The sequence below is a fragment of the Panthera uncia genome, chromosome A2 (genome assembly GCF_023721935.1).
Source record: "Panthera uncia isolate 11264 chromosome A2, Puncia_PCG_1.0, whole genome shotgun sequence".
Taxonomy (NCBI): domain Eukaryota; kingdom Metazoa; phylum Chordata; class Mammalia; order Carnivora; family Felidae; genus Panthera; species Panthera uncia.
In genome coordinates this window covers 9,767,972-9,839,746 of record NC_064816.1, presented here as the reverse complement: position 1 = coordinate 9,839,746, position 71,775 = coordinate 9,767,972, and the positions used below count along the sequence as shown (strand labels likewise).

Genomic DNA, 71,775 nt, shown 5'->3' with positions numbered 1-71,775 from the left:
AATCCTACCAGAGAGGGACGCCTGGGAGGCTCAGTCAGTTAAGCATCCGACTTTGGCTCAGGTCATGATCTCATGGCTCATGGGCTCGAGCCCCACATTAGGCTCTGTGCTGACAGCTCAGAGCCTGGAGCCTGCTTCGGATTCTGTGTCTCCCCCTCTCTCTGCCCCTCCCCCCATCTCTCAAAAATGAATAAACATTAAAAAAATGTTTTTAACTGCAAAGTGATATCACCTTATACATCCTTCATGAGGATGTAGAGAAACCTTGTTTCTGGAAACATAAAAGCAGCCATATAGAAAACAATAATTCCTGGCAATTTCTCAAAATATTAAAAATGGAATTATCATATGATCTGAAAATCCTAATTCTGGATATATATCCAAAAGAATTGAATGCAGGATTTTTGAAGAGATTTCTGCATGCCCGTGTTCATAGTAATGTGATTCACAGTAGCTTAGAGTTGGAAGCAATCCAAGTGTCCATTGATGCTTAAACAAAATGAGGTACACAAATACAATGTAATATTACTCAGCCTTAAAAAGGAGGGAAAATTCTGTGAGATGCTATAGCACGGATGAATCTTGAGGATACTATCTTAAGTGAAATAAGCCAGTTATAAAAAGACAAAGATTGCATGATCACCCTTATGTGTGGTATCTAAAATTGTCAAAGTCATAGAAAGAGAAAGTAGAATGGTGATTTCCAGGGGCTGGAAGAGGGAGTAACGGGGAATTGTTGTTTAATGGGTAGAGAGGTTCAATTTTGCAAGATGAAAAAGTTCTGGAGATTCATTACACAACACTGTAAATATATATAACACTAATGAACTGTACACTTCAAAAAGGTTAAGAAGGTAAGAAAAATTTATCAAATTGTACATAAACGTGTGAAGGTTAGGGGCACTTGGGTGGCTCAGTCGGTTGAACATCCGACTCCAGCTCAGGTCATGATTTTGCAGTTTGTGGGTTTGAGCCCCACAATCAGCTCAGTGGGTGGAGCCTGCTTCAGATTCTGTGCCTCCCTCTTTCTCTACCTCTCCCCGATTCGTGCTCTGTCTCTCTTTCTCTCTCAAAAAAAAAATTAATAAAAATTAAAAATCTTTAATAAAAATAAATGTTGTGTACTATATGTCAATTACACCACAATAAAGCTGCTCTAAAAAGATACAACCGCAAAAGGAAATGTTACTCAATTGGACTTCAATAAGATGGAGAATTTCTTCTGTTCATCAAAAAACAGCATCGAGAGAATGAGAATGAGATAGTTCACAATACCAATCTCCTACAAAGGACTCCAGGATATACAAAGACTTCCACAAACAGAAAAGAAACACAACAAAAAGGAGAACAGGGAAAAGGCTTGAGGTTCACCAAGGAGGATATGCAAATGATCGGTATGTGCATGAAAAGCTATGCAACATCTTTAGTCATCAGAAGAGTGCAAATAAAACACACACACACACACAAAAAAAAACAAATGCAAAGAAGTCTCCTGTATTTAATCTTGAAAGAGAAATAGGCCACTAATGGGGAAAAAAATGGTGAAATCCAGATAGAGTCTGTAGTGCATTTAATAGTAACATACTTCTTATGATTTTAATCAATGTTAACTTTCTATTCTTGATGAATGTGTAATAGTTACATGAGATGCTTAACACAGAAAGCGCTGAGTGAAGGGTATGTGGGAATTCCCTATACTGCCTGTGCAACTTTTCTAGAAATCTAACATTAGTCCAAAACAATTTTTGTTTTTTAGAACTTGTAAAAATGAGAAAACACTACACTACACACCCACTACATGCCTGCTGGAATAGCGAAAATTTAAAACAAGAAAAATAAGGGTGCCTGGGTGGCTCGGTCAGTTGAGCCTCAGACTCGGTTTCAGCTGAGGTCGTGATCCCAAGGTCAAGGGATTAAGCTCTGTGTCAGGCTCCATGCTGAACAAAGAGTCTGCTTAGGATTCATTCTCTCTCTCTCCCTCTCCCTCCCTCTGCCCCTCTCCCCTGCTTGTGCTCTCCATCAAAATAAAAAATAAATAAGGAAGGAAGGAAGGAAGGAAGGAAGGAAGGAAGGAAGGAAGGAAAGTAGCAAGCATTACAGAAAATGTGGACCCTGGAACTCTCACAGTGATTGTGGAAATATAAACTGGTAGGACCACTTTAGAAAAGTGCTTAGCAATGTCTACCAAAATTATATCTACTCTGTGACCCAACATTTCACTCTTATGAACATCCCAAAATTATATTCATAAGTGCATCAAAAGTGTACAAAAATGTTCATGGAAGCTTCACTTATACTAACAAAAAAATAAAAAATGGAAATGACACAAGTGATCATGAACAGTAAAATGAATAAATAAATTATAGTGTTTTTATACAATGGAATACTACCCAGCAATAAAAAAGAATAAACTACAGTTACAGGTTAATACACGGTTGAATCTCACAAACATAACAGAGTGAAAGAAGAAACATGTTGCTTGGATTCAATTATAAAAGGTTTTAAAAAGGCAACATTAATCTGTACCTTTAGAAATCAAAGTAGTAGTGACTTTTGTGAAAAAACAATTAGAGATAATGGACAAATTTTTTGGAAACCATAATTCAGGAGGAGCCAAGATGGTGGACCAGCATGGAAGTTTCTTGTGTGTCTCGCGTCCATGAAATACACCCAGACCAACACTAAACCATGCTGCACGCCTAGAAAACTGATTTGAGGGTTAACACCACAATCTGCACAACCTGAACCACAGAATTCAGCAGGTACACGGCGCGGAGAGGTGAACTGGGGGAGAGAGAAGCCGCAGAGGGCAGGGGGCTGTTTTTGCTTGTGCAGAGAGGACAGAGACGGAGAGGGGAGAGTATGGGAAAAGCGCCCCCCACCCAAAGCAGCTGGAGAGACAGTGGAAAAGTGGAAACAGCCACAGGGACTGAACCCAAAAGGGAGAAAGGAGAAAGGAGAGGGGTAAAATTCTATTGAGACTCTGTAAACAGGGGGAGCACAGAGTCTGAAACTCCGCAGCTCATACCTGGTGGGAAGGGCGAATCCCCAGGGCAGAGTCGAGTCGGGGGTCTTCAGGCCACATGGCAGAGGCGGTTCCCCTGCTGGGAGAACATCTGGTACAGGTTGTGTAGCCCCCGCACAGGCAAAGCGCCAGCAGACCCCGGAGACAGCCACATTCGCTGGTGCTGGAACAAGGTCGCTGGGGGTGAAGCCTGGTGCCGGATGTGTGTTGTGATTTGCCATAATCCCTGAAACGCTGCTGCTACGCGATCACGTGAACTTTCTCTGGGACAGGCTGGCACCCGGCCGCGGTCTCTGGGCGTCAGCAGCAGCACGGTCCTGCGAATGTTCCTGGGTGCGGCCGGCACCCGGCTAGTGCTCGGTGAGCCCCTCGCACAGAAGGTCTGAGCGGGTCGAAGCCGCAGTCCCTCAGAAATAAGGGATCGGGAAAAACAGCCACATCTGAGATAAAAATCAGGAGGCAGGTGCCGCCTGGCAACCTGACGGCTTATTCACAGACAGTGTAAAGGCCGGGAGTGGACGAAGCCGGAGACAAAGGACGGGTGGGCGATTGCTGATCGGGGAGAACACAGTTCTCATACTGGAGATTGGATAGCTGGATGACGCCATTTTCACCCTTCCCGCGCATGCGCATACACACCTACGTGCATCAGAACAACCCACCCCTGTAAGCTAAGCAGCGCCATCTAGTGGAGAACGGAGCCGTTACACTAAGCCCCGCCCAACTGGGCCAACCCCGCTGTTCAGGAACAACACAAATCTCTCCTCCTGCTTAGTTTACAGACTGTAAAGCGCTTTATAGTTCCACTTCCAGGAGAACGTAACGACGTAATGTAACCGATGTAACTTCAATCGTATTTCAGTCTGTTTGCTGACCCATCTATTCAATTTTATTTTTTTTTCTTTTTCATTTCTTTTCTTTTTCTTGAATGAAGAAAGAGAAAAAAAATATTTTTACTTTCAATTTTTATTAAAAACTTTTTCTTTAATTTTTTCCACTGTGTTTTTTACTTTTTTGTCAAATTTTCAAATTCAATTTTGCTTCCATCATTTCATTTTATTCTATTTCATTGTATTCATTTTTTCAAATTTTCCAACATTTTCCTTTTTTTCCCCTTTTTTCTCTAATCTATCAAGCACCTTTGAACACCCAGACCAAAAAAGACCTAGGATCTAGCATCATTTATTTGATATTTGTGTGTGTGTGTGTGTGTGTGTGTTGTTTTTAATCTTTTAATTTTAATTTTTTTAGCTCATTAATTCCTTTTCTTCCTTCAAAATGATGAAATGAAGGAATTCATCCCAAAAGAAAAAGCAGGAAGAAACGACAGCCAGGGACATAACCAACACAGATACAAGCAAGGTGTCTTAACCAGAATTTAAAATCACAATAATAAGTATACTAGCTGGGATCAAAAATAGATATCTCTATTTGTCCCTTTCTATGGAGATAAAAGAAGTAAAAGCTAATCAGGATGAAATACAAAATTCTATAACAGAGCTGCAATGTCGAATGGTGGCCGTGGTGGCAAGGATGGATGAGGCAGAGCAGGGAATCAACAATATAGAGAACAAACTTATGGAGAATAAGAAAGCAAAAAAAAAAAAAAAAAAAAAAAAAAAAAAGAGGGAGACTAAGGCAAAAGAGCATGATTTAAGAATTAGAGAAATCAGTGACTCGTTAAAAAGGAACAACATCAGAATCATCGGGGTCCCAGAGGAGGAAGAGAGAGAAATAGGAGTAGAAGGGTTATGTGAGCAAATCATAGTGGAAAACACTCCTAACCAGGGGAAACACAGACACCAAAATCCAGGAAACACAGAGCATTCCCAATAGATTCAACAAAAACCAACCATCAACAAGGCATATCGTAGTCAAATTCACAAAATACTCAGGCAAGACGAGAATCATGAAAGCAGCAAGGGAAAAAAAGTACCTAACCTACAAGGGAAGACAGATCAGGTTTGCAGCAGAACTATCCACAGAAACTTGGCAGGCCAGAAAGGAGTGGCAGGATACATTCAATGTGCTGAATTGGAAAAATATGCAGCCAAGAATTCTTTATCCAGGAACACTGTTGTTCAAAATAGAAGGAGAGATTAAAAGTTTCCCAAACAAAACTAAAGGAGTCCTTGACCACTAAACCAAGCCTGCAAGAAATTTTCAGGGGGACTCTCTGAGGGGAGAAAATAAATAAATAAATAAATAAATACATACATACATACATACATACCAAAAGCAGCAAAGACTAAAAAGGACCAGAGAACACCAGAAACTCCAACTCTACAAGAAACATAATGGCAATAAACTCATATCTTTCAGTACTCACTCTAAACATCAATGGACTAAATGCTCTAATCAAAACATATAGGGTAACAGAATGGATAAGAAAACAGGATCCATCTATGTGCTGTTTACAAGAGACCCACTTTAGACCCAAAAAACACCTTCAGATTGAAAGTAAGGGGATGGAGAACCATCTATCATGCTAACAGTCGAAAAAAGAAAGCTGGAGTAGCCATACTTATATCAGACAATTTAGACTTTAAAATAAAGACTGTAACAAGAGACAAAGAAGAGCATTATATCATAGTTAAGGGGTCTATCCACCAAGAAGACCTAACAACTATAAACATTTATGCTCCAAATGTGATAGCACCCAAATATATAAATCAATTATACACAAGCATACAGAAACTAATTGATAATAATACCATAATAGTAGGAGACTTCAACACTCCACTCACAGAAATGGACAGATCATCTAATCAAAAAAATCAACAAGGAAACAATGGCTTTGAATGACACACTGGACCAGATGGACTTAACAGATATATTCATAACATATCACCCTAAAGCAGTGGAATATACATTCTTCTCCAGTGCACATGGAACGTTCTCCAGAATAGACCATATATTGGGACACAAATCAGTCTTCAACAAGTACAAAAAGATCAAGATCATACTGTGCATATTTTCAGACCACAAGGCTATGAAACTCAAAATCAACCACAAGAAAAAATTTGGAAAGGCAACAAATACTTGGAGACTAAAGAGCATCCTACTAAAGAGTGAATGGGCTAACCAAGAAGTTAAAGAGGAAATTAAAAAGTACATGGAAGCCAATGAAAATGGTAACATCACAGCTCAAAACCTCTGGGACGCAGCAAAGGCAGTCATAACAGGAAAGTATATAGCAATACAGACCTTCCTAAAGAAGGAAGAAAGGTCTCAGATACACAACCTAACCTTACACCTTAAAGATCTGGAAAAATAACAGCAGATAAAACCCAAAACCAGCAGAAGACAGGAAATAATAAAGATTAGAGCAGAAATCAATGCTATCAAAACCAAAAGAAAAAAAAAGTAGAACAGATCAATGAAACCAGAAGCTGGTTCTTTGAAAGAATTAACAAAATTGATAAACCACTAGCCAGTCTGATCAAAAAGAAAAAGGAAAGGACCCAAATAAATAAAATCAAGAATGAAAGAGGAGAGATCACAGCCAACACACCAAAACTAAAAACAATAATAAGAGAATATTATAAGCAATTATATGCCAATAAAATGGGCAGTATGGAAGAAATGGACAAATTCCTAGAAACATACACTACCAAAATTGAAATAGGAAGAAATAGAAAATTTGAACAGACCCATTACCAGTAAGGAAATCGACTTAGTAATCAAAAATCTGCCAAAAAACAAGAGTCCAGGGCCAGATGGCTTTCCAGGGGAATTCTACCAAACATTTAAGGAAGAGTTAACACCTATTCTCCTGAAGCTGTTCCAAACAACAGAAATGGAAGGAAAACTTCCAAACTCTTTCTATGAAGTCAGCATCACCTTGATTCCCAATCCAGACAGAGACCCCACTAAAAAGGAGAACTATACACCAATTTCCCTGATGAACATGGATGCAAAAATCCTCAACAAGATATTAGCCAACCAGATCCAACAATACATTAAAAAAATTATACACCACGACCCAGTGGGATTTACACCTGGGATGCAGGGCTGGTTCAATATCTGCAAAACAATCAATGTGATTCATCACATCAATAAAAGAAAGGACAAGAACCACATGATCCTCTCAATAGATGCAGAGAAAGCATTTGACAAAATACAGGACCCTTTCTTGATAAAAACCCTCAAGAAAGTAGGCATAGAAGGATCATACGCCGAGATCATAAAAGCCATGTATGAAAGACCCACGGCTAGTATCATCCTCAGTGGGGAAAAACTGAGAGCTTTCCCCCTAAGGTCAGGAACAAGACAGGGATGTCCACTCTCGCCACTGTTATTCAACATAGTATTGGAAGTCTTAGCCTTAGCCTCGGCACTCAAACAACACAAAGAAATAAAAGGCATCCAAATCAGCCAGGAGGAGGTCAAACTTTCACTCTTCGAAGGTGACATGATACTCTATATGGAAAACTCAAAAGATTCCACACACACAAAAAAAAAACTACTAGAGCTGTTACAGGAATTCAGCAAAGTTGCAGGATATAAAATCAATGCACAGAGATCAATTGCATTCCTATACACCAACAATGAAGCCACAGAAAGAAATCAGGAATCAATCCCATTTACAATTGCACCAAAACCCATAAAATACCTAGGAATAAATCTAAACAAAGAGGTGAAAAACCTATACACTGAAAACTGCAGAAAGCTTATGAAAGAAACTGAAGAAGACACAAAAAAATGGAAAAAGATTCCATGCTCCTGGATAGAAAGAACAAATATTGTTAAAATGTCGATACTACCCAAAGCAATCTACATATTCAATGCAATCCCTATCAAAATAACACCAGCATTCTTCACAGAGCTAGAACAAATATCCCTAAAATTTGTATGGACCCAGAAAAGACCCAAAATAGCCAAAGCAATCTTGAAAAAGAAAACCAAAGCAGGAGAAATCACAATCCCGGACTTCAAGCTGTATTACAAAGCTGCAATCATCAAGACAGTATGGTACTGACACAAAAACAGACGCTCAGATCAATGGAATAGAATAGAGAACCCAGAAATGGACCCACAAATGTATGGCAAACTAATCTTTGACAAAGCAGGAAACAATATCCGATGGGATAAAGACAGTCTCTTCAGCAAATGGTGATGGGAAAACTGGACAGCAACATGCAGAAAAATGAACCTGGACCACTTTCTTACACTATACACAAAAATAAACTCAAAATGGATGAAAGACCTAAACGTAAGACAGGAAGCCATCAAAATCCTAGAGGAGAAAGCAGGCAAAAACCTCTTTGACCTCAGCCACAGCAACTTCTTACTCAACGGGTCTCCAGAGGCAAGGGAAACAAAAGCAAAAATGAACTACTGGGACCTCATCAAAATGAAAAACTTCTGCACAGTGAAGGCAACAATCAGCAAAACTAAAAGGCAACCGACAGAATGGGAGAAGATATTTGCAAATGACATATCAGATAAAGGGTTAGTATCCAAAATCTATAAAGAACTTATCAAATTCAACACCCAAAAAACAAATAATCCAGTGAAGAAATGGGCAAAAGACTTGAATACACTTCTCCAAGGAAGACATCCAGATGGCCAACCGACACATGAAAAAATGCTCAACATCATTCACCATCAGGGAAATACAAATCAAAACCGCAATGAGATACCACCTCACACCTGTCAGAATGGCTAACATTAACAGCTTCGACAACAACAGATGTTGGCGAGGATGCGGAGAAAGAGTATCTCTTTTGCATTGTTGGTGGCAACGCAAGTTGGTGCAGCCACTCTGGAAAACAGTAGGGAGGTTCTTCAAAAAACTAAAAATAGAACTACCCTACGGCCCAGCAATTGTACTACTAGGCGTTTATCCATGGGATACAGGTGTGCTGTTTCGAAGGGACACATGCACCCCGTGTTTATAGGAGCACTATCAACAATAGCCAAAGTATGGAAGGAGCCCAAATGTCCCTCGATGGATGAATGGATAAAGAAGATGTGGTATATATATACAATGGAGGATCACTTGGCAGTGAAAAAGAATGAAATCTTGCCATTTGCAACTACGTGGATGGAACTGGAGGGCATTATGCTAAGTGAAATGAGTCGGTCAGAGAAAGACAAAAATCCTATGACTTCACTCCTATGAGGACTTTAAGAGACAAAACAGATGAACATAAAGGAAGGGAAACAAAAAGAATATAAAAACAGAAAAGGGAACAAAACAGAAGAGACTCATAAATATGGAGAACAAACGGGGGGTGACGGGAGGGGTTGTGGGAAGGGGGAGGGGCTAAACGGGGAAGGGACATTACGGAATCTACTGAAATCATTGTTTCGCTATATGCTAATTTGGATGTAAATTTTAAAAAATAAAAAATAAAATTAAAAAAATTAATAAAGATAACATCCTGTTGGTGAAATAATGGATATAACTAATATTTGCATTATTAGCTGCCTTTCACAAAGGAGGATAGGAAGAACGTTGTTTGTTAGGTATTTCCAGTAGACCATATAATGTGTCACGTGCTTTACCTGTTTGTTCTCATTGAATCCTCCCAACACCCTGGTAAGAATAACTATTTCCATCTTACAAAAATTTTAAGGGGTGTATGTGCCTTATATAAAACTAGCAGCTATCAATTCTGCAGCCTTCCCACCTCAACACATTCTTGTTTAAACAGCATCACTGGACTGAAGACAATGGGGAAAAGCAAGAATGAAAAAGAGTAACGTATACGGCTCAAATCCCAGGATGTAGAAGGCAGTCGGTGAATGTTAGCTAGGCAGTAGTCTTATTCAACAATGCTGAACTGCATCATTGGCCGGGGACCCACAGATTTACTCTTTTGGAAAGACCCTTTAATTAGATTCACCATCACTCGCTCTTTCATCATTAGAAATGAAGAAGAATCAGCAAGGTGGCTGGCCATCCAAAGAGTACTAATGCTAGGCAAAAAATAAAAAGGAGAAGAGGGAGATCTGATAAGTTTAAATTGGTGGGGGAAAGGGAAGAAAGCATTCAGGCTAGCTGTTTCTAGCTAGTCAGTTCTTCTAGGGCATACTTTTGCTTCAACAGGAAATATTATTGGCCCACAGCTCAAGATTGAATTCCCCCACTGCTCAGGCTTCATGTTTCTGTACCATGAAGGGAAGATACTTTGCATTTCATCCAGGTAGGTAGAATTGTGAGAATCTTAAGACCATTTTAGTGTTCTCTATACCTTTGGAAAAACTTCTTTGTCTTTTGCTTGATTCATAGCTTGCTCTTGCATTATTCTCTGGGAAGATAATAACCCCCAAAAAGGACACTTTTTAATTCTATTAATCTTTCAAAGAAGGAAGTGGTTTGAATTTGCAGCTAGGGGAAAATGTGGGACTTATTTGGGTATTTCTCAATTTATGATCTACATATTTTTGTTATTATTACCTGCAAGTGGTTTTGTTTTTAGAATAAATCCTGTGAAATAATATGGTGCCTGAAATTTGCCTCCAAGTTATCCAGTGGGGGCAGGGGCTGAGTAGAGGTGTGGACGAAATAAAAGTAACCATAAGTTGATGATGATTGGAGCAGGATGATTGATCCTCACGGGTTGAGTTGACTATTCTTCTACTTAGAGTTTTCTATTAAACTGAAAAAAGAATTTTTTAATCTAGACCAAGCTGCACAAAGTCACAGAGCCAAAGAGGGGCAGAACTCATTCAAATTTAGTTGCAATCAACTCCAAGAACAGTGGTGCAGTCTCAGGCCAGCCTGGAAGTGAAAATGGATTCAAACCACTTCAAAAGAAGAAACATCCTGACTATAAAGAACAGATATTAGTATCTGAATGAAGACAGGCAGATCTGAAATTTTCCTCATAAGATGTATCTCGTAAAATTGATGGGAATTGATGTTCTAATATGTGTGCCTGTTACTTTCCATTTGTGTAGATTTTGATTCCTATACTAAAAATTTACTGCTATCAAGTCCTCAGGAGCCTTCTGGAAGATAAAAGGGAAAACATGCACCCCCTAGGTCCTGTGGGAAAGTCTAGGAACCTGTCCAGAAGGAAACACTGGGATGCTTTAGAAGCCATGGGGCAATAGGGGAGAGTCACCTTAACCAGGTTGTAGCACCTATTTGTGTGGGAGGTTTGGATTTCATTCCTCAGCCATATTTACCTTATTTCTGTGTTCTAGGGCTCTGTGTCCTGCTAATACCATTGGGAGCTATTGCCCACAAGAATGGAGGTGAGTGTGCTCAAACAGACTCTACCCATTACCTGAAGCTGAGGGAAAGGATGTTGCACTAGCAAGGGCTTTTTCTCGGGAGTGCTCTTCTTAGGCTTTGAGAAGTTGACCCTGCTTCTCCCCCAGACTTCCAGTCCATTACCAAGGACAATTCCTTGTATGAAAACAAGCATTGCTTTCTTCTCCTCCCTCCATCTCCTTATGCCCCACTGGGAGTCGGCATCTTCTGAGAGCCTGCAAACCCATATGTCCATTCCCCCACAGCTCCCTGTGCTCGGTGCCCACGGAATGCCCACTGTACCAATGCCAGCTCCTGCCGCTGTGATCCTGGATTCACTTCACTCTCTGGAAAGGTCATCTTTAGCACCTCCTCGGAGGTCTGTACAGGTAAAGAGACTGAGAGATCGTAGAGGGGGTCATCACAGAGGGGGTCCTTAGAGGAGTCATCACAGACTCCTCAGCCCTTGAAGCAGCACTTGATTTCATTGTCCAGGGCAGGAGAGAGAAGCCAAGAGACAGGCAATCAGGCCTCATGGTCAAGGAGTATAGTGTTAAGAGCTGAGGATTTGGAGCTGGACTATCTGAGTTCCAGATTTTTTACTGATCAGCTGTGCAAGACCAAGCAAATTGTTTTATGTCCCAGGGCCTCAATTTCCTTCTCTGTAAATCAGGGACAATGATAATATCAACCAATTTAGTTACGTGTTTTAAATCAACATATAAATGGAATCCATAGAGACAGAAAGCAAATTGGTGGTTGTCAGGTGCTGGGGGCGGGAAGAATGGGAAGTGACCACTTAAATGGGAAAGGGAGTTCTTTACTTTTAATTTTTTTATTTTAATCCCATCATAGTTAACAGACAGTGTGATATTAGTTTCAGGTGTACAAGTTAGTGATTCAACAAGTCTATATATCATTATTCAGTGCTCATCATGAGAACTGTACTATTAATCCCCTTTACCTAAAGGGGTTTTCTTTTGGTGTCATAAAAATGTTCTGGAACTAGAGAGAGGGAGTGGTTGCACAACATTGTGAATGCAATACATGCCAGTGAATTGTTCACTTTAAAACAGTTGGTTTTGGTATGTGAATGTCACCTCAAGAAAAAAATACGTAAATGATAAATTAACACATGTCAAACACTTAGAACAGTGCATCGCGCTTGAGAAGAAGCCAATACATTTGCTGTTGTGGTTGTTGTTGGCTGTTAATTGGTCAAAGACAGAGGCAGCCTGTTGAAGGGGGAGGTCAGGAAGGACCATGCAGCCAACAGAGATTCTGAATGTTCCACCAACCCTAGAGCTAACTTGCCGGGAACTCCCTGTAAGCCATAATCTCAGTTCCTCCATCCAAAAATATCCACATGCAACCTCAAGCCAGATGGCCATTTGCCATTTGTAAAGCACTATTTCCGAAATTAAAATTAATTTGAACTACATAATAACCAGATGAATGGATACTGTTATCTCTTCCAATTTGTAGATAAGGAAGCTGAGAATTTGAGAGGTGCTTTGTTCACACTCACACAGATGGTCATAGAGCTGGAATTCAGATAGGGTTAATTTGAATTCCACAAATCTCTCAAAGAAACGCCGTCCCTGAAGAAGTTCAAATCAGCCCCTTGAGAAAGTCAATGTTGGCACCATTTTATAAATGAGGAAACTGAGCCTTGAGAGGTGAAACCATTTGTCCAAAGGAAGAGGAAGAAGCTGGGCCCATGGTTCAAACTGTTGCATTCTGATATCTGTCCAGTTGGTCAAGAGTTGGATAAAATGTGAAATATCCCTACTATAGAACATCTATAGGCATTAAAATTATTTCTTGTTTTGATGTGGAAAAGTAGGCATAAAATATTCTAAGACCCCGGAAGAATTTGTATATTCCAAAAGCTGTGTTCTGAGTCCACAGGAAATTGATGAAAATGTAATAGTGTTCTTTTCATAATCAGTAATGGTGGGTGACAGGTACATGTGGATTTATTATACTGTTCTCCATTTTTAAAAAACTGTTGCAGTCTCGGTGGTGGGATATTTAAATGTCATTGGAGTTTTCTGATTTCCCAGTTTTCTCCCATAAACACGTTATTTGGTTCAGAAAGAAAATGCAAGGGGTCAAATCATCTGAATCTGGTTGCTACCTATCCTACCAGAATTTTGGACATTGTTAGAAGTTCTCACTTGTGTTCCAGATATCAACGAGTGTGGCCCACCTTTATACATGTCTTGTGGAAGCCTTGCACATTGTCACAACGTGGAGGGGAGTTACTACTGTGAGTGTGCCCCTGGGCATGAGCTCCTTTCAGGAGGCACCAAATTCCAAAGCGAGAAAGAGAACACTTGTCAAGGTAAGTGGCTTCTGTGTCACACATTTCCCCCATACCCACGACCAACCTCATCCTGTCAGTTATTCCATAGGTCTGAGAGTCCAGAAGAGAACACTCTTGGGTCTCTCATGGGCTCCTTCCTCCCATTTCTTGTACTTGTCCAGAGTTACAATGCCCTGTGAAGTTATATCTAGAAAATTCTTTATTGCAACATTGTATACAATAGTTAAGGCTTGGAAACGGATGACTTCCATTAATGGAGAAGAGTTTCACATATTACAGGATAGCCATACAATAATAAGCTTCGGAGCCCTTTTTTATCAACTTGTTTTTCTTTTTGATGGACAGTTCTATGAATTTTATTTTATTTTTTTTTTAATTTTTTTTTTCAACGTTTATTTATTTTTGGGACAGAGAGAGACAGAGCATGAACGGGGGAGGGGCAGAGAGAGAGGGGGACACAGAATCGGAAACAGGCTCCAGGCTCCGAGCCATCAGCCCAGAGCCTGACGCCGGGCTCGAACTCACGGACCGTGAGATCGTGACCTGGATGAAGTCGGACGCCTACCCGACTGCGCCACCCAGGCGCCCCAGTTCTATGAATTTTAATGTAAGTACAGATCTGGGTTACCACCACTACATTCAGGAACCAAAACAATTAATTACATTATTCCAAAACATTCCTTCATCCTGTTTCTTTATAGGCACTACGCCACCTGCCCTGGCAACCCCTCATATACAGATATTTTTTCCACCTGCAGCACTGTCTTTTGAAAATGTCATATAAATGCAGTAATACAATATGTAGCCTTGTAAGTCAGATTTCGTCTACTCAGTGTAATGTTTTTGGAGGTTTATCCATATTGTTTTGTGTATTGATAGCTCATTCCTTTTCCCCCCGCTTTTGATACATCTATTTTCCAGAAAGAAAATTGGCTACAGTTATTTTGCATTTACAATGACTGTTTTCTTTTATCTGGATCTATTTATCCAGGTCTTGAGTTTGGCTAATAATACAACTGCGTAAAGTTACTTCTAGATTCACATGTCACAGGTTAGTCCACAGATCGTTGTTTTATTACTTTTTAATTTTTTTAACATTTATTCATTTTTGAAAGACGGAGCGCAAGTGGGGGTAGGGCAGAGACAGAGGGAGACACAGAATCTGAAGCAGGCTCCAGACTCTGAGCTGTCAGCCCAGAGCCCGATGTGGGGCTCAAACTCATGAGCTGCGAGATTATTACCTGAGCTGAAGTTGGACGCTTAACCGACTGAGACACCCAGGCACCTCCACAGATCATTGTTTTAGAGGGATGCATATAGTAACTTTCATTTCTGGCTTTCTGTTAGAAGCACCCTCTATTTTAAAAAATAGAGATTCCAGGGCGCCTGGGTGGCTCAGTCGGTTGAGCATCCGACTTGGGCTCAGGTCATGATATCGCAGTCTGTGAGTTCAAGCCCCGCGTTGGGCTCGGTGCTGACAGCTCAGAGCCTGGAGCCTGCTTCGGATTCTATGTCACCCTCTCTCTCTCTTCCCCTCCCCCACTCATGCTCTGTCTCTCTGTGTGTCAAAAATAAACATTAAAAAAAAATTTTTTTTTAAATAGAGATGCCTGGGATCCCTCCCTACCTGAGATGCTCTGAACCACTCCTGGCATGGAGCTCAGATATAGATATTTCTTCAGAGTTCCAATGTTAATTATGATGACTAGTTCATTCCTTTTTATTGCTAAGTAATATTCTATTGTATAGAATTGGTTTATCCATTCACCCATTTGGGTTGTTTCCAATTGGAATGATTAAAAATAGAGCTAAATGAGATATCTCTTGATAAACTAGAATTCTTCCCAAGTTGTTTTAAATAGAAAAATATGGCACGGGATGGTACTTATAGTATGCCAATGGCTTTGTTTGTCCCCTATCTTCCTTTTTCTTAATTTCAAGCATGTTTCCATACATATATTTTCATCTTAAAACTTTTCAAGCAGTAGTCCAAAAAGTAAATACTACTTTGTGGTAGTATTTAGACAATAATTTTATCATCGGTGTGATTTGATTGCCTACCATTGCTCTGAGCTCTATGCCAGGCACTGTTACTCCAACACTAAATAAAGCACAGGCTGTGTCTCCTGGAGTTTTTACTCCAGTAAGCAGACAGATCAACATACAAATACAATACAAGTCAACAGTCACTCTTGGCAAAGCATCCACGTCTTGGGAAAACAATGTGTTTCTCACCGCTGTATCCCAGTGCCTAGCACATAGAAGGCGTTCTGGAAATAACACGTAAGTGAAAAACTGGAAAGAGTTCATCATCACACAAGGTATGAGCTGTGGTCACACCTTGGTCTTGTCGCTTGGCCTTGATTTTGGCTAAGTTTTTACAATCTCTGGTCTTGGTTTCCTTATCTACCCTTGAAGAGATTAATTTTTTTTTTAACTTTTTCTTTAAACCTGAATATTAAGTTGTTTATCTTATAAAACTGTGTAAAATACACTTTTAAGAAAAGCTTCATGGACTTATATTAACTGAGGACTTTTCAATCCATTATTAATTTTCACACTAGCCATTTTGTATTTACACAGTTGTTTGACCTATGTTTGAAAGTATCAGAAATGACTAAGAGACAAGGGATGTTTAGTATCCACAAAGAGAAAAGTAAACTAAATTCAACGTTGAATTTAATATTCAATGATTCAAATCATTTCATATTAAAATGTGACAGCAATGTATTTGCTCTGAAATGGTTCAACTTTCAGGTCACCTGGGTAAAGTTAAGTGTCCAGATCTTGATTTAGGCTCAGGTCACAATCTCACAATAGTGAGATCAAGCCCCGCATCAGGCTCTGTGCTGGGCATGGAACCTGCTTAAAATTCTGTCTTTCTCTGCTCCTCCCCCACTCACTCATTCTCATAGGTGATCTCTCTCTTGTTTCTCATTCTTTCTCAAAAAAAAATATATAATTAAAAATTTTTTACATGAAATGGGATCACTTTTAAACCTCAACCTTACTGGGAGCATGATGCTGTTTGTAAGCTACTCACCATCCCTAAAGTAGAAAAATCTTGGGGCGCCTGGGTGGCTCAGTCGGTTAAGCGTCCGACTTCGGCTCAGGTCACGATCTCACGTTCCGTGAGTTCGAGCCCCGCATCGGGCTCTGGGCTGATGGCTCAGAGCCTGGAGCCTGCTTCCAATTCTGTGTCTCCCTCTCTCTCTGCCCTTCCCCCGTTCATGCTCTGTCTCTCTCTGTCTCAAAAATAAACGTTAAAAAAAAAATTAAAAAAAAAAGAAAAATCTCTGACCTTAAATTGAGAGAAGCATCTCCTACCCCACTGTCTAGGGTACAAACAGAAAAAGCTGTATCAAGTACTGTCCTAGCTCCACTCTCCTGGTTTCTAAGTTAACAAAAGAGGATCAAATTTCTCTCCTAATTAGAAAAGACGGAAAGATAAGTTTACAGCCAAGTGGATTTGAGGACAGTCACATTTACTCAATGCTGTGACCACAATCACATGCCTTCCTCATTTTTCAACCACAAACTGCTCTGAGAAGGAACTTCCCTTGGGTGGGGAGATAGCAGGGATGCCTGAGATATTCTGGGGCCAAAGCAAGTTCCTTCTGGGTATGGCATTTAGAATAGGTCTACCACCCACCCAACAGGCTACAGGCAATGCTGAAGTGTGTGTACGCCCAGAGCCCTGAAGGGTAGAGCTGGTGCCACAGAAAAGTGAGGGGTGGCATTAGCCAGTGGGGTTAGGGGCTTTTTGAGCTGACTATGCATACCTCCCGATTACCCATCAGACTCCTGCAGCAACGCGAAGGGCAGATACCAACATGACTTGGCTGGAAGCGATTCCCGGGCTCCTGGGTGAATCACTGTATTAATTTCTTATTACTAATATAACAAACTTAGTAGTTTAAAACAGTATAATATATTCTCTTACTGTGTTGAAGGTTAGAAGTTTTAAGTGGTTCCTTCTAGAAGCTCTAGGGGAGAATCTGTTTCCTTGCCTTTTCTGGCTTCTGGAAAATGCCTTCATTCCTTGGTTCAAGGCTCCTTTTTCCCCTCTTCAAAGTCAACATCATATGTATCATCTCCTCTCCTCTCTGACCTCTCCCTCCCTTTTATAAGAATCTTTGTGATTATATTAACTGCACCCATATCATCAGGATAATCCCCCAACAAGAGACTTAATCACCAAGTTCAAAATTTTCTTTTGGATGAAAGATAACATAATCATAGGCTCCAGGAATAAGGACTTGGATGTCATTGAAGGGGCCATTATTCTATCTACTACACTCACCATCCACAAGCAGCTCTGATCTGAATATCACACATATACACACAAAGTTCTCATCTTGGCAACCTTGCTTGAATGTAGAGGCCAGCCAATGCCTTATGCGAAGGGCCACATCATAAATATCTTGAGTTTTTTGGGCCACAAGGTCCCTATCACAACTACTCAACTCTGCCATTATAGTGTGAAAGCAGACAGACAACACATAAATGAATAGGAGTGGCTACATTCCAATAAAATTTTATGTATGGATACTAAAATTTTAATTTCATATAATTTTCATGGGTCAAAAAAGACAGCTCTTCCTTTGATTTTTTATCTTAGCCACTTAAAAAAATCCTTTACAGAAATAGGCAACAGCCGGATTTGGCTGTGGGCCATGGTTTGCCAACCCCTGCTCTGTCCGAGGTGGTGGCTGAGTAGAGAGTGCTATCACCAGATGGTATCCGTCCATTGAAGTTATGATGGAATCTTCGATGCCTGACCCTGAAAAAGATGATGGAAGGTAGTAAGGCTGGACTTACTGAGTATAGGAGAGGCCTGAGCAAGGCCTGGATAGGGGACTGATCCTTCTCTTTTGTGTCTCTAGATGTGGACGAATGCAGCTCCGGAAAACACCAATGCCACAACACCACCCACTGCATCAATGTGAAGGGCAGCTACAGATGCTACTGTCACCATGACTGGGTGGCCAGATCCAGGCCTCTACATGGTCTGAACTTCACCATCTGTGAAGGTATATAGTCCAACACACACACATGCATACACACAGATGCACACGGATGCATGTGCATGTGTGTGTGCACACACTCTTGCACATGAACATCCGTGTGAACACATGCCTTCACAAACCAGAAACCATGCACATACATGCATTCCACATGTATATGCAGGCGCGCACACACACACACACACACACACACACATTAGTGGTGCTTCTGCCTCTTTTCCCTGCAGAAGTCCCCTTCCCCTCATGGACATCACCTTCTGGAGTCAACAGCCAGGTGAGTGGAGCCTCAGCAGAAGACTAGAAGCAGAAAGATCTTCAGCAACCATCTTGTGTCCACCCTCTCCCCAAACTCCCACTTCAGGCTCTCTGACCTGCCTCCATGTCCCCTTTCCCCAGAGTCTCTCCCGCTTCTTTGACAAGGTCCAGCAGTTATCCCAAGACTTCAAGCCAGCTTTGGCCAAGAACACCATCCAGGTAAAGTCAGAACCAGGAAAGAGGCCAGGTGTGGGAATCCCATAGAGACCTGGGTCACTTTGGTAGGGATGTAGACAAGCTCCTATGTAGTTGACACTGCAACTGGTCCCTCACCCATGGTGGAGAGAAGGCTATCTAGAAGCACTTTTAAAGACACCCAGGTGCACTAATTTATTTCCCTATTGGCTGGTTCTGGGCTTTGGGCTTATGTCATCCTTGGCCTTTCTGACCCAGGTTGACCTCTAAGTGGCTGAGATCTAAGCAACAAGGACCATCCAAGGAATCCAATTCAGTGCCATTGTTACCCTCCAAATACCCAATGTCTAGGGTCTGTTCTCTTGGGCTGAATGGCCAGGTCTTCATGCAACCCATTTGATCCATTGCCCACTGGCTCTTTGTCCCATCCCCCAGGACCTCATGCAGGAAGTAGATGAGCTGCTGGAGACCCCAGGGGACCTGGAGACCTTGGCCCCCTCAGAGCAGCACTGTGTGGCCACTCACCTGCTCGTTGGCCTGGAGGATGTCCTGAGAGTGTTGAGCAAGTTGCTGCCCAAAGGGCCACTGACCGCGCATGCTCCTGCAGGCACAGGTAAGTATCTGAGTATGCTTCAGGCTCCTGCTCCCTCTGTTCACCTTCTCACTCTCCCCTCTTCCTAGAGACTGTCCCACTGGAGCCAAGTGGCCACACTCACATCTCAGGATTTTATTTAAAATAATTCAGAAAATATTCTCCTATCATAAAATAAACTCCTGTGGAACTCAGTCTTTTATTTGTTTTAAGCACAAAAGTTTCAGATTTTTTTTAAAGGATAAGTAAAAAGAAGCATATACAAATATCAGTAAGTCTATCATTACATCGTTTATATAATTACCACAGAAAATTGCAACAATGAGGTTCATAAAAATAAGGTATTCAAAAATAAACTCAAAACTACCTGGAAATGAAGAAAACGCAATTAATCTTGAAAAGTTGAAAATTACATAATATTATCTGATCTAATTTTAAGTATAACCTTAAATAACATTGTACCAACGGTTTCATTGTTAAAACGCATGCTTATTTCTATACAGTTTTTCCCAGATTTTTCAGCATCCATACTACCCAGGAGATGGCAAACAGAATTAAAAGCTGGCCACAAATATTTGATTCTGATTCCTGCATTCTCAAATAGCCTGGTCATTGTTTAATATCTTTCCATCTTTGTGGACTCCTTTTGCATGCATTTGGAAAGAATTGCAATCATTTTATTCATGGTTTTATCTGGGACTCAAAGAAAGCATTTCCAGACTAATTTCACCACATGTAGATGGCAATTACCAGGAAGACTTACTTCAATCAGGTGTTTTTCAACAGTGTTACTGAGATGTAATTTACCCAACATAAATTCACCCATTTGAAGTGTATAATTCAATGGTTTGGGCATATTCACAAAGGTGTGCGACCATTACCTTGAAATAATCTTAGACATTTTCATCACGCCAAAAAGAAACCCCATATGCATGAGCGGTCACTCCGCATTCCCCGCAACCCCCAGCCCCTGGCAGCCACCAACCTGCTTTCTGTGTCTATGGATCGCCTATTCTGGACATTTCATATAAATGGAATCATACAATCTATGACCTTACGTTATTGGATTCTTTCACTCAGCGTACATCTTGAAGTTCAGCCATGTTGTAGCTTATATCAGTATTTCATTCCTTTTGATTGACAAATGGTATGCCTTGATAAGGTTATGTACATTTTATTTATCTTTCTATCAGTTGATGGACATTTAGGTTGTTTCTGCTTTGAGGCTATTATGAATTAACACTCACAGACAAATCGTGCGAACGTATGTTTTCCTTTCTTTGGGGTAGATATCAGACGGTGGCATTGCTGGGTCATCTAGTAACTCTACGTTTAATATTTTGAGAAATTTCCAGGCTGCTTTCCAAAGTGGCTGGACCATTTACTTTCCCTCCAGCAACGGATAAGCATTCTAATTTCTCCACATCGTTGCAAACACTTGCTGTTTGGGAGGGCAGGTGATATTATAGCCATCCTAGCAGGTGCGAAATGGTATTTCATTCTGGTTTTCATTTTCACTTACCTAATAACTAATGGTGTTAAGGATATTTTCATGTACTTACTGGCATTTTATATATCTTCTCTAGAGAAATGCCTATTCAAGTCTTTTGCCCATTTTTTAAAGCTTTTATTTAAATTCCAGTTATTTAACATACAGTGTAATATTAGTTTCAGGTGTACCATTTAGTTATTCAACACTTCCATACAATATCGGGTGCTCATCACAAGTGGCTTCCTGAACCCTCATCACCTATTTCACCCATCCCCCCCCCACCTCCCCTCTGGTAACCACCAGTTTGTTCTTTATAGTTAAGGGTCTGTTTCTTGGTTTGCCTCTTTTTTTCCCCTATGAACATCTGTTTTGTTTCTTAAGTTCCATCTATGAGTGAAACCATATGGTATTTGTCTTTCTCTGACTGACTTATTTTGCTTAGCATAGTACACTCTAGCTCCATCTACCTCATTGCAAATGGCAAGATTTCATTCTTTTTTTATGCTGACTAATGTTCTCGTGTGTGTGTGTGTGTGTGTGTGTGTGTGTGTGACACCTATTCTTTATCCATTCATCAGTTGGTAGATGTTTGGACTCTTTCCATACTTCAGCTACTGTAGACAATGCTGCTATAAACGTTAGGGTGCATGTATCCCTTTGAATTAGTATTTTTGCATTCTTTGGGTTTTTTATTTTATTTATTTTTTAAAACCTTTTTTTTTTAGAGAGAGAGGGTGTGAGTGAGCAAGGGGCAGAAAGAGAGGGAGAGAGACAGAATCCCACCCAGGCTCTGCACTGTCAGCTTAGAGCTCCAAGTGGGGTTCGAGCTCATCTTTGGGTATTTTAATTGGGTTATTTGTCTTATTATTGAGTTGTAAGAACTCTTTATATAGTCTGGACACCAGACCTTGTCAGACTTCGAGTGGCAAATACCTACATCAGATTTAACAGCAGTGTTGTTTATATTCAAATTTGGAGCATCTGTGATTTAGAGTTATGTCGTAGACTCCGGGTCTGGAGTTCTCTCTTGTCCAGCAAGAAAGCGGATGCAGGATTAAAATGTGAGAGAGACTAGTGTCCGGGGAGGAGACAAGAGCACCGAGTAAGGGTCCTTGCTCCATTTTTATTAGGATCAGAAGGCTTACAAGCGTGATGGACGTGCAGGAAGAGACAATGAAACCGTGAACAAGGCACCTTTCTTTTGCTAATCAGCTCCACACTGGGCAACTTCATCCTGCCTTGTTAACCCATGGGTGCCAGCTCAGGGAATTCCTAAGCTTACTACCCACAGAGTTAGAATTGTCATTGCAACAAAAGCCTTGCCTTGTCTGTTAGCAGTTTCTTCCTTTCCTTGAGATGATGCAAATTCAGTAGAAAATGTTCTTAAAAAGTGCAATCTTTGGAAACATTCTGGTTTTCAGCTTTTAAAAATAGTCAAAGGATGCCTGGGTGGCTTGTTAAGAGTCCGACTCTGATTTCAGCTCAGGTCGTGATCTTTCGGCTTGTGAGATCAAGCCCCACGTTGGGCTCTGTGCTAACAGCATGGAGCCTACTTGGGATTCTCTGCCCTCCTCCTCTGCCCCTCCCCTGCGCGCTCTCTCTCTCTCTCTCTCTCAATGAATAAACATTTTGTAAATCCTCAAATAACGGTATTAAACCAGCCACATCACTCTTATTTCATACTTAAAATTCATGTGGTTTATCAGCATACCAAAAAGATCTAATTCCAATACTGCAAGCAGTAGCCTGACTTCTCCCATCCCTCGTGCCATTGCCACCACTACAGGACTGTCTCTGACGGTGCAGGACCAAGGAATCGGGGATGTCACCTTGGGCCAGAGCCAGGCAAAGATGCAGCTGAAGTGGGATGTGGCACAGGAATCCAATGACTTGGGTAATGACTGCAGTGGGGAAGGGAAGGCCCCTGAGACCTTGCGATGGGACCAGACAGCCAGGATGTGACACAGAATTAAAGATTAAAGGAAAGTGTAGGGTGGGCGGGGCTACAGGGGAGAGTCCATTTGAGGAGAAAGGGGCCCTGGCAGTGACCCTGACATGTCATTCTTGGCCTTGTTCTGCAGGTCCTTCTGTGGTGGGCCTCGTCTCCACTCCAGGGATGGGCAAGTTACTGGCCGAGGCGCCCCTGGTCCTGGACTCTAAGCAGCAGACAGTTCTGCGTGAACACAGGGACTTCTTGGCAGGAGGCTTCCCTGTCCTGCTCTCAGATGTCGTCTCTGCCTTTGTGAGCAACAAGGACACCCAGAACCTCAGCTCCCCCGTCACCTTCATCTTCTCCCACCACGTGAGTCCTGGTGGAATGGGGCTGTGGCTGGGCAAGGAACTGGTCTGGGTCCGGGGCTCAGCCTCACTGTCAAGATCACCCTTTGTGTCCTGGGGGCCTCCCCCGTGGGCGCCTCCTTCCCCCAGGAAAGCCCTTTGCAAACCAGCTTTGGATAAGAGTCTCCAGCTCCCACCGACGCTCTCTTCCTACAGTCGGTGACGCCCGGGCCAACGCAGAAGGTGTTCTGTGTCTTCTGGGAGCACAGTCAGGATGGATGTGGTCATTGGTCCACCACGGGCTGCAGGATGGCGGCCACCGGAGATGCCAGCACCACCTGCCAGTGCTCCCACCTCAGCAGCTTTGCCGTCCTCATGGCCCACAGCCACGTGCAGGTGAGATCCCTGAGAGAGGCCATGGAGACAAGGATGCTAGAGACTACAGGCAACCAGAAAGGAAAGGATGTGATGGGAGAGGTCAGAAGGGACCCAGGGAGATCAGCATCGAGGACCAAACCATCGTCCTTTCCTGGCCGGGTGACAGGGTTACTCCTTCTGGGGTGGGGGAGGCGGGGTAGGTGGTGGCACCAGGAATTGAGATCCTCCCAGGTGACAGCAGGCAGATCAAAATGAGAACTCTTTTAACAACATGGCCAGGCCTCATGGGAATCCAGACCAATTCAAACAGCACCCTCAAAACAGCGTGTTTCCTCCCACCATTTCAGCAAAGAATAAAATGTGGTGTACAAGTGTTCATGGTTACATTTCTGAAGAGATGAAAAATATTCGCATGGTTGAAGGAGTAACATTGAAAAGTCTCTTTCCCACCCATGGCCCCCAGTGATCAGGGTTCTTAGAAGAAATCTCAGTTTCTTCTGAGTACTTTTAGAGATATTTTATGTATAAACAAGCAAATGCATATAATGTGTAATTTTATTTTCACTCCAGGCATTGCCTACATATTCATTCTTAGGCATTTTTTCCATTTCAAATACTTATGAGATTCTGTATCAGTACACAAAGAACTTGACCATTCATCTTTAAATTACACAGCTTTCCATTCTGTGGATGTTCCATACTTTAGCAAATCTCCAACGACAAACATTTTTTGCAAGCTTCAGTTTCTGCAAAGTTGCAATAGCATTGCTGTGTCAGAGTAATAGTTCTAACTTTGAGATACATACATTTAATACACACATATAATATCACCACGTATCAGTAGCCACCCAACGGATTCCTTTACATTTTAAAGTTGGGTAACGATACTGTCATTCTTGGCTAATCACCCCACCCAACCATTCAAAGTGTTTCTTTTAAGTGTTTAGATTTGACTCTTCTTTCATTTTTGAAAATACGCCTTGAAATATACGTTCCAACATTTGTTCTCTTCATTGATTTGGTTTTCTTCATTGAAGACCAACTCTGCATGTTGTGGCTCTCATTTACCTCGCTCTCGTATTTCTTGTTCTTCTGATTTCCTTTTGCCTCTTTCTTTATATTAATTTAATTTGCCCATTTTTTTCATTCCTGTTCTATCTCTTAAACTGTACTTCAGTAGGGTCCATTCTTAATATGAGCTCTTCAAATTTTGTCTTCATTACTGCAGGGGTTTTTTTTCTTCCACTTCTTTATTGTGTTTTTCTAATGCACAACTCCACAAGATCTCTCTTCTCTGAGGGCTTGTATCTCTCCTTTCATTTCTTGCTTATAAAGGCAAGAGCTCCCTTACATGCTTTGATTCAGAGTAAATAATGTCACAACTTTTAGCTGCCCCATGTTAACAATTATTTGGTGAGTATTCCTTACTTAAATTTTTTACTCTCTTTCTCCTTTTTTGTGATATTTTGTATAGATTTTGTGTTTGTTCCATTTAATTTTTTTGTGATATTTTGTATAGATCTTGTGTTTGTTCCTTTTTATTTTTTTGTGATATGTTGTATAGATCCTTTCAATCACTTATGATTAAGGCAGATGGTGTTTCCTGGAGGAATTATTTCCAAGATATTTATGTAAAAACATGTTCAGGGTTTTGTGATTTTTATGTAACTTTTAAAAATTTATCTAGGGGTGCCTGGGTGGCTCAGTTGGTTAAGCGTCCAACTTCGACTCAGGTCGTGATCTCACGGTTCGTGAGTGCCAGCCCCGCATCAGGCTCTGTGCTGACAGCTCAGGGCCTGGAGTCTGCTTCGGATTCTGTGTCTCCCTCTCTCTCTGCCCCTCCCCCACTCATGCTCTGTCTCTCTCTGTCTCAGAAATAAATAAACATTAAAAAAAAATAAAAATTTATCTAAGCAAAATTAAATGTCAGCAGTAGGGTTTCCATGTACAAAACCTGTTTTCCTCCACAACCAGAGCCAAACTTCTTTAAACCAACTGGTGGATGGAAACTCCTGCCTACATCATTCCCACTATTGTAATCATGACACAGATTATTCTGGTTTCCTCCAATGTATACTTCTAGTCAATCTTCTCTGATTTTAGCTTCTCTTCCAATTATTCCCTAGTTTTAGAGAAAGTGGAAATGGTGGTTTTGGTTTTATTACATTTGTGGCATTTGAATTATTTCCAAGAACAGGTGTGTGTGTGTGTGTGTGTGTGTGTGTGTGTGTGTGTGCATGTACATGTGAGCACATGTGCACATGCAACCTTTGGGCCACCATTTTCAATACCAGAACAATTGACTTTTTCTTTCAAACAAGGATTACCTTTAAAACGTGATAAGTACTACAATTTGTAATGAATCCTTAGCAATGGGGAGAGATGGGAGGGGAGTGGGGGAAACAGATAATTGTCTGTGTTTTTGTGGTCTGTGTTATTTTTCCCAGCCCAAGAATATGATTATTTTCTAGCTGACCTGGTACAAATACTCAGGAAGGTGCTCTCGGGTCACTGGGATGGGTAGGACTGAAGCATCATTTCCAGGAGAGCAACCTGTAAAACTAATAAACATAGTGATACACAAATTTCAGCATCGAAATACAACCCTAGTAGGTTCAAAGGCTTGATGTCTTGAAGGAGGGTTATCCTATCACATAGGTACAGCTGCGTTTATACAAGCTTTATTTCTAGAATCACACACTCAAGTAACTCATTTTTTTAACTGATGTTATTGGAATACAATATATTTGCAATAGAAATCTGATTATAAGCATACACTGTGTAAGTTTTAACAGTTGTAAAAAACCCATGCTCTAAAGGTCACTGAGCTGGTAGGACTTTTCCGTAACCTCAGAAAGCCCCTCAGGAGTCTTTCAGTGCTCCCATCCCGAACCCCAGGAAACCACAGAACTCATTTTGTTGCTACAGTTTATTTTGACTGTCCTAGAGCCATTCAGTAGAATGGAATTGTTCTCTTTTGTTCCTGGCTCTTCGGCTCAACATTCTATGAGACTCTCTCATATTACTGAGTGTAAACATAATTCATTCCTTTTTATTGCTATATAGCATCCCAACATATTACTCTACCACAGATTGTTTTATACCACAAACTGTTCTCCAATTATTGGGCATTTGCATTTCTTCCAGTTTGGGCTATTATGAATAGAGCTGTTATGAAAATGCATAAACATTGGTCTTATGGACATTCGTTTTCATTTCTCTTGGTAAATACCCAGAAATGGAGTTGCTGAGTCCTATGGTAAGTGTGTGTTTAACATTAATGTATGTTCAACTTTATAAAAAACTCCCAAACTCCTTTCCAAAGTAGTTGTTACCTTTTACATTCTCACACAGGAGTGTATGAGAGTTCCAAAAGTTCCATTTTGCAACATTACTATCAGTGTGTTTAAGTTTTACCATTATAGTCTATGCTTTTAGAGAGGTGACTGTGATCTCATTCACGGGTCTGAGCAGGAGGATCCCATGCTGGCTGTGATCACCTACGTGGGGCTGGGCCTCTCTCTGCTGTGCCTCCTCCTGGCAGCCCTCACCTTCCTCCTGTGCAAAGCCATCCAGAACACCAGCACCTCGCTCCACCTGCAGCTCTCGATCTGCCTCTTCCTGGCCCACCTGCTCTTCCTCACGGCCATCGACCAGACCAAGATCAAGGTACTGACACTGTCACAGAGGACCCCCTGCCCTGAGCCACGGGACGCTCAGTTCGTGGAGCCCTGCTGCACTGATACCTTAACACAATATCGTTGGGTGACAGGGAGGCTGGAGGGGTAAATAGCCTATTTCACGTTGACTGATGAAGCAGAAGACAATCCTCTCTCAACAACTCGACCCTATATATATATATACGAGTTCTCCCCGCTGGCAAGGTATGGGAGGGGTCCTGGGGCCACCCTCCTCCCTGACAGTCCCTCCTGGTGACTCCTTCCTCCTCCCCCAGCTGCTGTGCGCCATCATCGCGGGGGCCTTACACTATCTCTACCTGGCCTCCTTCACCTGGATGCTGTTGGACGGTCTACACCTCTTCCTCACGGCACGCAACCTGACGGTGGTCAACTACTCCAGTGTGAGCAGGTTCATGAAGAGACTCATGCTCCCTGTGGGCTATGGAGTCCCGGCTCTAATCGTGGCCATTTCTGCTGCATCCAGACCTTCCCTTTATGGAACACCCACCAGGTAAGTGCAAATTCCCACTGCCCCTATCTTCTCCAGCACAACTGTGGCCATCATAGAACCAATAGCGATTTAATTTCCCCCGAACATGATAGGCAGAGGAAAGGTCAGTGCCCACTCCGAAGACATCTCTCTGATGGAATTTCGTGTTCCTTCAACTGTTTTTAAGTCCTTAAGATTTAATTATTTCAAATGTTCATTATGAAGTATTTAATCATTATATATTATACATTCTAGTGATTCTTTATCCACAAAGGCCAATGTTCTCTTGACTCACTTCTCATCTCTCTCTTAGATGCTGGCTCCACACAGACAAAGGATTTGTATGGACCTTCCTGGGCCCCATCTGCACCATCTTCTCCGTGAGTAACACATGACATCAGAGCATCCTGCCTGCCAAAGTGACGGTCATTCAAAGACCAGGTGTACCAGGAGGGTTACAGACAGCGGGAGCAATCATTCCAGTTGGCCCAGGACTGATGAGAGACCCCCCCCCCCAGGATGCAGGAATTTCCATTGCAACAACAGGACTAACATGTTTCCTGAGACCTGGGACTTTCAGTGCTAAAATTTGGAGTTTCCATGCGAACTGCATCGAAGTGCTCGCCAAAGTTACAGGACAAACACATGCCTGAGTTACAGGGTGGTTGGTCTAGTCTTCTAGGACTTCTACAAAAGGCAAAAGCTTCTTACCTGCCGGGTTAGGTGTTGGATGAGCTAGGAGGATGCTTACCAGATGTGGAGTGAATTTAATACACCTGTGGGCCTTCTGCAGATTAATCTGGCCTTCTTTCTGATGACCTTCTGGATAGTGAAAAACAAGCTCTCCTCCCTCAACAGAGATGTGTCCACCCTCCAGAACACCAGGTGAGGAGGAGTCAGAGGAATGTCCCCCATCCAGAGCATTATCCTCAGAGCTCCAAGGATCTGATGTCCAGAGAGAATGGACTTTGCCCTGATACACAGGGATTGCTTCCATGCCTTACATAGCAGGTCCTGAGAACATTTCTATCCTCACAACACACTCAAAACATCACATAACAGTTCCCAGAACCCAGCGCACCCTTTCATGGTCGTGCCTTCATGCGTTTTAGGCCCCCTGCCTTCCCCTTCTCTTGCCCCACGTGAACGCAGGTTCATCAACCGCATGTCACTTCGTCTAAGAGTTTGGGAATGTCCTTTCCTTTCCTCAACTTTGCACAGAATCAGTGGCCTCTATTCTGGGCAAAGCACATTCTGGGTCAGGTCATGGAGAAGGTGGGGACAGGAACAGCCCTGGATGGGATCTGGGCAGAAGTACCTCACTTTGCAAATGTTACAAGTCATCATTTGTTTTTGTCTTGCCACCAGACTCTAAGGGCTGTGGAAACAGAAGTCTTGTCTTGGTTGTTCTGAATGCCCAAGCCCCAGCCTAGGGCCAGGGGCACAGAATGTTTTCGACGATGTCAGCTGAACAAAATTAGGGGTCTTCCTGAAACATCGTGACCTTTTTGAAACTCACATTCTGGAGTGTCACTACCATCCCTAGTCCCAGTCAAACTGCCGTCCCTGACCCAAACACCATTTCTTTTTATGGAATCATTGACGATAAAGATCCAAGTTGATCGCTACTCAGTAGGAAGCATCCGTGGAGTGGACTTGAAAACAGGTGGGGAGGGGAGGGGGCTGTTGCTCCCGGTGCATCACGAGCCTCCTCTCTCCTCCTACCCAGGATGCTGACATTCAAAGCGACGGCTCAGCTCCTCATCCTGGGCTGCACTTGGTGTCTGGGCGTCCTGCAGGTGGGGCCAGCTGCCCGCGTCATGGCTTACCTCTTCACCATCATCAACAGCCTGCAGGGAGCGTTCATCTTCCTGGTGTACTGCCTCCTCAGCCAGCAGGTACCATGGTCCGGCCCCCATCCAGGACTCTTCCTGTCCCCGCCCCGCCCAGTGAGCTGACCCAGAGCGTGCTTCGCCCCTGCAGGTCCGGGAGCAGTACGGGAAATGGTTCAGAGGGGTCAGGAAAGCCAAAGCCGAGCCTGAGAATTACACGCTCTCAAGCGGGACCGTGTCTGATGCCTCCAAGCACAGTGCGGTAAGATTATGCAGTGTTCCCAGAGCACTTCCCTAGCCGATCCACTTGGGCGTCTCCTGCCTGCCTCACTGGACAACCTGGGCAGATAGCAGGGGATGCCCTAGGAAGGCTCATGCCTGGACTCCCTTGAAGGCACTTCCCTGTCTTGAAATGAGCTCTTCCTATACTCTCACTCGCTGAGCTTCTATGTTCACAGTGACCCTTGCACACAACTGTCCTCTTTCTCCACATTTGTGGAGCACCCACTTTGTGCAAAATGTTGCATAGGGTTTCTAATCGTGCTTGGTGAGAAGATACAAATGTAGATACTTATAAGCAGAGAAGGAAGCTTGGTCAGCTAACTAATCAGAAATGAATGGTGTGGAGCAGATCGTTAATGCTCAAAGTGCACAGAGCCATGCACATCTTTTCTCCCAGGTCATTCCAGAGAGACTCACGGGCTTTATATAAATTATGCAAGGTCTTCAGCCTCCTCTACTTTCTCCCAACTTCATTCCCCACCCCCATCCTCACCCTGCCTGGCAAGTCGTCTACACATCTCTCCCCAACTTGCCTGTCCTCCCTCTAAAACTGTTCCTTCCCAAATGGTCTAGTCATCAAAATCTCATCCTTCAAACTCTTTCCTCCTCCCAGCAGATGTGCGTGCTGACTTCTTCATAGAGAAAACACAAGTCAGCAGGAAGAAACAAGGTTACTTTTGCACTCTCAAAAACACCAGCCATTTGGCATCTAGTTCACTGTGTTCTCATTCCCTCTTGTGACCGCACATAGACAAAATATGCCTCCTAGTTTTGAAGGCTAATCCCTCCACCTGTACTTTGGTTCCTGACCCTCTCGACTTCCCAGTGACTTAACATTACGGTTCACACATTTTATCTCTGGTATATTGGTTCTCATGTTCTCAACAGCTGCATTGTAACACATTACATGTCTCACTTACTCTGATCTATTTTAATTTTTTTTTATTTTATATATATATATATAGAGAGAGAGAGAGAGAGAGTGTGTGTGTGTGTGTGTGTGTGTGTGAGTGGGGGAGAGGGGCAGAGGGAGAGAATCTTAAGCAGACTCCACGCTCAGTGTGGAGCCCGACTCAGGGCTCGATCCCATGACCATGGGATCATGACCTGATTCAGAAATCAAGAGTCGGATGCTCAACCAGCTGAGCCACCAAGCCGCCCCAAGAAGTACTAATGTTTTATTTATGCTTCCTTCTTCTTCTTCCTCTCGATGTTCGAACCTGGATTTTGCCTCCATCATTGCACCAAAAGACCTCTGTCTTAGGCCACCAACGGTCTCTACTTACGAATATCTTTTGGTCCTCTTAGCGGTCTTAGCAGCATTTGGAACCCTTGGTGTGCTGGATGCTGTGATGGCTTCCTCCATGTCACAATACTCCTCTCGGTCTCTGGCTTCCACGTGTCCACACTCCCTGGAATATCGCTATCTTTCTGCATGAGCTTGCTCCATCTCCTTTGTATTTCAACCACTCTACCGGGCTGGGTCCTAAGAACACTTCTGTTCTCATAGTTTGGCACAAGATTTTAAGACATTTATACATAAATGTATATATATTAGCATTTAGCAAAGTTATTGGGTACATTTCAAAGTGTAGATCATGAGTGGCTTTGTAAAGGAGGGGAAACGCACATCCACATGTGCCTAGGTATTGGAGGAGGCAGCCATGGGAGGTAGGGGAGGTTTTCCCTACGTTGCTGTATATATACGTTGATAACATTATTTTAAAAAAGAGAATATCCACATACTTGTGATTTGAAAAAGAAAAAGAAAATTCAAAGTTGCCATAAAGCATAAAGAAAGACATTCACATGATGTATATAACTCTCTCATTCTCACTTTAAAGTGCTCACATCTAGGGGTTCCTGGGTGGCTCAGTTTGTTGAGCACCCAACTCTTGATTTCAGCTCAGGTTATGATCTCACAGTCGCGGGATCAAACCCCACCGAAGGCTCCACACTGAAAGTGATGTCTGCTTGGGATTCTCTCTCTCCCTCCGGGTGGTCAGTTGAGTGTTTGACTCTTGATTTCAGCTCAGGACATGAACCCAGGGTCGTGGGATCGAACCCTGAGATGGGCTCTTTCTTCGCTGGAGCTTGCTTGGGATTCTCTCTTTGCCCCTCCCCCACTCGTGCTGTCATGCTCTCTCTCTCTCAAAACAAAAACAAAAACAAAAAAACCCTACAAAACAAAGTCCCAAGCAGAAATCCCAGATTGACCTTCTCCCACACTCTTAGGGTGTTTACAGCTAGGAAATTCAGTTTGTACCGACCTGAGTTTAAATGCTGGCTCAGCTATTTGCTGGTTTTTTCACTTTAGACAACTGTTTTATAGCATACATCTTAGCTTCCTCATTTCAAAACCCTCTCACTATCCTCCCTGACTCTTTCTGGCACTGCTCCAGATTTTCCCCATCAGGCTCCTCCAGAAGCCCACCCCTCCCACTCCCCCCCCACCCCCCCCCCCCCCCCCCCGCCATCCCCTCCATCGGGTTCGCATTCCCCCATCAGGACCCCTGCACCAGAGACTGCCGCTATGGGCGATCCCTTTGGCCCACCACAGTCTCTCCCATTGTCTGACTGTCCCCAATTCCTTTTCAGGCTCTCCATTCTTCCAACTCCTCGCATCCCCCACGTTCGGAACGCCTACTTCCCAGCTTCACAGAATCCCCAGTGCCCAAGCCTTGAGTTCCTGATCATGTTTCTGGATTGCTGGCCCCCCAACACTGACTTCAAGTCCATTTACTGCAGATTCAAAGTCTCGGATTGAGGAGACAAGAGTTTCTGGTGTCCAGGCTCCTCTAGGCACAAACTTCCTGTTTCCAGATTCTGCGGATTCCAACTTCCAGGAATCGGCCACAAAGAGCTGAGTCCAGCTAAGGTCCTCTTCATCCAGTGGACCACAGTCTTCTCTGTTCTTAAAAGTCTCTGAAGTAGGGACCTCAAGGGAAAAGATGGCCTCAGCGTGTTCACTGTGGCATTGGAAGACGGGAAAACACAAACCACTCAAATAAACCATCAATAAGAAGAGGCAAGATGCTGGGGCACCGGGTGGCTCAGTTGGTTGAGCCTCCAACTCTTGATTTGGGCTCAGGTCATGATCCCAGGGTCAGTGCAGAGCCTACTAAAGATATTCTCTCTCCCTCTGCCCCTCTCCCCTGCTCTCTCTCCCTCTCTCCCTCTCTGAAAATAAAATAAAATAAAACAAAATAAAATACATGGCAAGATGAAAAATTATTTCAGTTTTAAGGAATGCCAGTCCACAGACACAAAGACCAAATCACTGGTACCTATGTTGACACAGAAAAATCTCCACATACGATAAAAAGTGAGTCAAGTTGTTGGGTGTCTGTAGTACAATGCTATATAACTTTAAAAGCTTGAGTGTACTAACATTTGAATGTTTACATGGATAGAGTCTTGTTTAACTCTCATAATTAAGTCATAGATTCTATGTTTGGCAGAACAAATTATAATTCAGTAATAGTAGAGAAAACCTATTTAAGGGAGGTCAGGTCAGGTGAGGATCAGTCAGATCTCTCTTGTGCTTTGTGGTGTCGTATTTTTACAACAAAACAGTATTCATGTTCTTACTTGTTATCAAAAGTAAATTTTTTAATGTTTTAAATGAGATGCCCACTCCAGGTAAAGGCAAGAATACAGTTGCTGAAAAGCAAAGCATAAGGCATGACATATCCCAACCCTAATTCTTAACTAGTGTTTTGCCCACAATGCTTGAAATTCCTTTTGTCTACAGAACGTCTGGTATCTTTTGTTAAACTGCAGATTCTGATTGAGGAATCGTTGGACTTTCTCCTTTGCTTAGGAAGCAGGACTTATGGATCAATCACACGGTCCCCATGTTAACTACTGATTCCAAAATGATATGCTTTACCTTTTTTTTAAGGAGGCTTCACACCCAATGTGGGGTTTGAACTCACGACCCTGAGATCAAGAGTTGCATGTTCTACCGAGCCAGCCAGGTGCCCCCGTTTCAAACTACTTTGAAACTCAATAGCTGAACCGGCTCACAATTCTTTATGCTATCTCCAAGTTCAACCCAACGGAGCGGAAAGAAAGAGTGTATAATTGTCTGCCAAGAAAGCTTCAGAGAATTCACTGGAAAATACTGAGTTCACTAACATGCTGAAAGCAAGGGCAACATTCAAAATGCAATGGTTTTTCTACCAAAGGAAAAATAAAATTTAAAATACAAAGAGCTGAGGGGCGCTTGGCGGCTCAGTCAGTTAAGGGTCCGACTTCGGCTCAGCTCATGATCTCGCAGTTTGTGAATTTGAGCCCCGCGCAGGATGGAGAGCTCGGCGCCTGGAGCCTACTTCAGATTCTGTCTCTCTCTCTCTCTGCCCCTCCCCTGCTCATGCGCTCTCTCTCTCTCTCTCTCTCTCTCTCTCTCTCTCTCTCTCAAAAATAAACATTAAGAAAAAATTTTAATAAAAAAAAAATAAAAATACAAAGAGCTGTTTAAATTTAAAAATAATGGGCGCCTGAGTGGCTCAGTCGGTTGAGCATCCAACTTCAGCTCAGGTCATGATCTCATGGTTCATGGGTTCAAGCCCCGTGATAGGTTCTGTGCTGACAGCTCGGAGCCTGGAACCTATTTCAGATTCTGTGTCTCCCTCTCTCTGCCCCTCCCCCTGCTCGCACTCTCTCTGTCTCTCTGTCTCTCTGTCTGTCTCTCTCTCAAAATAAACAAACATCTAAATAAATAAATAAATAAATAAATAAATAAATAAAATTTAAAAATAAAACCTTAACAGGAGCTCCCGGGTGGCTTAGTCGGTTAAGCGTCTGACTCTTGATTTTGGCTCAGGTCATGGTCTCGCATTTCATGAGTTCAAGCCCCACATCGGGCTCTGTGCTGACAGTGCAGAGCCTGCTTGGGATTCTCTCTCTCTCTCTCTCTCTCTCTCTCTTTCTCTCTCTCTCTCTCAATCTCTCTCTCTCCTTCTGTCTCTGCCCCTCCCCACCTTGCTCTCTCTGTCTCTCTCAAAATGAATAAATAAACTTAAAATTAAAAAAATAAAATAAAACCTCAACAGCACCTAAGAACAATCCCATAAGAAATGCATGAAGTTCTCAAGGAGAAAACTGTAAGGTGTAACTGGAAGAAATCATAACCTACACAAAGAGAGAGAGTTGTGTTAGTAGTGATGGAAAAGTCTTAATACTGTAAAAAAGTTACTACCTCCAAGTTCATCTACACAGTCAATGCAACAGCAGTCAAAATCCCAAGACATTTTCACGGACTTTAGTAAACTGGCTATAAAGTGTATTTAGAAGAAAAAATGTGACAGAAAAGATAGGCCACTTACAAAGAAGAATAAGCAATTAGGTGCTCACAATGGGCCATTTCTTGCTCTTTGCTTTTTCTTGACTGAACTTTAATCAGGCTTCTCTCTTTCCTACAGGCCCCTGAATTCTGCTTACCCTCAAGCCTGAGCAAGTACCCAAAAAGTGGAACATACCCTTGCCATCAGCCTCTCCTGGAAATTGGCTGACCACAGCAAGACCCTCTTTTTGCCACAACACACTGATAATTTCCTCTTATTTGTCCAGCTTCCCCTCCAAAGACTCTGCTTATCTCTACCTGCTTCTTCCTTTACCCTATAAAATAAAAATATTTTTCCATATGATTTTGAGATACTCATGGATTTCTGAGAATCTTCTCCCTACAACAATAGTCCTTCTAAGTAAAGTCTCTCCTTATTCAAGCCCAGATTTAAAGTTATTTGAAAGAAAACACAGGGATTTGTGTCATAACATCTATAAAAACAAAACCATGGCAGTTTTTAACATGTGGTATTGTTCCAGGAATAGAAAATGAGTCAATGAAAAAAAAAACGTAAAGAATACATCATCTACAGCAATGTGACATTCCATAGAAATAGCATTTCAATTCAACGTTTGAAACACTGAATGTGAAGTCAGGGAAGTCACAAATTCTGTCAATAAATGGTGTCAGGACGACAGGCTATCCACTTAGGAATGAACAAATTCCAGGCACATCAAAATCTACCAAGATTATTAAAATATTGGAAAATGAAGGACAACATCCCAGGCAAGATTAAAGCAAAACTCATACAGTAAATAATTGAAAACCTGGACCAAAACGAAATTATAAGTTTATGGTGACACCACTCTCAATTTCTTCTTTATTGCAATTGTAATAGGATTGGCATTTACACTGTTTGTTATCAGTGTGAATGTGGACACACAGAATCATCAAGTGATGCTGGTGTTCCAGGGTACCCCCGTCCATGGTGGCCCAAAACCATACGGCAAACAGAGTGCACATCTTCCTGGACCCATTACACAGTGGTCAACTGTTTGCCTGGTGGCACCCTCAGTATCTGTCCCATCTGCCAACTTAGCTACAGATTCCCATTTCTGGGAGCAGTCCTGAGCTATGCCAGTCTATTAGTAGTCAGATTCCAGTTTGGAAGGAGCTGCCGGATTGTATCTGGTTAATAACACACATGCTCTTCAGGTTCCTGGGGTTCCTGTTAAGGATGAGAGAAGGGTTGAATTAACAGAGACTACTTCCAGGGACACCTGACTAGCTCAGTCTGTGAAGTACATGACTCTTGATCTTGGGGTGGTGAGGCCAAGCCCCACGTTAGATGTAGAGATCACTTAAAAAAATAATTTTTAAAAAAAGAAGGAATACAACTGTGATTGATAAGCATATGTTAATTAAAATCTGCATTTGACGGGCACGTGGGCAGCTCAGTCGCTTAAGTGTCCAACTCTTGATTTCAGTTCAGGTCTTGATCTCATGACTGTGGGCATATCAAACCCTGCACTGGGCTCTGTGCTGGACTTAAAGCCTACTTAAAAGAAAAAAAAAAAAAAAAATATATATATATATATATATATACACACATATATATACATATATATGCGCATTTGCTTTTTTTCTTTTTTAAATTTATTTAAATTTTAGTGAATGTTAGTGCAATGTTGTTCAGGAGTAGAATTCAGTGATTCATCACTTACAACACCCAGGGCTCATCACAAGTGACCTCCTTAATACCTACCACCCATCTAGCTCATCTCCCACACACCTTGTTCCATCAACCCTCAGTTTGTTCTAAACAATCTGCATTTGAAAGGAGAAACTTGGCCTTATTTTCTGTGTTAAAACCCCATCCAATGCTACTGGGTTTGTTGTTCTTTATTCTTGTATCCCTGTGAAAATGGATGATCTTGCTTTGAGAAAATATTTATATCTTGAGTTTTCAAACTAGGAAGTTTCAGTATTCCCTTTATTGACAAGAAAAACCTTAAAAGTCTAAAATTGTTGGTAGTTTTGCTTCCAATTTAACTGCCCCTCAAATTCAAGTGAATATTTTCTCTTCTTCCTTTACCCTTCTCCAGAAATAAAGCAGGTGACAAGGTTTTCAGGGGGGAAAAAGATTATGTTGATAAGTCACCATATTCAGAGTCTGAACTCATTTTATATAATAAAAACGTTTGCATTATTTTACAAAAGATATCTAGATGGAGTACATACAAACATACACACAATATATTCTTAATGCCTTAAAGTCAATAAGAAAAATACAATAACTAAAATAGAGTGTGCAAAAGATAGGAGTATATAATTCACAGAAAGCACCATGAAAATACAAAGATGTTAAAACTGTAAAAACACTGTTAATGAAGATACAAATTCATATGACATTAAGATAAACTGTTTACCCAACAAAGCAGGGGGATGAAAACATTTGATAATGTATATTTTCAGGATTCCTACCAATGAACAAATAAAGATGTGGCATACACACACACACACACACACACACACACACACACACACAATGGAATATTACTCGGCCATCAGAAAAACTGAAATCTTGTCATTTGCAACAACATGGATGGAGCTAGAATGTGTTATGCTAAGCAAGATAAGTCAAATAGAGAAAGATAAACACCATATGATTTCATTTATATGTGGAATTTAAGAAATAAAACAGGGGCGCCTGGTGGCTCAGTCGGTTGGGCAGCCAACTTTGACTCAGGTCATGATCTCACAGCTTGTGAGTTCGAGCCCCATGTCGGGCTCTGTGCTGACAGCCCAGAGCCCGGATCCTGCTTCAGATTCTGTGCCTCCCTGTCTCTCTGCCCCTCCCCTGCTCACGCTCTGTCTGTCTCTCAAATAAACATTTTTTTAAAACTTTTTAAAAGAAACAAAATAGATGAATATATGGAGGGGGAGAAGAGAGGGAAACAAACCACAAAAGATTCTTAACGATAAAGCACAAACTGAGGGCTGATGGATGGGGGTGAGTGAGGAGTGAGCTAAATGGTTGACAGGTACTAAGGAGGGCACTTGTTGTGATGAGTACTGAGTGTTATATGTAAGTGATGAATCACTGAATTCTACTCCTGAAACCACTGCACTGTATGTTGGCCAATTAAAATTTAAATAAAAATTTTTTAAAGATTCCAGGACGTCTGCAAACCCTAAGCCTCCTAATGGTTAAGTAGAAACAGAATTGTAAAATTGAAGTGTCCTTTACAGATCGCCCAGACTGGCCATGTCCTTCTATCAATGAAAGAAACTGTGTATCCTTCAGAGAGACTGGCTTATATTCTTGATGTCTTTGACTTTTCCCCTATCCACAAGTGTATAATGGACATGATTTTAAGTTCCTGTGACTTTCTTCTGTTAATTTCCTTCTAAATGAGCAGAGAGGTCATGTAAGCCACCAATCAGCAAATTTTTCATGTTAAAAATGAAAAATAAAAAAAAAAAGATATGACAGGGGTAAGTTTGATTGCATGTGGAAAGTTGATCCTCTCCTATAGCACCTGGGTAATTTGATACAGTCTCATTGAATAGAAGACTTGTAAAATTTATTACAATGTAAAATAGATATGCTCTGGCAACCCAGTGTGTAAACCACCCAATAGCTCGCTAAAGAAATTTATAAAAGTTCTCCTTCAGGGATTTTTGAGACACTCACGGCAGCATTATTGTAGCAATGGGAAAGGAGAGGCCATCTACATGTGCATTAAAAAAGGAGAAAGGCAAAATATAATGTATTTTGTAATCTGTATATTTGGAACAGTGGCCAAAAAGAAAGGCGTGGATCTTTATTCAGTGACATCCAAAAACTCTCCCAAAACATCACTGACTGAAGAATAAGTTGAGAGCAAGGTACATGGTAGGAAAAACTTTATGTTAAAACAAAACACAGTTGGGGTGGCCGGGTGGCTCAGGTGGTTAAGCATCCAACTTCAGCTCAGGTCACGATCTCACTGCTCTTGGGTTCGAGCCCCACGTCAGGCTCTGCTCTGGCAACTTGGATTTCCACCCTCACTTGCCAGCAAATCTTCCCTTGACTCCTCGCATGATATCAGAGAAGTCTGCCCAAACAGAAGATTTTAATAAAATCCAGTTTCAAAACATACCACAAATATCAAGGATACCATTTTAAAAATCACTGTCCTCCCAAGAACCAGGAACACCTCAACTCGAGATGACACAGAGGTTAGAATTATCTGACAAATATTTTAAAGCAACCGTCATAAAAAATGCTCTAATGAGCAATTACAAACTTTTCTGAAACAAATGAAAAACTAGAAAGTCTTAGCAAAGAAACAGAGAACTTTGATGAAGAAACAGATGATATATACCCCACATCTGTCCGAATGGCTAAAATTAACATCTCAGGAAACAACAGATGTTGGCGAGGATGCAGAGAAAGAGGATCTCTTTTGCATTGTTGGTGGGAATGCAAGCTGGTGCAGCCACTCTGGAAAACAGTATGGAGGTTCCTCAAAAAGTTAAAAATAGAACTACCCTATGGCTCAGCAATTACACTACTAGGTATTTATCCAAGGGATACAGGCGTGCTATTTCAAAGGGGCACATGCACCCCCATGTTTATAGCAGCACTATCGACAATAGCCAAGGTATGGAAGGAGCCCAAATGGCCATCGATGTGGACATATGTGTGTGTGTGTGTGTGTGTGTGTGTGTGTGTGTATGTACAATGGAATACTACAGAGCACAAACTAAGGGTTTCTGGAGAGGTGTTGGGTGGGAGGTGATGGGCATTAAGGAAGGCACTTGTTGGGATGAGCACTGGGTGTCCATACATAAGAGATGAATCCCTGGGTTCTACTCCTGAAGCCAAAACTACACTGCATGTTCACTAACTTGAATTTAAATTTTTAAAAAATGAAATGACAGCACTATCCATCAAACAGGGGAAAAAAAGAAACATGATATAAGGATAACAGAAACTTGAGGCCTGAAAAATACAAAACCTGAAATAAAAACTCTACTGGATGGGCTTACTAGCAGGATAGAGACAGAAGAAAGGGGGGGAAAAAATCAGTGAACTGAAGACAAAACAATATGATTTACCCAATCTGAACAAAACAGACAAAATAAACTACAAAACAATTAGCAGGGTCTCAGGGACCTATGGGACTAAAAAAAAAAAAAAAAAAAAAAAAAAAAAGAAAAAAAAAAAAAGTTTAAGATATCTGTCACTAAATTCCAGAGGGAGATAGAGAATACGGAACTGAAAAATTATTCAGAGGGGGAAAAAATGGCTAAAATTTCTCAAATTTTGAAAAGACAAGAACATATAAATTCAAGAAGCTGAGGAAACTCCATGGGGTGTCTGGTGGCTCAATCAGTTAGGCGTCCGACTCTCAATCTCTGCTCAGGTCATGATCTCACAGTTTGTGAGTTCGAGCCCTGCATCGGGCCTCTGTGCTGAGGTGCGGAGCCTGCTTGCCATTCTGTCTCTCCCTCTCTCTGCCCCTCCCCTGTTTTTGCTCTGTCTCTCAAAATAAAGAAATAAACTTAAAAAAAAGAAGAAGAAGCTGAGGAAACTCCAAACAGTATCAACTCAAACAAATTAGGGACAAGATACATCACAATCAAATTTTTGATAACTAAAGGCAAAGAAAAAAATCCTTGAAAGCAATGAGAGATAATGATACTTCATCCCTAAGGGAACAAACATTTCAGATATCTGCTCATTTCTTATCAGAAATCATGGGTGCCAATGGAACGTAATACAACATCTTTCAGGTATCGAGAGAAAAGATTAGAGTCAGTCCAGAATCTTATATCCATTAAAAAAAAAAATCCTTCAGAAGTTAGGGAGAAACCAGGATATCTTTTCTTCATTAAAATTTATTTTTTCCTAGATATTAAATAACACACAGTTTTGTGGATTGAATCATATCCCCCAAAATTCACAGGTTGAAGCCCTAAACACCGCCACCCACCCCCCCCCACCCCCACCCCCACCCCCACACACGTGAGACTGTATTTACGGACAGGACTTTTTAGGAGTAATTAAGGTTAAATGTGGTTATAAGGGTGGGGCTCTAAAAGTGTCCTTGTAAGAAAAGGAAGAAACACCAGTGATCTCTCTCTCCCTCTCCTTCTCCCTCTCCCTCTCTCTTTTTCTCTGTCTCTGTCTCTGTCTCTCTCTCTCTCTCACCCTCTCCCTCTCCCTCTCCACACACAAGGAAAGCTCACATGCAGACACAAGGAGTAGGTGGCCATCCACAAGCCAAGAGAGAGCTCTCACCAGGAGCCAACCCTCCCGGCACCTTCATCTTGGAATCCAGCCTCCAGAACTGAGAAGATAAATTTCTGTGGTTTGAGCCACCCAGTTGATACTCTGTTATTACTGCAGGGCGAGCAGACTAATCATACACGTGGCCAGGTAGAAAACAAAGGAGATTTAAACAATGCAAACAAAGAATCTCACTATAGTTCCACCACACAGACGAGTGGAACATTTGGGGACGTTTTTCTCATCTTTTGAAACCTATCAGGAGTATTTTCCTTTGCCAATACATATGAGTCTAAGGCTGCGTTGAGTATTGCTGAAGAATAAAAACACCTTAGTTCTAGACCAGACATGGATTACACAGGATCACATCTTCCTGTATCACAAACATTTAAAAACCACTTTCATGGAAGCTTTCAGTACAAATACCAGTAATGCTATGCAAATATTTAAAAAATAGAAGTGGAGTTTATGGGAAGTTAATCACAGGACAGACTAGGGGGAAAGAAAGGATCCAGACAAGCAGTTTCCTAAGTCAGCTCCTGTGGGCCCAAGTCAGACTTAAAATAGGAAGCCTTTGTAACACGCACAGACCAAGAGCAGAGGTCCACACCATGAGGTACAGATATCGACTGCTGCCAGGTAGGTAGAATTGTAACAATAGTGACAGATAACTAAAGCTATCTGGGAACTCTCTAACCAGTTAGAGAATATTCTGTGTTCCTGAGACTCTGGTTTTTTTCCCACTTTCTCTACCAAAGACGAAGGGGAGATGTTGAGAAGGATATAAACTCACTTGTATTAAGTCTCAAAGGAGATAATCAGTGAAACTTATTCCCAGGGCCAATCCAACAAAGATTTCTCCTTTTACTACCTATATCAGTCCAGTTTCTCCAGAAAAACAGAGCCAATACAATGTGTGTGTGTGTGTGTGTGTGTGTGAAAGAGAGAGACAGAGTGAGAAAGAGAGAGAGAGAGAAAGAGGGAGAGATTCATTCATTTTAAGGAGTTGGTTCATGAGATTGTGGAGGTTGGGAAGCTGAAATTCTGCAGGGCAGGCCAGCAGGCTGGAAACCCAGGGGAGATTTGATGTTCTATCTCAAGTCCAAAGTCAGTCTGGAGGCAGAATTCCCTCTTCCTCGAAAGAGGTCAGACTTCTTTTGTTTTTCCTAGGGACTTCAACTGATTGGATGAGGCCCACCCAGATTATGGAAGATAATCTGTTTTACTCAGAGTCTACTGATTTAACTGTTTCTCTCATCTGAAAAAAACACCTGCCCAGAGATATCTAGACTAATGTTTGACCATATATCTGGGTGCTGTGGCCCAGCCAAATTTGTTACATGAAATTAACCATCATGTTAATTTTTTTTACAAGACTATACTATTTTTTTTTACAAGACTATATAGCAAATTCTCTAAAAACTCTAATGAGCTAAGAAAAATATCCTTTAGCCCATAGGCTTTGTGTGGGTCACAGCATGGTTTAAAGGACAATAACAGTGCATAATAGCAAAGTCAACTTAATTCTGATTAGTCTTTCTTTCCCTCAATGCTTAGTATGATACCTGTTACATAGTAAGTTAAGCGTTCCTTACGTATTGTCTTTATTGCTTGTAATTTTGTTTCCTGGTTGTCATGAAAATAGCCACATCTCGAGATGTCTGGGTGGCTCAGTTGAGCGTCCGACTTCAGCTCAGGACATGATCTTGTGGTTCATGGGTACAAGCTCCGTGTCAGGCTCTGTGCTGACAGCTCAGAGCCTAGAGCCTGCTTCGGATTCTGTGTCTCCCTCTCTTTCTCTCTACCCCTCCCCTGCTCACACTCTGTCTCTCTCTATCTCTCTCTCTCTCAATAAACTGAATAAACTCTCAAAAAATGAATAAACTTTAAAAATTTTGAAAATAGCCACATTTCTTATCATCTGATTTGTGGAACAGGATTTTAATGCTGGGCACTTTCTAGGAAAATCCTATAAAGGCACACAGATATGAAAAGATTTTCATAGGGTTCATTGCCTCCCACAAATGGAAGGAGAGACTCTAACAGGTGGCCCAGTGATTGCCTGTAGAGTAGATTCCTTCGCGTCTGCAATGGTGTGTATACCACAGAGCCTGTCCAGTGACCCATCGCTCAGGACAAGACTGGGGGATAAAGGGAAAGGCTGTGCCCTCAGTGCGCCACAGGAGGGCCAGGAGCTCGCATGCAAGGAACCACAGAAGTCATGGGTGCTGCACCTGGATAGGCCACTTAACCAGGAGACGGTGGCTCTACCTGACAATGCCCTTAGTTGTCACTCCTCACCTGTCATCAGCTCCCCCCACTCTCTTGACTCCAGGGCTCCCTGCCCTGCTGATACTGCTGTGAGCTAGGGCTCAGACTTGGGGCTGTCTGACGCCCAAACCCACGTTCTTCTCGTGTGCCCCAAAACATGTATGTCAAAGAGGGGACAGTGACCCTGGGAGAGAAATCCTCAGGGTAGATTTCTGCCATTGCCAGAGAACTAAGAACCTGGCCACTGTGAGGACTTTGTGCTTCAAGATTCACTCCCTCCACCGGGAAAGGTTGGAATTTCTACCTTGTGTCCCTGACGTCACCTGTGTATATTCTGTCCCCTCACCTATAGCACTGAGGCTCCGTGAGGATGTGTCTGTTAGTGACTGACTCCTCTGGGAGTCAAGGGATGTGAAGGGCAAAAACTGAGTCCTCAGTTCCACGAAAGGTCCGAGAGCCCTGTGGCTGCTGCTGGAAAGCTGTGGGCCGCAGGACCAGACCCACCTCCCCAGGAGGCAATGACCATGCCACCAGGAACTAACACCAGAGCTCCACACTCCTCTTTTTGTCTTCTCACTGGTTTTTTTCTGCTTCAGGACTCTTGCTGCTGCTGCTGCTGCTGCTGTTAATATTCAGAGCTGCTTCCCAGAACACTAGAGGTGAGTCCGCCCAGATTTAGTGACATAAGCTAAGTATGCACATGCTGGGGTCTGGATCCTGTCACCGACAAAGGGGAAAGGAGGTTTATTCTCCAAGCGAGGCTCCAAGATGGCCTTCTGGGGATAAGAGAAGCTGTTTCTTCCTCCCTTAATGTCCAGCCGTCTGTCTTTTCCTCTTCCAAAGGCAGCCATCCCTCCACAGCCCTCCCCTGCTCGACTCAGGGACTCTTAGCTGGCAGCTGCTGGCTTCAACCATTCCTTGAGCCTTCCGACTGTGGTCCTCATTGCTAGGGCCCCCACACCTGTGCTCACTGGTGCCCTCCGAACTCTCCACCGGTCGATGCCTCCGTGATTCGGGTACTCGTCTGGGGAGAGCTTCACCAGCCCCTTGCAGAGTTGTGATGGTACAGGGACTTGGGTGGCAGAGGGGCTTGGAGATATGGGGGGAGGTGGTGACATGTCCCGAGCCCTCGGCCCTAAGAATAGCACCCAGCCCTTCATCCAGGAAAAGAGAGGTGACAGGGCAGGGGGAGTATGAGGGAAGTGGACCATCAGGTTTTCGTGATCGATGGGTAGAGTGTTGAGAGCTCACACAGCAGAGCTGGGCTACCCGGCTTCAAAGTCTAATTCACCCTGACTACACCTGACACGCAAGAAGTTATTTCCCCTCTCTATGCCTCAGGGTGCTTGTCTGTAAATTGGGGATCATCGTTGTACCTACCCCACATGGTTAGAGTGAGATTTAAAATTCACCTGCGTAAAGAACAGCTAAAGACGAGTATGGAGCAAATTGTCAACAAATGTCAGTTATTATCACTGTTGCTGTTGCCATTATTATTTTCAAAGAAGAAAGAAAGGGGAGAAATAGTGGAAGCTCAGGCTGTCTTTCTGGAGTGAGCTCACCGGGAACTCTCGGCCCCTCACGGTCATGGTCTCCTTCCTCAGTGTTCACAGCCGACCTATGAGGCAAGCGGAGTTGAAGGTGGGGGCTTTTTCACACCTTCACCCATTTTGCCCACCCCACCCCACCCCCCCCCCACCTTGGCAATCACTGATCTGTTCTCTGTATCTCTGAGTTCAGGGTTTTTTTTTTATTCCACCAAAAAGTGAGATCATACAATATTTTTCTCTTTCTGTCTATTTCACTTAGCATAATGCCCTTAAGGCCCATCCCTGCCGTCACAAATGACAGGATCTCTTCTCTCTTATGGCCAAGTAATATTCCGCTGTATCCGCATACCATTTTGTCATTATCCATTCATCCATCGGTGGACGTTTAGGTTGTTTCCACGTCCTGTTGTAAATAACGTGGGACGGAACATGGGGGTGCAGATATCTCTTTCAGAAAGTGATTTCATTTTCTTCAGGTCAGTACCCGGAAGTGGGATTACTGGATCATACAGTAGTTCTATTTTTATTTTTGTGAGAAATCTCCATACTCTTTCCCATAGTGGCCGCACCAATTTATGTTCCCTCCCACAGTGTGCAAGGTTCTCTTTTCCCACATCCGCACCAACACTTGTTATTTCTTTTTTTATAGTGGCCACGCTGACAGATGTGAGGTGATATCTCAGTGTGGTTTTGATTTGCGTTCCCCCGATGATTAGTGGTGTTGAGTACATTTTCATGCACCTCTTGGCCACCTGGATGTCTTCTTTGGAAAAATGTATATTCAGAGGCTCTACCCATCTTTAAATTGACTAATAATGCTCTTTGGGGTTTTTGTTGTTTGCTTGTTTCTCTTTGCTATTGAAGGTGTATGAATTCTTTATATATTTTGGATGCTAATCCTTATCAGATACTGTATAAGATTTGCATTTACTTTCTCCCAAATTGTAGATTGTCTTTTTCATTTGGTTGACGGTTTCCCTTGCTGTACAGTTTGATGTGGTCCCACTTGTCTGTTTTTGCTTTTGTTGCCTTTGCTTTTGATGTCAAGTCCAAATAATTGTTGCCCACACCAATGTCAAAAAGCTTACCCCCTATGTTTTCTTCTACGAATTTTATGATTTCAGGATAACATCATTTTTCAAATTATCAAATTTGGGCTCAAAGAGATCAAGTGACTTATTCAAAGTCATACAACTAATAAACTGGTAAAAGCACACCCAGGTCTAAAACTAAGGAGTTTTTAAGTGTTAATGAGGATGTGGAGAAAAAGGAACCCTTGGGCATTGTTGGTGGAAATGCAAACTGGTGCAGTCACTGTGGAAGACATTATAGAGGTTCCTCAAAAAAATTAAAAATAGAAATGCCATATGACCCAGCAATTCCACTACTGAGCATTTACCTAAAGAAAATCAAAACACTCATCAAAAAGAGATATGCCTCTCCTACATTTACTACAACATTATTTACAATAGCCAAGATAAGGAAGCAACCCAAGGGTCCATCCATAGATGAATGGGTAAAGAAGATGTGTATCTGTCAGCAATGATATTACCCACCCATAAAAAAGAATGAGATCTTGCCATCTGCAACACAGATGGCCCTAGAAGGCATGATGCCAAGTGAAATGCGTCAGACTGAGAAAGACAAATCCCGAAAGATTTCATATATATGTGGAATCTAAAATATAAAACAAACAAAACCAGACTCTTTTTTTAGTGTTTATTTATTTTTGACAGAGAGAGAAGGAGAGAGAGAGAGAGAGACAGCATGTGTGTGAGTGGGGGAGGGGCATAGAGAGGGAGAGGAAGAGAATCCCAAGCAGGCTCCATGCTTGTGAGCACAGAGTCCCACACGGGGTTTGAACTCATGAACCGTGAGATCATGACCTGAGCTGAAGTCGGACACTTAACCAACGGAGTCACCCAGGCACCCCCAACACCGGACTCCTCAATACAGAGAGCAAACTGGTGGTTGCCAGAAGGGTGGTAACAGGGGGATGGGCAAAATAGATTAAGGGGATTAGAAGGTACCAAGCTCCAGCTATCAAATAAATAAGTCACAGAGATGAAAAGTACAGCATAGGGAATATAGACAATAATATGTAATAATCGTGTATGGTGACAGACAGTAGCTACACTTATCATGGTGAGCCTTGAGTAATGTTTAGAATTGTTAGATCATTATGTTGTGCACCTGAAATTAATGTAACACTGTATGTTAATTATACTTCAATGAAAATATATTTTAAAAAAGAAAGAAGAGAGAGGAGTCTGTAAGTAGGCCCGAAAAAGGACCAAAGGTGACCAGTCATCCCAGGAAAAAACTTAGCTGTATCCAACAATTCAGATATGGTGGAAGTGAAGTCAATGTTCCGGGAAGTTCTTCCAAAACAAGGGCAGCTGTCTGTGGAAGATATAACCACAATGGTGCTGTGTAAACCCAAACTTTTACCCTTAAAATCTCTGACTCTGGAAAAATTGGAGAAAATGCAGCAAGCAGCCCAGGATACGATTTGCCAACAAGAAATGGCAGAAAAGGAACAACAGCAAATAACTCACTGAATGATAACTTAGCACTTCTACAGAATACCCTACCTTAGTATTAACAATAGCTAGAAAATAATTTGCACCTGTATGCTAAGAACAGTGTGTTAATAAAATTGATAGTCCTTACAAATAATATAAAAATACCCAAGACTGATGAAACTTGTATTGTGAATTTAGACACTGTGGTTTGTATTGAACATAAGCAATTAAAAAAACGTTGAACGCAAAAAAATAAAATAAAATAAAATAAAATAAAATAAAATAAAATAAAATAAAAATAAAAAATAAAGAATACAGGAGTGCCTGAGTGGCTCAGTCAGTTAAGCATCCAATTCTTTTTTTTATTATTTTTTTTAATGTTTATTTATTTTTGAGACAGAGAGAGACAGAGCATGAATGGGGGAGGGTCAGAGAGAGAGAGGGAGACACAGAATCCGAAGCAGACTCCAGGCTCTGAGCTGTCAGCACAGAGCCCAACGCGGGGCTTGAACTCACGAACCATGAGATCATGACCTGAGCTGAAGTCAGAGGCTTAACCGACTGAGCCACCCAGGCGCCCCTAAGCATCCAATTCTTTTTTTTTTTTTTTTGAAATTTATTGCAAATTGGTTGCCATACAACACCCAGTGCTCATCCCAACAGGTGCCTTCCTCAATGCCCATCACCACCCCCCCCCACCCTCCCACCCTCCCTCAACCCTCAGTTTGTTCTCAGTTTTTAAGAGTCTCTTATGCTTTGGCTCTCTTCCACTCTAACCTCTTTTTTTTTTCTTCCCCTCCCCCATGGGTTTCTGTTACGTTTCTCAGGATCCACATAAGAGTGAAACCATATGGTATCTGTCTTTCTCTGTATGGCTTATTTCACTTAGCATCACACTCTCCAGTTCCATCCATGTTGCTACAAAAGGCCATATTTCATTTTTTCTCATTGCCACGTAGTATTCCATTGTGTATATAAACCACAATTTCTTTATCCATTCATCAGTTGATGGACATTTAGGCTCTTTCCATAATTTGGCTATTGTTGAAAGTGCTGCTACAAACATTGGGGTACAAGTGCCCCTATGCATCAGTACTCCTGTATCCCTTGGGTAAATTCCTAGCAGTGCTACTGCTGGGTCATAGGGTAGGTCTATTTTTAACTTTTTGAGGAACCTCCACACTGTTTTCCAGAGTGGCTACACCAATTTGCATTCCCACCAACAGTGCAAGAGGGTTCCCGTTTCTCCACATCCTCTCCAGCATCTATAGTCTCCTGATTTGTTCATTTTGGCCACTCTGACTGGCGTGGGGTGATATCTGAGTGTGGTTTTGATTTGTATTTCCCTGATGAGGAGCGACGTTGAGCATCTTTTCATGTGCCTGTTGGCCACGCGGATGTCTTCTTTAGAGAAGTGTCTATTCATGTTTTCTGCCCATTTCTTCACTGGATTATTTGTCTTTCGGGTGTGGAGTTTGGTGAGCTCTTTATAGATTTTGGATACTAGCCCTTTGTCTGATATGTCATTCCTAAGCATCCAATTCTTGATTGCAGCTCAGGTCATGGTCTCACAGTCATGGGATGGAGCCCCTCATCAGCCACATTGGGCTTGAAGCCTCTTTAAGATTCTCTGTCTTCCACTGCCCCTCTCCCCCATTCACATACTCTCATTCTCACTCTCTCTCAAAAAGGAAGGAAGGAAGGAAGGAAGGAAGGAAGGAAGGAAGGGAGGAGGGAGGAGACATTTCTATAGTCTTTTCTTATTTTGAGTATAGTTGATACATAGTGTTACATTAGTTGCAGATGTACAACATAATGATTTGACAAATTTATACATTGTGCTATGTTTACCCTAAGTGTAGCTGCTATCTGTCCCCATGAAGCAATACGCTGCTATTACAATAGCATTGACTGTGTTCCTTACGCTATGCCTTTTATTCCCCTGACTTACTCACTCAATACTTGCGCATCTAGATCTCTCTCTCCCCCTTCACCCAACTGCCAGCCCCACTTGTCTCTGGCAACCATCTTTTGTTCTCTGTATTTGTAGATCTGATCCTGCTTTTTGTTTGTTTCATTCATTTGGGTTTGGTTTTTTTTTTTTTTTTAGATTCTACTTCTGAGTGGTATCACATGGTATTTACCTTTCTCAGTCTTGTTTCACTTAGCATAATACCCTATAGGTCCATCCATATTGTCGAAAATGGCACAAAGTCATCCTTTTTATGGCTGCATAATATCCTATCGTGTATATACCACACGCCCCTTATCCATTCATCTGCTGATGGACACCCAGGTTGCTTCCATATCTGGGCTATTGTCAATAATGCTGCGATAAACCAAAAAAAAAGTGTTTTATAAGTTAAGGAGTACTATGCACAAATAAGATAGGATTGTTTAGTACCAGTTAAATCAGTTCTTTCCCCACGAAACAATTTTTTCAGTATGCAAAAACAAGCTTTCAAATCCAAGAATTAAATTACACTACATATCTGTTTAAGAAATGATACAAAATTAGAAGTGTATCCTTTTAAAAAATCCTGTTGTAGGGGATCCTGAGTGGCTCCATCAGTTAAGCATCCAACTCTTGGTTTTGGCTCAGGTCTTGATCCTGCCCTTAGTGGGTTGGAGCTCTGCACTGGGTTCCGAGCTGACAGTGCAGAGCCTGCTTGGGATTCTCTCTCCCTCTCTCTCTGTCCCTCCCCTGCTCTCTCTCTCTTAAAATAAATAACTTAAATTTTTTTAATAAATAAATAAAATCCTGTTGTATATGAATATATTTTCAAAAAAATTAAACAAATACAACATAATTTTAACCTAGAGAGAGAGAGAAAGAAAGAAAGAAAGAAAGAAAGAAAGAAAGAAAAGAAAAGAAAGATAAAGAAATTTCAATCTCATAAAAAACATCAACTATTTTTATTAAATCAGAAACACAAAAATTCAGGGGCATCTGGGTGGCTCAGTCAGTTAAGCGTCCAATTTCGACTCAGGTCACAATCTGGCAATTTGTGGGTTCAAGCCCCATGTTGGGCTCTGTGCTGACAGCTCGAAGCCTGGAGCCTGCTTCAGATTCTGTGTCTCCCTCTCCTCTCTCTGCCCCTCCCTCTCTCCCTCTCCCTCCTCCCTCTCTATCAAAAATAAGTAAACATTTTTAAAAACCTTTTTTAAAGAAAAGAAACATGCAAATTGATTTTACTTTAAGGTGAAAATAAATACAATTTGAATAAAGGAAGTTAGAACTAACGTTTGCTTTAAAAAAAATGTTTAGGGCCGCCTGGGTGGCGCAGTCGGTTAAGCGTCCGACTTCAGCCAGGTCACGATCTCGCGGTCCGTGAGTTCGAGCCCCGCGTCAGGCTCTGGGCTGATGGCTCGGAGCCTGAAGCCTGTTTCCGATTCTGTGTCTCCCTCTCTCTCTGCCCCTCCCCCGTTCATGCTCTGTCTCTCTCTGTCCCAAAAATAAAATTAAAAACGTTTAAAAAAAAAAAAATTAAAAAAAAAAAAAAATGTTTAATGACACTGAGAGGTTTTTATTCAACAAAATAAGATCATGAAAGGAAATTATAATACTTAAAAATGGTTAAGACCGAAAAAAAAAAAAAACTTTTGTGTGCCTTTTACCACAATAAGAAAATAGGGGAAAGAGGGAAATTATACAGTTTTTACTCCAAGAAATACTTTTCATGTACTCAAAAGTCTTACATGCATATATATTGATAATAAAAGAAAATATTCCCAACATGTGTAGTGAACTTATGGGCGATTCTCTTGGTTTTCGTTGTTTGACATTTTCTTTGTCTTCCAAACGTCCGTGTGTCATTTAATATTTGGGGGAAAGTGAATTTCATCACGGAAAAAAAAGGTGGTATGACTCCTGCCCAGCCGCCCTCTCCCGATGCCCTGAGAGGCGCCCCTCGCGGACCCCCTGCACGTCTGTGCGCGCGTCTCACGGAGACTCCGGCCCGGGGGAGCGCGGCCAGGGGGCCTGCGGCTGGTGCGGCTGGACCCCCGCTCCCTTCTGGGAGCACGTTTGCCGGTTGAGAGTGTCTCCTCGTCGTGTCTTCCCCTCCCGCGCGCCTCATTACCACCCGCTGGACCCCACCCCATCCCACGACCCCGGAGACGGGTGTCCAGCCATCGCCCCCATCTGAGAAGACAGGAGGGCGGTCCCATGGCCCAGACGGGGCGTGCCTCTTCCCGCCTGCTGTCCCGTCCTGGGGCTGACGCCCACAGCCTGGGCCCGGGGCCTCGGAAGGAAGTCCTCGAGTTCGGGTAGGAGACTCTGCTCTGGGGGAGACCAGCTGCCTGCCAGACCCCCACTCAGCACGAGGTCATGAGCCCTTGCAGGCTCTGAAAGTCTCTGGTCCCCCGATGGGAGCGTCCGGGACCCAACGTTCTGCCCCTGCCCTTTGATTCACCTGATCAAGTTGTTGAGGTCGTCGATAGCTGGCGGTGTCCAGCCTTGCTCTGTGGGTCCCCGAGCTACTCCGAGGGGCCAGGGTCGTGGCCATCTTTCCCCTCTCGTTTAGAGAACAGGAAGAGCTAGGAGGCCAGGAACCCACCTTGCAATAACTCAGCTGTGAGCAACTTCTTGGTGCTTCCTCATTTCACATCTATGATGGACTCTGATTAAAGAGAATTCCCCCAGAGACATCCTGGGGCATCTAGAAAAGGCCTGACATTGGGATTTGGGGGAGTGCCTGATGAGAATTCTGAGGTGTACTTAGGCCACTATGAGTAAAGTGGGTAGAAACCATCAACGCTCAGGGACCTGGCCATCTGCTTCTATCCTCAGGTGTGAATGCTGAGTGTCATGTGTCACCCTAGACAGCCCCCAGGCCATGACTGGCTCCACCTCTCAGCATCGAGGGTGGCCTTCCATGCTACTGGCACCCTGAGAGCCCACCCCAGGTCTCCAGCGGTACAAATAACACCACAGGGAAGGGTCTGGACCCTGACTCAGTGCCTCTGTTTATCCCACAAGGTCTACAGAAGGGGATGCAGACCTCCTTCCAGCCCCCATCCTGGAACAGTAGCATCTGAATCTAGGTGGCCCTCAGGCCCAGCCAGAGAGCAGAGACGGCTGTCAGCAGGCTTTCTGGAGCGGCCGGCCCTGCTCAGTCCAGCCTGGGGAGTGCTACCCGGGAGCTGTGTCTGTCCAGCCTTCATTGTCGGGTCAGGCTGGTGACCGGGCTCTCTGCCTGTGGGAACTTATTCCTTTGAAAGTGGAAGGAATAAGCTTACGTTGTTGTATTCCAGACATCGACGTGTGTGAGCGACCCTGGAGGACGCCCTGTGTACCATACGTTGACTGCCAGGGCGTGGATGGGAGATACTGCGTGTGCGGCCCAGGGCAGGAGCTGATTCCCGAGATGACATTCAGGAATGAGAGTGAAAACATGTGTCAAGGTAAGAAGGGCTTTGCACCTTCTGTCTCCTCATCCTCGAGGTTTGAGGTCACTGACCCCACTCTGTCCAGGCCCCAGAGAGCCGTTCTGGGCACCTATACCTGTGTCCCAGCCCTCCCCAAAGCCCCAGACTCAGATCCCTCTGCAGAGTGCCACTTAACTCAATTCTGGAGCATCTCCCTTGCCGCCCAGCATTTCACTTTCAGAAAACCAGAGGGATGGCATCCAACATACTTCACAAGCTCACGGCATGTTATGTTCCGGAGCAGTATCCACCCTCTTCTTCTTCATCAGTGGCAACCAAGATGAGACTTTCCCCCTGCTCCCCCGAGATCTACACGGGCTCAGCCACACCAGGACCCCTGTCAGCCCCCCAGCATCATGATGGACCCAGGAGCCCTGCCCATAAATGTGGGAGGGGGGCGATCCCAGGGTGGGCCTACCTTCCCTGACTCACAACCCGGCCTGGAAAAGACGCCTCCTAGCACTCTAACCGGCCTCTTGGCCTCCAGGCTCTAATTGCCCATCCCGGGCTCTGCCCTGAACCTTGTCTGTAATTTTAGTTCACAGGCCAGTGGGCAACTCAGGTGACTGGGATGTGGAGGATGTTGGGAGAAGGTGGGAAGAGCGAAATGGGCCACTCCACACACGCTCTAAGATTCAGGCGAATGAAAGAGGCTGCCGTCTGGGCTGGATGAAAACAGAGGGGATCATTGCCAGAGGCGTGACCTTCTTCCAAAGAGGGCAACCCGAAGCCCCACGTTGACCCAGACACTCAGACAGAAGGTGGAGGCTGAGTCCCACTTGGTAGGGCACACAGGTCTGCCCCCCTGGTGGGAGGCCAAGGGCAGAGAAGACAGAATCATCTGCCATCCCTCACCCATGGGCGCCTGCCCCCTCTCCAGCCACCCAGCCATCACCCACCACTGGCCCTGCTCAGATATCTCACCACTTTCTTTTAGTCTGGAGAATTCCTTCTTGGGGATCAGAAAAGGCAACTTCACAGCCCCAAAGCTGCCTGGCCGGATGTCAGCCCCACCGTCCACTTCAGCCTGGTCCTCACCATCCTGGTGACCCTGCCTATCCAGCAGGACCTTCATTCTCCTGACCCTTTCCCTCAAGCCTGGCTGGAAGGTCCTGGCTCAAGTGTGGGACTTGTCCATGTCCATAGAGCTAGAGTCTCAGAGTGAGCATGGATGGGAGCATGATGTCCTGCGAGGGTCACCAGGATTCTAAAGGTTATGCAGGCAGTGAGATCCACCCTGGGGAAGTCAGGACAAAGGCCATCGCTGGATGCCATGACAGGTCCTGGTCAGGAACGCAGCATTTCCCCTGCACTCAGCTCCCAGGAAGGCCCACCCTGGACTTGTCCAAGTCCTCAAGCTGGGACTCAGGTGGCCGTGATGTCCCTGCTCCATCTGGGAGCCACCCAGGAAAGCTGAGGGCACCAAAGCTGACAGACAGAGAGGGTTTGGGCCACTGCCATCCACACGTGGGGAACAGAGCATCCGGCCACACCATCCTCCCATAGGGTGCCCCATGTGAAATAGAAAAGGCACCCACTCACCAGAGAGGAGAGAGCAGGGCCTTCTCCAAGCAGATTTCTGCCATCGCCAGAGAACAAAGAACCTGCCTATGGGGAAGGCACTGGATTTGAAGATTTTCTACTTCAAGGTTTACTCCCCTCCACTGGGAGAGGTTGGGGTTTCTATGTTGTATCCCTGACGTCAGCTGCCTGTGTGTACTCTGTCCCCTCACCTAGAGCACCCGAGGCTCCGTGAAGGCTGTGGTTGTCCTTGACTGACTCCTGGGGAAGTCCAGAGAGAGGGACAGACAGGCCGTGTTTTGGTTCTGTGTAAGGTACAAGAGCCTCCCTCCAGGGGGCAATGACCAGGCAGACAGGGGTTGAAATGGGACCTTGACTCTCCTCTGTCATCTCTCTGTTTTTCTGCCCCAGGGCTCTTGGTGCTGCTGCTATTGACACTGGGGCCTGTACAGAAACTGAATGGTAAGTCTGCCCAGCCAGCCCCATTGGTGACATAAGCTGGGGAGTGCATGCTGGGGTCTGGGTTCTCTCACCGATAAGGGGGTACGGGAAGGGAGCTTATTGCACAAATGAGGCTCACAGATGGTCTTCTGGGTATAAAAGAAGCTGTTTCTTCCTCCCTAAATGTGCAGAGTTTTCTGAGCTCTTCCAATGGCAGCCATCCTTCTCTTTCCTCCCCCGCTCTACTCCTGGACCTCCAGCGGACAGCTGGCTCCCTCCATTTCTTGAGCCTTCTGACTGTGGTCTTGGTCCCCACAGCTTCTGCCCCCACAGACTGTGCTCAGTGGTGCCCTCCAAAGTCCTCATGTGTCAACGCCACGGCCTGTCGCTGCTCTCCAGGGTTCACTTCTTTATCCGGGGACATCTTCACCAACCGCTTGGAGAATTGTGATGGTACAGGGGCCTGGGGGGTGGTGGTGGGCACATGGAGATGTTGGGGGAAGTGGTAGGGGGAAGATGTTCTCCTCTCTATGCCTCAGTTTGCTTGTCTGTAAATTGGGGATCATCGTTGTACCCACCCCACACGGATGGAGTGAGATTTAAAATCTGCCCGTGTGGAGAACCGATAAAGACGAGTATGGAGCGGACGGTCCAACACAAGCTCTTATCATGGCTACTGCCGTTATTACTATGATCGTGCTCGTTGCACAAGGAAAGGGGAGAAAGAATGGAAGCAACGGGAGGAAAGAAACACAGGACTTGAAAGCCCAGGCTCTCCTCCTGGCGTGAGCTCACCGGGAACTCCCGACCCCTCAAGGTCATGGTTTCCCGCCTCACTGTTCACAGCAGACCCATGAGGAAGCAAATCTAGCACCAGTTTTCCTCCCTGCCTCCTTGCACCCCTACCAATCCCTCCCCACCTCTGGCACCCACGCATCTGTTGCCTGTATGACTTCTGTCTTGTTTGTGGGTTTGTTTTTAGATTCCACATACATTGAAATCGTACGGTATTTGTCTTTCTCTGTGCAACTTAACTCACTTAGTGTAATGCCCTCAAGGTCCATCCATGGTGTTGCAAATGGCAGGACTGTCTTCCCTTGTATGGTTAAGTGATACTCCCCCATACACATACAACACTTTTTCATTATCCACTCAAGCATCGATAAAAACTAAGGTTGTTTCCCTACCTTGCCTGTTACAAATAAAGCTGCAACGAACATGAGGATGTCGACTTTCAAGTTAGTGTTTTTGTTTCCTTCAAATAAATACCCAGAAGTAGAACTGCCGGATGATGTGGTACTTCCATTTTTAATGTTTTGAATTTCCCACAGTGGCTGCACCAGTTTGCATTCCCACCCACGGTGCGCAAGGTTCCCTTTTTCCCACATCCTCACCAACACTTGTTATTTCTTATCTTTTTTATAATAGCCATTCCAACAGGTGCTAGATGGTATCTCATTACAGTTTGGCTTTGCACCTCTCTGACGATGAGTGATGTTGGGTACCTTTTCATGTACCTGTTGGCCATTTGGATGTCTTCTTTGGAAAATGTCTTTTCAGATCTGCAGCCCATTTTTTAAGTTGGATTGTTTATTTTTCTTTTTTCTATTGTGTTGAATGAGTTCTGTATTTTGGATGTTAGCCACTTCTCAGCTTTATGATTTGCAAATATTTTCTACTAAACTGTAGGTTGCTTTTTCATTTTTTGATGGTTTCTTTTGCTGTGCAGAAGTTTTTTAGTTTGATATGTTCCCACTAACTTATCTTTGTTTTTTCGAGTCAAATCCAAAAAAATCTGTGCCAAGACCAATTTCAAGAGCTTATTCCCTATGTTTTTTCTATAAATTTTATGGCTTCATTTTTTTAAATGATAATAATTGGGCTCAAAGAGATTGAATTAGCCAGAGTCACCATTAATAAGGATGTAGAACCTAGATGAAGATCTAAAACTAAAGTGTTTAAAAAAAAAAATAAAAAATAACAAAACTGAAGAGTTTTTATTCTTCAACAATGCAAAATCATAAAAGAAAATTATATTACTTAAATATGGTTAACATGGTAAATTTTATGTTAAGGGCATTTACCACAATAAAAAAATAATGGGGAAAGGAGGACATGAGCAGCTCTCACACCAAGAAATATTCTTCATCTACTCAAAATCATCTTAGATGCAAATTTATTGATAATAAAGGAAAATATTCCTAATATGTTTGAAAAGCTGAGGGGAAAACTATCTTAAATCTTCCAGTAGTTCATATAGTAGACTTACAGTTGATTTTCTTTGTTCTCATTTTTTACATTTTCTTTGTTTTCTAAGTACCCATGTGTCATTTAGTGCTTGAGGAAAATATTTTATCAGAGAAAAAAAAGGTGCTGTTGTGACCATTGCCCGGCCTTTGTGCATTTGCATACGGGTCTCATGAAGATTCATGGCTGGGTGAGCATGACGAGGAGATCCTACCGCTAATGTAACTGGACCCCGGCTCCTTTCTGGAAGCACATCTGTCTGGTTGAGGAGGCCTCATGCCTTCCACACCTTGGATCTCATTCTCAACCGTCCCCCACTTGAGTCCACCCCATCCCACAACCCTAGAGACAGGTGTCCAGCCATCGCCCCCATCTGAGAAGACAGGAGGGCGGTCCCATGGCCCAGACGGGGCCGTGCCTCTTCCCACCTGCTGTCCCGTCCTGGGCCCGATGCCCACAGCCTGGGCCCGGGGCCTTAGAAGGAAGTCCTCGAGTTCGGGTAGGAGACTCTGCTCTGGGGGAGACCAGCTGCCTGCCCCCACTCAGCACGAGGTCATGAGCCCTTGCAGGCTCTGAAAGTCCCTGATCCCCCCATGGGAGTGTCTGGGACCAAACATTCTGTCCCTGCCCTTTGATTCACCTGATCAAGTTGTTGAGGTTGTCGATAGCTGATGGTGTCCAGCCTTGCTCTGTGGGTCCCCGAGCTACTCAAAGAGAACCTGGCTGATGGACAGCTTTCCTGTCATGTTTAAAGAACAGGGAGAAGTAGGATGCCCGAAAACATCCCCAGTGACTCGGCTGTGAGACACTTTGTGCAGCTTCTCCATGTCACGTCCCCAGTGTCTCTGACAAGAGGGGACTTCCCTCAGGAGTGGAGATATTGAGACTCCCACTGAGGCATCTTGGGGCATCTTTAAAATGTCTGACTGGGGCACCTGGGTGGCTCAGTCAGTTGAGCATCCAACTCCAGCTCAGGTCATGATCTCATGGTTCATGAGTTTGAGCCCTAACTCAGGCTCTCTGCTGTCAGTACAGGGCCCACTTCGGATCCTCTGTCCCCTTCTCTCTCTGCGTGTCTCTCTCTCTCTCTCTCTCTCTCTCTCTCTCTCTCTCAAATAAAATAAACATTAAAAAGAAATGCCTGACATTAGGAGCGTGGGGGAGTGGATGATGAGGACTTGTGGGTGTCCTTGGGCCACTGTGAATAATGGAAGTGAAAGCTGTCAATGAGCAGAGGCCTGACCACCTGGCTTTATCTTCACGTGCGAATAAGTGTGACCCTGAGCAGACTCCAGCCGTGACTCCCTTCCCTGACTCATTATGGAGAGTGGCCTTCAATAGCACTGTCGCCCTGACTGCAGCCCACCCCCAGGTTCCCAATCACGCAGACAGACTCAGTGCCTCTGTCCACCCCATGAGGTCTGCAGAAGGGGAGGCAGACCTCCTTCCAGCCCCCATCATGGAACAGAAGCATCTGAATCTAGGTGCCCCTCAGGCCCAGGCAGAGAGCAGAGATGAGCGGAGCCTTCAGCAGCTTTCTGGAGCACCCTGACTCCCACTCGGACCAGCCCCTGAAATGCCACCTGCAAGCTGAGTTCTCTCCCGTTCCGTTGGTAGGGGCTGGCTGGAGGCCAGGGCCTCTGCCCATGGGAACCCACACCTTTGGGAGGTAACCTTTTGTCCTGTTGGCTTTCAGACATCAACGAGTGTGGACCACCCCCCAGAGTGTCCTGTGGAAAATTCGCACACTGCCTTAACACAGAGGGGAGCTACCACTGCACGTGCGGCCCAGGATACGAGCTTGCTTCCGGGGCAAAAACATTCAGGAATGAAAGTGAGAACACATGTCAAGGTAAGAACCACCCCACGCCTTCCATCTCCCCAACCATGCGGTGGGAAGGTATTTGCTCCACTTTCTCTAAGCATCAGAGAGCTGTCCTCGGCACCTGCCCGGTCACGCACTCCTCTTTGAACCCCAAGGCTCAGAACCTTCTGCAGAGGGTCACTTCTGAAAGTTCAGAGTATCCCTTGCCCCCCCCCCCCCCCCCCCGCCCCAGCATCTTGTTTTTGTAAAACAAGAGAGAAGGATGGCACTCAAGGTATTCAAGGAGCTCACAGCATATTGCTTCCAGCGCAAGATCCCTCCTCTTTACCATCATCAGTGACTGCCAGGATGAGACCTTTCCCCACCAAAGCCCACCTGGGCTCTGCCAAACCAGGAAAACTCTCAGACCTCTTGGGCCACATTGGACTCAGGGACCCCACCCCGAAACACTGGAGTGGGAAGATTCGAGAGCTGAGCTTTTCTGAGCCAGTGGTCTCCCTGGCCAACAGTTTTGGCATCCTGATACCCCCTCCTTCTCAGGTGCTCAGTCCCTTGTCTCCTTCCCTGCACAAGGCTTACCCTGACTCTCCCCAGTAATTTCAGTTCACATTCCTGAGAGCAAACCAGATGACCAGAAGCCAGAAGAATGCTGTGTGGAGTCTAAGCAGAATTACACAGATCCACCCCCATACACACATAGAGAATTACATGATCAGAAGGGGCTCCCGTCGAGACAAGATAGCAACAGACGGCATCACTGGGGACCAGCAGGTGAGCAGCTGCCCTGAGGGAATTAAAACAAAGGCCGTCAATGGGAGCCAGATCCAACAGGATCCTTGTTGGGTAATGCACCATTTTCCCTGCACTTGGTTCCCTAGAAGACCCACACTGGCCTTTGTCCAAATGCTCAGGCTGGGACACAGATACCCACGATGTCTCACCCTGGCTGAAAGCTGCCCGGGGAAGCCGAGGGCACCCAGCCAGGGCTGGGAGACAGGGAGGACCCAGGCCAGTTCCATCCATATCTGGCCAGCAGAGCATCTAGGCCACCACATTCACCCATAGCACACCTCTGTGTGAATAAGAAAAGGCACTCACTCACCAGGGAGGAGACAGTAGGGCCTTCCCGATGCTTCTATGCCCAAACCAGGCTCCCTGAATAACCAAATGACCGCCTGGGAAAGTACCTGGCCTGACCTGACCCCAGACCCCTACCCCCGAACACGTACAAAGATAGATGCTGTCACACCTCATGAAGCACTCTTGTCTCTTGCAGGCAACTTTTTCCCCAGCTGGACCCCACCCCGTGGAATCAAGAGCCGGGTGAGTTGGCCCCAGCAGGGACCAGGAGACAGGAAATCTTTCCTTGAAGCACGGGCTGCCCGCCCTCCCTGGCCACCATTTTCCCCAAGCTTCCCCACTCGCACGTGAGGCTCTCTGACCTCCTCATTTGCCCTCTTCCCAGAGACTCTCCCGCTTCTTTGAAAAAGTCGAAGATCTGGCCAGAAAGTTCATACCGGCCTTTGCCCAGGACAGCATCCAGGTAAATAGACTTTATTCTCCAGGATCTTTATTCTGAGGCTCAATGGACAGCCTCTTCATGCAGTCTGGCCGACGGCTCACGACTTCTGGGTCTGCTCTCCCCCAGGGCCTCATAGAGGGGGTGGATGAGTTGTTGCAGACCCCGGAAGACTTGGAGGCGCTGCCCCGCTCAGAGCAGCACCGTGTGGCCACGAACCTGCTCGCTGGCCTGGAGGACGTCCTGAGAAACATAAGCCAGGCCCTGCCCAATGGGACATTGACCTTCAATGCATCTGCAGGCACAGGCAAGTACTGGGGTCTGCCCCGGGCTCCTGCCCTGCCCTTCCCCACCTCGTTTATCCCCCAGCCTCACTGGAGCCAGTGACCACGCTTGTATCTCAGTGTTACACTCCCTAAACCAATTAAAAGTGGTTAAAAAGAAATGAATATATTATGCTAAGTCAGAGATGGCCAAATACCATGTGGTCTCACTTATATGTGGAATTCTAAAAAAAAAGGGGGGGGCACAAGCTTATAGACACAGATTAGTGAGTGTCAGAGGTAGGGGTGAGGTGTGTGGGGGTGGGGCAGTGGGCTAAATGGGTGAAGGGGGTCAAAAGATATAAAATAACTAAGTCATGGGATGTAATGTACAGCACGAGGATAATAACACTATATTACATGTTTCCAAGTTGCTACAAGAGTAAACCTTGAAAGTTCTTATCACAGGAAAAAAAAATGTAACTCTATGTGGGGACAAGTGTTTACTACACTCACTGTGGTGATCATTTTGCAACACATACAAATAACAAATCATCACCATGTACACCTGAAACTAATATCATGTTCTATGTTCATTATACTTCAATTAAAAAAAGAAATGAATAAAGCCATAAATAATATACATCTTAATAGAAACTAAATTATGAGCAGTTGAGTTAATGGTAATGAAGAACATAAAATACAATAGAAATGGCTTCCCAAGAAAACAATTTACTTAATTTGGAATCATATGCAGTTAATGTTCTCTCACGGTTAAGTATTTTATTTGTTTCATTTGAGGTAGAATTCACGTAACATAAAATCCACCATTTTATTTTTTTTTTAATTTTTTTTTTAACGTTTATTTATTTTTGAGACAGAGAGAGACAGAGCATGAACGGGGGAGGGTCAGAGGGAGAGGGAGACACAGAATCTGAAACGGGCTCCAGGCTCTGAGCTGTCAGCACAGAGCCCGACGCGGGGCTCGAACTCACGGACCGTGAGATCATGACCTGAGCCGAAGTCGGACACTTAACCGACTGAGCCACCCAGGCGCCCCAAAATCCACCATTTTAAACAAAGTATACAATTCAGTGGCATTTAGTACATTCACGGAGTTGTGATCATTGCCTCTATTTCTAAACGATTTTCATCGCCCTCGAAGTAAATACTGTATGCCACCCCACCCCCAGAAGTCACTCCCTATTCCTCTGCTCCCCCAGCCCCTGGCCACCACTAGTCTGTTTTCTGTCTCTATGGATGGGCCTATTCTGGACTTCTCATACCTAGAGAGTCATACACTATGTGGTTTCTTTCACCTAGCAGGATGTTTTCAAGGTTCATCCACGTTGTAGCATCTCTCAGTGTTTCATTCCCTTTTGCGGCTGAGTAACATTTAATTGTAGATGGATACAGCACTTCTTGTGTCCCCGTTCATCCACTGATGCACATTTAGGGTGTTGCCACCCTTTGACTCTTCACATGGTGCTACTGAGAATATCGGTTCACACATTTTTGTTTGAATAACTGTTCTCGGTTCTTTGGGGTACTTACTTAGGACTGGAATTTCTGAGTTATACAGCGATTCTATGGTCAACTTTTTGAGAACCACCAAACTATTTTCCAAAGAGGCTATTTTTCCATCTCGTATTCTCACCGGCAATGGACCCCAATTTCTACCCCCTCAGCAACACTTGGCACTTTCACTTTTTTGTTGTTGTTGTTGTTTTAAGTGTATTTATTTATTTATTTTGAAAGAGAGAGCACAAGCCAGGGAGGGGCACAGAGAGGTAGAGAGAGAGGATCCCAAGCAGGCTCTAAGCTGTCAGCACGGAACCTGATGTGGGGCTCGAACCCACGAACCATGAGATCATGACTTGAGTCGAAGTTGGACACTCAACCAACTAAGCCACCCTGGCGCCCTTGTTTTATTTTTATTAGAGTCTTTTCAGTATGTGTCTGGTGATATCTCATTGTGGTTTTGATTTACGTTTCCCTGATGACTAGTGATGGCTCACATCTTTTTGTGTAATTATTGAACATGTGTGTATCTTTTTTGGAGAAATGTCTATGCAAGTCCCTTTGCCCTTTATTTCATTGTTTGGCTTTTGGTTGTTGACCTGGAAGAATTCTTTATATGTTTTAATAGTACACTCTGTGAGACATGTGACTTGCTAATTTTTTTCTCCCATTCCATAGATTATTTTTTTTTACTTTTTATTTTTTTATTTTTTTAAATATATGAAGTTTATTGTCAAATTGGTTTCCATACAACACCCAGTGCTCATCCCAAAAGGTGCCCTCCTCAATACCCATCACCCACCCTCCCCTCCCTCCCACCCCCCATCAACCCTCAGTTTGTTCTCAGTTTTTAACAGTCTCTTATGCTTTGGCTCTCTCCCACTCTAACCTCCTTTTTTTTTTTTTTTCCTTCCCCTCCCCCATGGGTTTCTGTTACGTTTCTCAGGATCCATATAAGAGTGAATATTTTTTTTTGCTTTAATGAACAGGTGCTTCTGTTTTGAAATTCATTTTCTCTTTTTTTCTTTAGTTGCATGTGCATTTGGTGCTATATCTAAGAATCCATTGTCAAATCCAAGGCTGTGAAGATTTACATCTGTGTTTTCTTCCAACTGTCGTACTTTTAGCCCTTAAGTTTAGGATTGTTTGTTTGTTTCTTTGTCTGTTTTAGAGAGAGAAAGAGAGAGATGGGGAGGGGCAGACTGAGAGACAGAGAGAGAGAGAGAGAGAGAGAGAGAGAGAGAGAGAGAGAGAATCCAAACGGGCTCCAAGCTTAGCATGGAGCCCAACACAGGCTTTGATCCCACACCCTTGGGGTCATTACCTGAGCTGAAATCAAAAGTCAGATGCTCAACCAACTGAGCCACCAAGGCATGCCTTAAATTCGGCATGCCACTTTGAGTTAATTTTTGTGTGTTGTATGAAGTAGAGTTCCTGTTCTTCTTTCGTGTGTGGATAGCCAGATGTATGTAAACACACATATAAAGGATAGTATTATTGTAACCACTACAGCCACAAATACTATCCTAACTCCCTTAATAACTCTGACATCTCATAGACCTGTCCCTGAAGGTGCAAGAACAAGGAGACAGAAATGTCACCTTGAGTCTGAACCAGGCAAAGATGCTGCTGAGCTTGGATGAGGTGCATGGATCTAGTGACTCAGGTAACGGCCGAGATGGGAGGTCACAAGACGCCCAAGGACGTGACAAACGGGGACCTGAAGCTTACGGGGTGGTAGGGGGCAGAGTGGGGCCACAAAGGGTCCATCTGAGGAAGAAGGGGCCCTGGTGGGCACCCCGAGGTATCCACATTGGCCTTGTCCTGCAGGTCCTTCTGTGGTGGGCCTCGTCTCCACTCCAGGGTTGGGCAAGTTACTGGCCAAGGCGCCCCTGGTCCTGGACCCTAAGCAGCAGGCACTTCTGCGTGAACGCAAGGAATGGCTGGGAGAGGTCTCCCCTGTCCTGCTCTCAGATGTCGTCTCTGCCTTTGTGAGCAACAAGGACACCCAGAACCTCAGCTCCCCCGTCACCTTCATCTTCTCCCACCGCGTGAGTCCTGGTGGAATGGGGCTGTGGCTGGGCAAGGAACTGGTCTGGGTCCGGGGCTCAGCCTCACTGTCGAGAACACCCTTTGTGTCCTGGGGGCCTCCTCCGTGGGCGCCTCCTTCCCCCAGGAAAGTCCTTTGCAAACCAGCTTTGGATAAGAGTCTCCAGCTCCCACCGACGCTCTCTTCCTACAGTCGGTGACGCCCGGGCCAACGCAGAAGGTGTTCTGTGTCTTCTGGGAGCACAGTCAGGATGGAGGCGGTCATTGGTCCACCACGGGCTGCAGGATGGCGGCCACCAGAGACGCCAGCACCACCTGCCAGTGCTCCCACCTCAGCAGCTTTGCCGTCCTCATGGCCCACAGCCACGTGCAGGTGAGATCCCTGAGAGAGGCTGCTTTCCACGTCTATCGCTCTCGAACATGTTTCCCCACATGTAGGAGCTTAAAGAAACATTTATGTCTCGTGGTTTCTGTGGGACGAGAATCGGGCGTAGCGTAGCTGAGTTGCCTGCTCTGGGTCTTACAAGGTTGAGACCATTGAGTCAGCCAAAGCTGCATTCTTGTCGGAGGCCTGGGGTCCTCCTGTGAGCTCCCTGGTTGCTGGCAGAATTCCGTTCCTTGCAGTTGTAGGACTGGAATTCCACTTTCTTTCTGGCTGCGAGCAGGGGACCCTGCTCAGCTCCTAGGGGCTACCTGCATTCCTTCTCTCTAGGCCCCACACAGTGTATCAGCATTTCTGTCCAGAAGCCAGCAGGAGAAGCTCCCTCACCTCAAACGCCCTCAAACTTTGAATCCTTTTCTCTAGGAAGAGCCTAGAGCTTTGAGAGCTCACTGATTAGACCAGGCCTACCCAGGGTGATGAAATTCCTCTTAAAGTCAACTTATATAGGACCTGTGACTGTGATGTCCTTTTTGCTGGGTCCCAGGAGGAGGATCCCGTGCTGGCTGTGATCACCTACGTGGGGCTGGGCCTCTCTCTGCTGTGCCTCCTCCTGGCAGCCCTCACCTTCCTCCTGTGCAAAGCCATCCAGAACACCAGCACCTCGCTCCACCTGCAGCTCTCGATCTGCCTCTTCCTGGCCCACCTGCTCTTCCTCACGGCCATCGACCAGACCAAGATCAAGGTACTGACACTGTCACAGAGGACCCCCTGCCCTGAGCCACGGGACGCTCAGTTCGTGGAGCCCTGCTGCACTGATACCTTAACACAATATCGTTGGGTGACAGGGAGGCTGGAGGGGTAAATAGCCTATTTCACGTTGACTGATGAAGCAGAAGACAATCCTCTCTCAACAACTCGACCCTATATATATATGAGTTCTCCCCGCTGGCAAGGTATGGGAGGGGTCCTGGGGCCACCCTCCTCCCTGACAGTCCCTCCTGGTGACTCCTTCCTCCTCCCCCAGCTGCTGTGCGCCATCATCGCGGGGGCCTTACACTATCTCTACCTGGCCTCCTTCACCTGGATGCTGTTGGAGGGTCTACACCTCTTCCTCACGGCACGCAACCTGACGGTGGTCAACTACTCCAGTGTGAGCAGGTTCATGAAGAGACTCATGCTCCCTGTGGGCTATGGAGTCCCGGCTCTAATCGTGGCCATTTCTGCTGCATCCAGACCTTCCCTTTATGGAACACCCACCAGGTAAGTGCAAATTCCCACTGCCCCTATCTTCTCCAGCACAACTGTGGCCATCATAGAACCAATAGCGATTTAATTTCCCCCGAACATGATAGGCAGAGGAAAGGTCAGTGGCCACTCCGAAGACATCTCTCTGGTGGAATTTTGTGTTCTTTGAACTGTTTTTAAGTCCTTAAGATTTAATTATTTTAAATGTTCATTATGAAGTATTTAATCATTATATATTATACATTCTAGTGATTCTTTATCCACAAAGGCCAATGTTCTCTTGACTCACTTCTCATCTCTCTCTTAGATGCTGGCTCCACACAGACAAAGGATTTGTATGGACCTTCCTGGGCCCCATCTGCACCATCTTCTCCGTGAGTAACACATGACATCAGAGCATCCTGCCTGCCAAAGTGACGGTCATTCAAAGACCAGGTGTACCAGGAGGGTTACAGGCAGCGGGAGCAATCATTCCAGTTGGCCCAGGACTGATGAGAGACCCCCCACCCCAGGATGCAGGAATTTCCATTGCAACAACAGGACTAACATGTTTCCTGAGACCTGGGACTTTCAGTGCTAAAATTTGGAGTTTCCATGCGAACTGCATCGAAGTGCTCGCCAAAGTTACAGGACAAACACATGCCTGAGTTACAGGGTGGTTGGTCTAGTCTTCTAGGACTTCTACAAAAGGCAAAAGCTTCTTACCTGCCGGGTTAGGTGTTGGATGAGCTAGGAGGATGCTTACCAGATGTGGAGTGAATTTAATACACCTGTGGGCTTTCTGCAGATTAATCTGGCCTTCTTTCTGATGACCTTCTGGATTGTGAAAAACAAGCTCTCCTCCCTCAACAGAGATGTGTCCACCCTCCAGAACACCAGGTGAGGAGGAGTCAGAGGAATGTCCCCATCCAGAGCATTATCCTCAGAGCTCCAAGGATCTGATGTCCAGAGAGAATGGACTTTGCCCTGATACACAGGGATTGCTTCCATGCCTTACATAGCAGGTCCTGAGAACATTTCTATCCTCACAACACACTCAAAACATCACATAACAGTTCCCAGAACCCAGCGCACCCTTTCATGGTCGTGCCTTCATGCGTTTTAGGCCCCCTGCCTTCCCCTTCTCTTGCCCCACGTGAACGCAGGTTCATCAACCGCATGTCACTTCGTCTAAGAGTTTGGGAATGTCCTTTCCTTTCCTCAACTTTGCACAGAATCAGTGGCCTCTATTCTGGGCAAAGCACATTCTGGGTCAGGTCATGGAGAAGGTGGGGACAGGAACAGCCCTGGATGGGATCTGGGCAGAAGTACCTCACTTCGCAAATGTTACAAGTGATCATTTGTTTTTGTCTTGCCACCAGACTCTAAGGGCTGTGGAAACAGAAGTCTTGTCTTGGTTGTTCTGAATGCCCAAGCCCCAGCCTAGGGCCAGGGGCACAGAATGTTCTCGACAATGTCAGCTGAACAAAATTAGGGGTCTTCCTGAAACATCGTGACCTTTTTGAAACTCACATTCTGGAGTGTCACTACCATCCCTAGTCCTAGTCAAACTGCCGTCCCTGACCCAAACACCATTTCTTTTTATGGAATCATTGACAATAAAGATCCAAGTTGATCGCTACTCAGTAGGAAGCATCCGTGGAGTGGACTTGAAAACAGGTGGGGAGGGGAGGGGGCTGTTGCTCCCGGTGCATCACGAGCCTCCTCTCTCCTCCTACCCAGGATGCTGACATTCAAAGCGACGGCTCAGCTCCTCATCCTGGGCTGCACTTGGTGTCTGGGCGTCCTGCAGGTGGGGCCAGCTGCCCGCGTCATGGCTTACCTCTTCACCATCATCAACAGCCTGCAGGGAGCGTTCATCTTCCTGGTGTACTGCCTCCTCAGCCAGCAGGTACCATGGTCCGGCCCCCATCCAGGACTCTTCCTGTCCCCGCCCCGCCCAGTGAGCTGACCCAGAGCGTGCTTCGCCCCTGCAGGTCCGGGAGCAGTACGGGAAATGGTTCAGAGGGGTCAGGAAAGCCAAAGCCGAGCCTGAGAATTACACGCTCTCAAGCGGGACCGTGTCTGATGCCTCCAAGCACAGTGCGGTAAGATTATGCAGTGTTCCCAGAGCACTTCCCTAGCCGATCCACTTGGGCGTCTCCTGCCTGCCTCACTGGACAACCTGGGCAGATAGCAGGGGATGCCCTAGGAAGGCTCATGCCTGGACTCCCTTGAAGGCACTTCCCTGTCTTGAAACGAGCTCTTCACTATACTTTCACTCGCTGAGCTTCTGTGCCCTCTTGCACATGACTGTCCTCTTTGCATGATATGGTGCAACCACTTTTTAACTATACTTAAAATCAACAAGATAGAAAACACTCAGAAGCAGAGAAAGATGCTGTGGTCAGCTAAGTAATTGGGAAGTAATAATCTGGAGCAGAGATGCCCCAGCTGTACAGGGTCACTGCATATCCTGTATCCCAAATCATTCCATGCTGTCCCTGTATATAACGAACAATAAACACCTGGTGTGTATATAGTCATAAAAGTGAAATAAGGATTAAGTTGCATTGAAACCTCCCATAAAAGTCTGCAATCATTCCTAGTATTTCCAAAGATACAGACACTGTAAAACCTCATTAGAGAATCACAGAGGGCAAGGGGAGAGATTCTGGCAATGTGAATTGTCCCAATCATTTGTACGTTCGGGTCCACAAAACTTTTTCTCTTCTTAGACTTCTTTTGACAATATTTTATAGTTTTCTATACACAAACCTTGCACTTTCTAACACAGAATCGTTTTTACACCTTCTTTTTTAGGAGAATTATAATGAACAGCTAACCCTGGTGAACTTGTCTCTTAGAAAGTGAAGAAAACACTGAACTGTCCTCTTTGGGGCAAAGAGTATTAAAAATAACTCTCCTTGGCACCACTGTGGGAGAAAAGTATGCGGGAAACGTTTGTCATTCAGCTGCTGGCAAATTTGGGTTTTCTGGTACATACAAGCATTCTCATCATCTCCTTCCCAGTATAATCAGGAGCTCTAACCCAATACCCCAGTAGAAACCTCTTTTTCCAAAAAGATTCTCCCTCAGGTTGGTGATACATAACAAGGAAAACCAGCCTCAAAGGACTTCCCTAAAATAACACAGGAGAGGAAAGTAATATTCAAATACCTGCCTGTAGAGTAAACAACTAATGCCAGTTGCCCAAGACTTTCCTGATTTTAGAGCTGACAGTATTTCTCCCCAGGAAACATTTTGGTTACAGGCAAAGTAGACCAGTTGGTCTCCATTCATACATACATGCCTCAACTTACTCACTCTCCATTCCTGAAGCCCTACTGATTAATTCCTTCCAAAAATGTGCGCTGGATCAAGGAGATCCAGTTCCCGAGTTCACAGAGTTTAAATGTGGGGGGAAAAAAGTTTGATCCGATGGAGTAAAATCAGAACTATGAGACTCAAGTCTCTGCATCTTTACATTTTATAAGTTGAGCTGTGGGGAAAGGTGTATATTGCTACAGCACATTTATATGTAACATAATATTTCATCCTTACCATGCATCTAGGCAAGATCTAAACCCAGAGTGGTTCCCCCTCCAAGACATTCCCTGGAGGTTCCCACTGACCAATTTTGTAACAATTTGAACATAAATGACTGTACATGAGTATAATATTTTAGAGAAACATATTCATGAGTCCATAGTGATACTTAGAGGCTCAGTTAATAGATGCAGAAAATACGATAGAATTAGAAGAGCATGATTCTTTCAATATCCCATAAATAGTCACTAAAAGCATTGAGTGAAAGGGTGTTGGAGAACAGGCTGGGACCAGAGCACCAAAGAATCACCTCTTGGATCACCGATTAATTACAAGGGCCAAAGTGCACATTTGCAACGTGGAGATCTGACAGCCACCATCTGAATTAATGCCCATACTTAATATCATCGATGGTGGGCAAACTGACATTAGGAATATCAGGAGATACATACATCCCATTGTTGAAGTTACAACATCCCATTTTTAGTACATAAAAAATTGAAATCTAACCCAGCCTTTAGAGAGGGTAACCAAACTATAGCATGCAGGCCAAATCCAGGGAACTGCCCATTTTTGTTAATAAAGTTTTATTGGAACATTGGCGTATTGTCTATGGCTGCTTTCAGGCTACAATGTCAGAGTTGAGAAATCAGTATCATTTTTAAAAGTGGCTAGAGGCTGCTGTAAATTAAAAGAGACAAAAGTGACATCACAAATTCGGCATCAATCTTAGGGAGCCTCTGGTTCAGATATACAGCTCTAGATGACATTTTGGAGACAATGAGGATAATTTGAATATGTATCAGACATTAAAAGTTATTATGATATTGTTCATTTTCTTGGGCATAATAATAGTATTGTGGTTATGCAGAGAATATTCCTTGAGTTCCGAAATATTTGTTGAAGAATGAAGTGTCATAATGTCTGCCACTGACTATCACATGTTTTAGCAAAATGTATCCATGTGTGGAAATGAATTGAGAAAGATCTTTCAGTGTGGCACTATGTTAACAATTGTTGACTCTAGATGAGGAGTATGTGAGCGTTCATTCATTGTATCATTCTTCCAAATTCTAAATTTAAAAATGGTCAAAGCTGTCAGAAAAAATAATAAAAAGGTGTCAGAAAAGTAAATACATATACTAGTTATTAATTCATTAAAAATTATATACCATCATAGATTTCTAGACGTCCAATAAAAATGTCTTTTCCTCCACACAAAACTAATTCTGTGAATGGATCTTTTCTAAAACTATGCACAGCTAATGGTGATGGGTTTGAAATCAAAAATTTTAAATAAAACAAAATCATTAAAATATTACGAGAAAATAGGGGGGATCTCCACTTCTGCCTACAAAATAAAAAACGGAAACGAGTATTGTTTTCAACATAACAATAGGAAAAATCCACATAAACTACAAAATCATTCGGTTTCTCAAACTCTCTTACCTATAACAGAAGGTAGGTAAGGACAACAAAGTGGCCTAAAGTCTAAGGAAAGACAGGATTATCCACACATAGGCAGACCTATGGGAAGCACAAAAGGAAGAGATCCGGGTGCCATAGAAATGCTTAAAAGAGAACCTACATTTCTGAATGAGTTGCTCAGGGCCAAGTATGGGCAGTCATGAGAGTGTAGAAACTCTGAAGGAGTGGCAAAAATATGTGCAAAGAACTTGTAAAATTCAATAATAAAAAGGTTAATGAAATATTAGAAAAAGAAATTGATAGGTAATTAACAGAAAAAGGAAAGCAAATTGCTAACAAACGCATAGTTAATCGGGGAGGAGCCAAGATGGCGGAACAGCCTGGAAGCTTTTTGTGT

At 44.0% G+C, this 71,775-nt stretch overlaps 3 protein-coding genes across 3 annotated transcripts; all 3 read left to right on the top strand.

The window, feature by feature from the left end:
• The first annotated feature begins 10,056 nt into the window (after positions 1-10,056).
• On the top strand, positions 10,057-33,266 carry LOC125929094 (adhesion G protein-coupled receptor E2-like). Its single transcript, XM_049640016.1, has 18 exons — positions 10,057-10,179; positions 11,186-11,236; positions 11,501-11,623; positions 13,426-13,581; positions 18,450-18,596; positions 18,818-18,864; positions 18,987-19,064; positions 19,476-19,653; positions 22,911-23,018; positions 23,206-23,426; positions 23,618-23,797; positions 27,254-27,448; positions 27,735-27,970; positions 28,263-28,329; positions 28,743-28,834; positions 29,679-29,847; positions 29,933-30,043; positions 32,662-33,266. The coding sequence occupies exons 1-18, from the start codon at positions 10,149-10,151 to the stop codon at positions 32,746-32,748; spliced, it is 2,277 nt and encodes a 758-aa protein (XP_049495973.1). The 5' UTR covers positions 10,057-10,148; the 3' UTR covers positions 32,749-33,266.
• Positions 33,267-44,508: 11,242 nt separating this feature from the next.
• Positions 44,509-69,202, top strand: LOC125929106 (adhesion G protein-coupled receptor E2-like; the record flags this gene model as incomplete). Its single annotated transcript, XM_049640038.1, is given in 19 exon segments — positions 44,509-44,563; positions 53,236-53,385; positions 55,342-55,392; positions 55,690-55,824; positions 59,315-59,470; positions 60,038-60,214; positions 60,720-60,766; positions 60,909-60,986; positions 61,092-61,269; positions 64,305-64,412; positions 64,577-64,797; positions 64,989-65,168; positions 65,722-65,919; positions 66,202-66,437; positions 66,730-66,796; positions 67,210-67,301; positions 68,145-68,313; positions 68,399-68,515; positions 68,517-69,202. Coding segments are annotated over 19 exon segments (2,538 nt in total), but the record flags the coding sequence as incomplete, so codon positions are not given.
• On the top strand, positions 47,721-48,217 carry LOC125929105 (BBSome-interacting protein 1-like). Its single transcript, XM_049640037.1, has one exon. It carries the CDS (start codon positions 47,803-47,805, stop codon positions 48,013-48,015), a length of 213 nt encoding a protein of 70 aa, XP_049495994.1. The 5' UTR covers positions 47,721-47,802; the 3' UTR covers positions 48,016-48,217.
• Positions 69,203-71,775: the final 2,573 nt, after the last annotated feature.

What these genes read in the sequence shown, in the direction of transcription:
- LOC125929105 (XM_049640037.1), top strand. Translation starts at nt 47,803, where the DNA reads ATGGTGGAAGTGAAGTCAATGTTCCGGGAAGTTCTTCCAAAACAAGGG.
- LOC125929094 (XM_049640016.1), top strand. Translation starts at nt 10,149, where the DNA reads ATGAAGGGAAGATACTTTGCATTTCATCCAG. An exon ending in CTCCTCGGAGGTCTGTACAG is followed by an intron (nt 11,624 to 13,425) that starts GTAAAGAGACTG and finishes CTTGTGTTCCAG; the next exon opens with ATATCAACGAGTGTGGCCCA. An exon ending in CCATCTGCACCATCTTCTCC is followed by an intron (nt 28,330 to 28,742) that starts GTGAGTAACACA and finishes GGCCTTCTGCAG; the next exon opens with ATTAATCTGGCCTTCTTTCT.